This window comes from Lethenteron reissneri, chromosome 22, assembly GCF_015708825.2.
Source record: "Lethenteron reissneri isolate LAM-NWPU_2019-01 chromosome 22, ASM1570882v1, whole genome shotgun sequence".
NCBI lineage: Eukaryota > Metazoa > Chordata > Hyperoartia > Petromyzontiformes > Petromyzontidae > Lethenteron > Lethenteron reissneri.
Window position 1 is genome coordinate 4,083,642 of NC_083800.1, and position 72,089 is coordinate 4,155,730.

A 72,089-nucleotide genomic window follows, 5' to 3' on the forward strand; every position below is an offset into this window, starting at 1 on the left:
TGATATTTGTATGTGTGCTGAATTAAAGCTTTCGTGACTGCAGGAATTACTATTGTTGGGTCTTTCGGTAAAGTCACGTAGAACGGTTCAAAGAAAATAGAAAAAATACATTTGAACCTATCTACGTGACTTTACAGAAAGACCCAATAATGTGCGTGTGTGCTATTTGCAAAATGTTCGAAATGCATTTTGGAATTTTTTGTGACGTAATTATCAAACTAAGTAGCAAAGATTTGCTTGTAATTTACGAAAAGGTGGATGGCAAAATAATTCCAAAAGTGAAATATAAATACGTGTTATTATATATATTTTTACCAAAATCGCCACGCGATTTCAGACGTTGCATACTATTTTAAAAGTCCGCTATGTTCCGCTGCCAATGTGTCGGTCGACACGAGTGAGAAAAGCACTACTGCAGGAATCACCCAATCCTCCACACCTTCCACAACCTCCCCCTTTACCTTCCGTGAAACCTGCCCGGCACGCTCCCCCAATCCATACCTCCTCCTCCTCATCCTTCCCCATGAACGCCCTCCCCCCCACATGCCTCACCAAACCCCCACCCACCCTTTGCTGCCCGATTCCGAAACCCCCACAACTTCACTCTGCTCGTCGCCTGCCGTTGGCTTGGCGTCAAGCGGATTACGTGATTAATTGGCTCGGTGGAAAGCGATCCTCCCTGCGCCATATGCCGCCGATTTTTAATTTCGCACAGAATTAAGAGGCCGCTGGGCCGATGGCCAGTAATGCCCTGGACCGCCGACCGTGCCTGGCTGCCGCCCTGCACGTGAGCCGGCTGGAAGCTCTAACTACCGGAGCGTTCATTAGGCGCTGAAAATGCTGGGGCTGTTGGGATCGTTCGCCCCGCCAGCCAGCCAGCCAGCCAACTCGGCATCGCAAAATGTATTACTTTCTGTGCGTACGGCACTGCGCCTGGTTTTGTTTTTTTGCAATGAGTTCAGAACAGTTGTTGTGTTTAAAAAATATATATGTAAAAAAAAAACAGTTTTTACTTTAATGTGGGGATTGAACAAAAGCGATCGCGATGTATTTATACTGTGATGACTTGGAGGAATTAAATTGAATCGTAATAATTATTATTATTATTAATTCATTATCATTACATCAGCCATGGTCAATCCAGTGCTGGATGAAGCGGTTGGTAGAGTCCCTTGGTCCCTTTGGCTGCTGGGGCATCGCCGTTCCCTTTCCTGACCTCTTCTTGCGGGAGATGTAATTGGTTCCCATTCGGTCATTTTGTGAGATTAAAACAGTTTGGCCTGTCGCATCGCACGAAGACGCACAATGGCATGCACGCGAATGGCAGAAAGGCGCAACCGCGCTTCATCGTTTGACAGTCGATGGCACGCAAGAGTACGAATTAAATGGCCCACAAGCTGCAAAACCAAATCCCAAACAAAGCCACCGAGAACGGGAGGTCCGATTCGACTGTGCGGGGCGGACAAGCTCTGTTTATATCGATCCCACGTCGTGTCATATCAAGTGTCTCAATTCACGCCAGCTTTGTACGCAGGAGGGACAGAGGTAGTAAGAGGAGGAGGAGGAGGGGTGGGCGGGAGTGGAGCGAGGGTGGCTGCCGATGGGGGTGTTGGTAGTGGGAGGGGAAGGGGAAGGCGGGCACCAGTGGCGGGAGACAACGGCGGGGGACGTAGGGGTGAGTGGAACTGGGATGGGTAGAGCAGGAGGAGGAGGTGGTGGGAGTGAGCGGGCGAGTGCAAGGAGGAGCGGGTGGCGGTCGGGAGGGGGGGGAGATGGGAGGGGTGACCACGACACCGCGGAGCCGGTTGGAAAACGCGCCATATGGACTTTTCACACCCCGCGCCCATGGTGTGTTCGACCACTGCTGTGCCCAAACCCTGTAAATAACACCGTCGTTCCTCGGAGTGGCCACTCGTCGCCCTTCACGACTTTGGCCGCCAAATAGGAAGGTTTAATCTCACGGACGAACGGTGCCTGAAGTGGAACATTAATCCCCCACCACTCTTCGGGTGGCGAGCCCGCGCCGGAGAAATTAGAGTGGCGTTGTACACTTTTTTTTCTAATCAAATTTATATCTCAATTAAACTTTATCGACCCGCACACGTGTGTCCTCTAAAAACACTGCATTCTTAACTCAAGGCCGGATAGCAACTTATTCTCGCCTCGCTCGCATCAAAGACTTTCCACGGCTCTCTGGTCTCCTTCCCGAATTGGTGTGAGAAACACTCAATTTATAATACGTTGCCTTTCATAAACAATTGAAGCTTCGTTTCTTGCCAAGCGCACGTCTGTTTTTATCATTGTAGCGATACGCATCAAACAAACATTTGCAAACAAGGTTATTTTTTTTGTATGCAATGCATTTTACATACATAAAACTTTTGATAAGTTCTGAATATAAGGGTTAGGGTGGAATACGTACAAGAAGCAATGGGACAACCATTTCTCAATTTGCGTGGATATAGCAGCCGGCAAAGTATGAAACGAAGTGAGTTTTCACAGCTGCACTCTGGAGGTTTCATATAAAAATTCACAGGCGATAAAACACAATAAACACACCCATAGTTCACGTAAAGACGCCGAGTTTCACAAAGAATATTAAAGCAACAGATAACAGCCAAAACAGTCACACTGTGCCGTCTGCAATCTCTTGAGTCAAACGAAGGTAACCAACAAATTAACTCGTTGAGAGGCACCGCAGGACAACACGGGATCGACAGAACACGTGTGTGATTGAAGCCAAGAGATTTTTTTCGGGGATTAAGACAGCGTGGGCAGGAAGACCCGCGGAACTTCCACGTGTCTATCACGCATTGAGTTATGGAGCAAGTAGAGGTGGGTGGGGGGGACGACAGCAAATCTGCAGTCTTCTGTGACAAGCTCAGCACTTTTGTAAATCCACTGCTGGATGAGGATCTCCCCACGCTGCGCGGTTTTTGCCATACTCTTCGTTTTCCGTTTGCCCATTCTTCACAACGCTAGTCAGTGCGGGCTGCAGGACAAGGGGACATCAGGTCTGATTCAGACGTCACTCGCCACTGACGTTAGCCGTGGCCGGGAATCGAACTCAGGTGTTCGGGTTAGCACAGTGGACTGACCACTATGCCACCACTCTCCTTTCCGCATTAATACGGGACTGCCTTATGTTGTGGCTTTCATATTTTTCTTGGTTTAAGAAGTATCTGAAGATGACATGAATAAAGACGAAATACAAACAAGCATAATTTGAGGGTTTCCATGTTTAAAAGCAAAGTTCGTTATGGTAAGTGGTCAAGGTAAGTGCGATTGGAAATGTATAATCACGACATTATTTAGATAAATATGCAATTGTTACGTTATCCCCCAATGTCAAGAAGTTTAAATCGCTATTTAAATGTCGCAAAATTGTAAACTTCCGCAATAAAGTTTAAAATCCAGATATGCCATGTCGATTATAAGGTTCAACTTTTAGGCTTGGTGTCAAAACATTGATCTCTGCCTCAACGCAGCATGGGATTCACTTGCAAAAACGTAACAATTTCTCTCGCGATAGAATTTACTGGCAGACAACTACGGAAGTAAACACTTGCTGTTGAACATTCACCCCTGAACATGAATTTCCATGTTCAAGCATGAATGGAGCTGATCAATGGCATCGTAAATACCGGCACTGGGAATTCCAATTGGAATCTCCATTGTTGCTCTGCGATGTCCTCTCATAATTCCCGATGGGGCCAGGGGGTGGAAGAGGTGGGGGGGGGGGAGGCGGGGAGTGGTGGTGGGGGACACGGGGGGGGGGAGGCTTGTGTTATGTGGTGACGTTGGACCCTTGGATACACAAAGCATGCTTCATCAACCCATCCCAAGGCTCCACATTCCTCATGTGCGGGTGCATTCCCGACGTTGACATGGCAAGAATTTCAAATCCCTTTGCAGACAATCCAAGGAGTTTCCCCCCCCCCCCACCACCCAGATTAGGAAGGATATATTCGCTCTGGAACTGAGGCCCATGATTGACAAGTCCGATGGTATCGGGAGTTGTAAACTCGTAGCGAATTCACTGGAAATGATTTCATATAATTCTGCTGCGATCTCAGAAGCATTTGCCAACACCAAGACCTCACGTTAAGTTTGTCAACAGAAATGACTGCTTCCTGCTCTTATTTCATTTGAGAACACATTTTGGCAATTTACAAACTATTGTGAAGAGCAGACTCAATGCATAATGATCAAAATAATTTACAGGTCTTTGCATGAATCCACTGCCCGATTAAAGTATCTTCATCCCATGTTGGCCACTGAGGTTTTTAACCATATTTCAGCACGCTTGTCAGTGCTGTGTTGGTGCAGTTGTTCAAGTTCAAGTTTCAAGTTCATTGATTACGTATAGCCCTGTGAGCCATTCGGCTCTTGAATCGGGTGCAACCGCAACAAACAGAAAACAAAAACATGAACAAGAAAACATCTTAAAGTGACAATGTGCAAACAGAAAATCCAAGAAAAGACAGCAAAATATTGCATAAAAAGCACCGTACACCAACGCTGTGTGCAAAAATCCCAGTGGGATGCAAGTCAAACAACAACAACAACCACAAGACAACTTAGATTAAGACCATCAGTCTAACTCTGTACTACAATAAACAAACATGGCCAAACCCAAAAACTTTTCGAAAATCACCAAAATAAAGCCATAAAAGCAATGAAACAGTGATCATAGGAACTGTGACCGAATTTTCACAATAAACGACGGAAACAACATGTACTACCAAACTCTGCAGCCATAGCTGGCTGCATTAGTCACTCCACAACAGCAGGAGCATCAGTCGGAGTATCAACATTTTTCTTTTTCATTTTTCAATGTTGATACTCCGTTGGGGAGCGTAGATGTGACAGCCTAGAAGTACCATACAACAATTGATTTTACTGTAATTCTCGATGCTGCACAATGTAGCTGGCACCCTAGAATACTGCTATATATATGGTGGTCACCCATCAGAACACGACTCAGGTTAAACCCTGCTTAGTTATTTAGATCTGACGAGTTTGGTCGTATTCCAGGTGATTTGGTCACATACCCATTAAGTGAAACCAACTAATTGTGCTTATACTTCATACAATACACCTGAATATTGTACCGTACATTCCCACGAATAACCTTTCGGTGATGCAAACCAATGCATTCAATGTGGTTGTGATCATCGGATAATTTATACAATGTAACTGGCAGGTGTTACGTAAAAAAGCGACATCAAACAAGTGGTGCAGAATAATCTTGCGAGCATTGGCTGCAAAGTTGTTTTTATTAATAGTTTATAAGAAGTTCAACTTTTGCAGAATCGGAGATCTCACAGCGCCTTAGAGTTGTGACATCTGCGTATGCGCAGGAACTAGGTCAGTTGCATCACGAAACTGTGAGAAATGGTTATGGTTTTGCGTGACCTTCAATCCAGCAGCAAAGAGACCATGGCTGCTACCGGTGATTAAATACAGGCTGCGTATGAGAGTGTAAGTTTAAACTGGCAATCTATCTTAATAAAAAAACAAATAGCAGCTTCGGTATTAAGAGATTTAAACAATCTTCTTGGTTCTTTCGGTAAAGTCACGTAGAATGGAAATAATAAAATAATAAAAATAAAACATAATAAAATGATTCTCACGACGTTTCGGCCACAACGCAAGCAGCCGTCCTCAGGTGAAGAACAGGTCTGTCAGAAAGACAGCGTCAGACAATAAAAAAAAATATTATCATTTTAATTTTATTTTTTCCCTTCTACGTGACTTTACCGAAAGAACCAAGAAGATGAATCCCTGCAGTCACGAAAGCTTTAAATCGAGGTTTAAACAATGTCTCGTGCTGCATGTCAAAATGCCTGCAAGCTCCAGAAACTATCACCTTACGCATGAGAAGACAGAGGGCGCTCGTGGGTTAAATCCCGACCCTGAAGCCGAAATATTTTGAGTTTGCATGCTCTCCCCGTGGTCGCCTGGATTTTTCTCCGGGTCTTCCGGCTTTTCCCCTCCCCGTTTCAAAACAAACGAGCGTTTGGGGTATTTGGCTGCTATACATTTCCAGGTGCTCAGCCACTTCGTTGAGCTGTCATTTGTGGCCAGGTCGCTTCTGATTTAAAAAATAAAGAACTGTATAGCTCAGTGGGCCTTACCCGGTAAAATGAAATAAAACATAGTTTAATAGTAAAGTCACGTAGAAGGGAAGTAATAAAATAATAAAAATAAAACACAATAAAATAATTCTCACGACGTTTCGGCTACAACGTGACTTTACCGAAAAAAACCAAGAAGATGAATCCCTGCAGTCACGAAAGCTTTAAATCGAAACATAGTTTCATAGTTTAAATTAGTATAAGAAAGCAAGGGAGCAGGCAAGTGCGGCATTGAACTCGCCGCCTTACGCGGTTCAATAGACACCGAAACGCGCCTGGACTCCGCTATTAAGGCTCGGGCTTTTAACGGCTCGGAATAAACGGCACATCACGCCATAGTCCACCGCGTATGGGCAGCGGAGTTGCGCGGACGTGTTGATGATGCGGGTGAGCTAGAGGTCGCTAACAGGTTTTGATTCCTTACCCTTACCCGGCCGCACCAGGGTACAGGTATCGGGTACCTGATTGCGACCTCTGGGATGAAGCCATGTTGCAGGCGCGGGTGGGTTGATTCTAGGAACTTGAATTGTGATAAGAGACAAGACGTTGGGAAATGAGTGGCAAACAGTTACTCTCCAGTGACTCACGGTCTACCCGTACCCGGCCGCACCAGGGGCGCAAACGGATACCCATACCCGGCCGGGTACGGGTAGCCGGGTATCGGGTAGGGTACGGGTATCGGGTACCCGGTTGCGACCTCTGGGGTGAGCTCGCGAATGTGGGACACCCCCCCCCCATACCGCCACGCCACCACCGTCTCCCCCCCCCTTGTTTATTAAAAAACGTTTCTGAATGTATTTATTTATTTGTTTTGTTTGACAAGGTTAAGTGATTTTTCAAAGTGCTGATGTAAAAAAAAAGAATGTGCGTTTGAATTGATTTAAGCTGATTTTATGTTTTTTGGTAGCGAAAGCTTTTTTTTCGTCTTTAACGCTGAGTCTCACGTTTGCCGCAGCAGTGGTAAGTTGAGTCTGTTATAAGAGGAATTAGTGGTGGGTAGTATGACAGCAAGCTGGTGGTCATCAAGGCATAACTTGAACGCACTAAAGAAAAAAATATATATGTTACACAAGACACAACAGTAATATGGATAAAATAATGAAGTATTTTAATAAAAAAAACAAGATAAATGGATCAATAATCTTCCAGAAGGAAACTCACTGTCATGTTGAGTAATAATAGTAATAATAAATAAGTATACACACGTACATTAAAAGTAGTATACCATTTTTAGAGTACTGTAAATGTATGCTCTCATGTTTATATTGAGTACAAATAAACCATCAACATTGATAACGTATACACACAAATATGAAAAAAGGCTTCAAGGTTAACCTGCACTGCTCTGGATTTTTTATTTGTTAAAGTGAATTAAATTTACTGTATTCTTCAATATATTGCCCTGTACACTTTATCCCCATTATTGTTGTAATTAATTAACGGTGGAGGAATATAATGGTACTTAGGACAAGCAGACGTCTGCATCAACGTCCTCATGACTTGTTTCACTGGCTCGTGTCCATTATAAAAGTCTTGTGCGCCACTCAACGCATGCTTCTGGGCGAAGCACAGATCACCGAACTCCACAGATGACCTGTACATTGCGTCTGCTTTCACATGTTCCCCCACCAGAAACTTCATCACAAGTCCATAATAAACGTTTTTGGGTTAGATCGCGTTATTTATATACGTGTCGTAACCCTCCACCACCCGACACGGCCAATCAGCAAAAAAGTGTCACGTTGACAAAAGACAAATAGTTCACTACTTGAGCCCACCTGTGTGTTGAAGAGTGAATCCACAACATTTACAGTGAACGTTATTATAACACATTCCTGCGGAGGGAGCTGGTAGGAACGTTGGGTTGCTCGGTCAATGGCCAGAGTCAACGGCGGCGTGGTGTATTCCGCAAATATGCCCGACTGTGAGGGCGGGCACAAGCCGGCGTGAGTAGGTTAAACGTTGAGTTTTATAAGGGCACCACGGGGTGACCAGCCCCTACCCACCCAGCCCCACGCCTCCCACCCCCCACCAAGCCCAAACCTTCCCCACCCACCCCTCCCCACCCAGCCCCTCCCCACCCACCCCTCCCCACCCAGCCCCACCCTCCCCACCCAGCCCCTCCCTGCACGACGGACGAACGGACACAATAATCCCATGTGGGCTGGAGTAACCAGGAGGTTCCTACAAGTATAACTGAATGACGTTACAATGACGACAGAAAACCCCATAAACGCAACGTAGTTTATATCGACTCTACGAAAACAGCACAAACAAACGATGCCACATTGGCTTGTAGCGAACACAAGAAAAACACGTGCTGCTATGTAGAGGCCTAAAGAAGCACCCACGATTATAGCGCAAGAGCGAACTTTCGTCCAACTTTTTAGCATAACACAGTAGGCCACTATTTGCCAGGGTGAGGTTATGAGCTGTTGGCTGCCACCACCACCACCCCCACTGCTCTCCATGCCCCCCCACCACCACCCCCCTAAAGAAACAATTAAATAACCCACGAAAGGAAATGTAAACAAACCGAAGTGAAAGTGGTCGGTCGCACCGGCCGTTGCTGCACCGTTAAGACTCCATGGGAGGCGTGCTCTGGGCAGGGGTGTGCCAGGGCCACGGAGCGCCCAAACGGCAAGAGGCCCTCTTCCTCATTAAATCGCAATTTGGTCGACTTGTAAAAGGGGGCGGCTGGCGAGGACCACGTCTCGGAAGGGGGCCTAGTGGGCGCTCCATTTGCCAGTCACTAGCGCCATTTACCGCCATATGTTTGGCCCTGCCCAAACGCACTGCTGCAGCGAAAAGGGGTCGTGTCACCATATGCGAGGCACGAAAACTTGGGAAAGACTAATGACTTGGCACCAAGGCCTGCTTTTTTGGCTGTTCAATTATCAGAGAAAGCTGGCCTCCTTGTTTTGTGCTATGTGTAATTAATCACATCCTTCCCTGAGTGCGGTGCGTTGCAATGATTATTAATTTTATTCTGCATGTAATGGTTTTGACCCAAGAGTCTGAGCTAAGAAGCTGAAATGCATGATGTCTTGCAGGCTTTCTTTCAACGCATCAGCCTTTCCGGGCATGGGAAGAGGGCTTTTTTTCTTTTTTTGCGCTCGTTTCCTTAGAAATTGAATGAGAGAAATAACTTAGCTCGCTGTTGCAAAACAAAAGCAAAGAAAATAACGATAACTTCTCCAACCATTCCTTTCCGGTTATGTCACCAGCAAAACAGCGCTTCAGTATTTTTCACGTATCAGACGGATGTACGCAATATCGTTTAAACAATGACAAAGTGTGTCAAAAGTGAAATTGAAACCGCAATTCATATTTCCAATGGCCCTTCCATCGTTGTTTAGATAAATTGCATTTTGCCTTGTGACCTCAGTTAAAATAAAACAAAAGCCAGTGCTAACACCCAAACCTCAGGTTGAGTTTCAGGACAAGACAACGCCAAAAACAGAGTAAATTGATAAGCAATTGAGCGTTGGGTAACATCACAACAAGGTCAGGCGTTTTAACTCAGAGGATTTCGCGACCAATATCATCCATTATTATAGAAGGTCACGCATGCAAAATGTACAACTTCCTACACTCGCGCAGCACTGGCAGAGTATGCCCCATGAATGCAATCGCCCACTGAGTGATTCGAATGTTCTCTCTGATTATTCATATTTTTTTTGTTTTACATCCCCCCCCTCCTCCACCCCCCCCCTCTTAATTTTTTATCCTGATTATCCCATCGGTGGTATGTCACGAGACGAACCATACATTCGGATCTCTCGCACAGCAGTGCAACCCTTCGTGTTTGAGAACGGCCCGTGGAAGTGGTTGTCATAGAGCTGCATCCGAGATCATTCCTTTCAGTGACCCCTGCTCGACACAGCGGAGGGCAGCACTTTCTCACCTGCTTTGCCACTGTGGATATATTTTTTTTGTCGCACGACAGTCATATTGATATTTTTATTTGTACAGCCACTTTTAACATGGTGTTTTGTGCAGTCAATCGCGACCGGGCTGACACCATCGATGCACTATCCTGAGAGCCTGGTTTAATCACTGCCAGGCTTCAAACCCAGGATCTCAGTGATGCTGGCTCAACGCCCTACCTGGTTTCAATTCCGAGGCTTTCAGCAGGGCAAACCACCCATACACAGCTAGTTTTTATTTTAAAGTAACTTCGTTCACGTGCCCCCAGCATGAAGGAAGAATATCAGCGGTGTATTTTAAGCCAGTTGAGTCTTTAACGAGACATTATTTCTCTTTCTCCGAAGAAAGTTGGTGCGTTTCTTTTTTGCAGGCTGCGGCTATCTGCAGGTGCTTCCTCTGCCTCCTGTTCCCAAGGCTGTCCTGGCTCCTGCCGTGCGGCCGCAATCAGCACAAGGACAGCGAGGTACAGGCAGCGGGCAAGGGACACAGCGAAAATATTGCGTGTGAAGGCCACTGCGATCCATGCCAAGCAACTTGCGCTACCACTCCTGCTTCTGACGTTCTCATTTTTCGTCTTCCCCTGTCCGCGGCCAACATCTCTCATCCCACCCACGCTGCCACCATTCCATCACCCTTTGAAAGCTGAGATAAAAAGGTGACCTAACCAACCCATTAAGCAGAGCCTTATACATTACCTTGAGGTATCATGCAAATGTAACCGGGTGGGAAATTCAGGGCTGTAGCAAAGTGAAGGGCCAGCCACACACACACACACGCACGCACACGAACGCATACTCTGGGAGGATACGTAGGGAAATGAAGAGTGAGCGCAGAGCAGTATTTTACATAAACTGCTCTGTTCATGTATTGTTAATGGAGTCAGCTGGTAGGCAAATATGGCCATTGTACGATATACATCGGATGTTTTTCATTGCGCGAAATCAATAAGTAATTAAAAGCAGGTCAAGCTTCTTCGGAGACTTCCAGCAATGCATGTTCATAAAGCAGTCCTGTTTGCAAGACATTCATCATTTTAGAATTTTTATTCTTTACAGTAATCACCACGTCAACAACACAATGATTTCACTTCGACAGTTTGTATTTTAGCTCCAAGCTAAACAAGTTAAAGAAAGAAAAAACTTGCTTGTGTTACATTTGGAAGGAATTTCTCAAATCCCTGTGCCTTGCAAAGAAAAGTCACTTGACCATACGGTAACCAGTTGTTTAATAAATTTATTTTAATATTGTCTTATTATATCAGCTAAACTTGCTGATGCAACATTAACAATTTATAACCACAATTATTAAGATGGTATAATATTGCCTGCATATTACTTGGCAGCAAAAGAGGATGTTGTTTTCCCATTCCAAAACTAACACGCAAACATGTTTTTAAAATTATTATCCATACTAGTTTGTGGTTTCTTGAGGATCCCGTTACTGTTAAAATTAACAATGCTCTCCGTTTGATTTCAATTGGCAAAGTAAACTGTGGAACATTGTGTTGCTATGTTCACCAAACCATCACAAGACACACCAAATATATATTTTTAAACAAAACTAGCTTCAAGAAAATAATTGCAAAGCACAACCCCATAATAGCACGGCATGCCAATAGCCCTTACTATTGCCTTTGTCTCGGATAGAAAGTAAACAACTTTTGGATGCTATGAACATCATGAATTCATAGTTCTTATATTCCGAGGCTCGTTAACAGGAATGTGATTATAAATGTTGCATTCTCAATCGCTCCACCTCTCGACGATGTACGCGGCGGTTTCGGCAGAGTGTATTACTGAAGAACAGCACGGGTACAATTAACATTTGTCCCATTTTGTTATGTACAATTTAAATAAAATTCCGGCTTCACCACTGTCACTCCACCACAACGAAATAATAAAAATAACATACGCCATTAAAAAAAAAAACACAATTTAAACTATATTATGCTACATGGGTCAAGTATTACTGTATGCGGTGTGCAGCAAAGGGCAATGCAGCCAAAGCCACTGTTGTACGGTACTTCTGTGTTCCCACTTATATGTACCCCACCTTCACCAACCCACACTGACCGTTGTGGTCACGTGTGGTCAAATAACCCTCACGAGTCACGCGGTTGTGGGAAGGACCTCATCCGGCAGCGGATTCAAAAAAGGGCGAGAGCTATGATGAAAAGTGCGACAAAAAACATCTCATCAGTAAGGCGAACTCAAATGTCTCGAGATCAAACAAGTGCATTGCATAAACGTGGCTAGGGCGGTGACTGTGTGGGCGAATGTGCAAGTTAGAGGCGGGTGAGAGGTGGGTTGACGCTAATTTTTGCTGGGTGGGTGGTAGTTTTAATTTTGTCACATCTGCCAATAACTCATCCGAGCCTCACCGAGAGACCGACAATGGGCAGCCAATGGGCAGAGTCTTGGCAGTCACGAGAGCGGATCGATTTGGCCGTGTATGATGGTGCAGGCTGCTGGGCGGAGTTTTTTTTGTTGGTCCTGTTTAATGCGGATACTGTAAATTGCCATGCAGGCGATTTCACCAGAAGTGAAGCCCTCCCTTCCAAACAGCGGCGGCGGCCGCAGTGGTGTGGTTGGTGGGTGGCAGGGGTAGTGTGACAGGGTCCCACCCCTTGTTCGTGATTGATGGCTGGACTCAGGCAAGGTCAGCTGACAGGAAGCCAAGGGGCAGGGTTAGAGTTCGCTTCCCCCATACCTTTATTCCCCGGCTGCAGCTGAAGGTGATTTATGGCTCGTACAGCGGATTCCGTGGGGGCCCGTTCGTGCCTCTGTTAAAGAAAGAGGATAGAGGAAGGGAGGTGGGGGAGAACGAGAGTGGGGGGGAGAACAGAAAAAGGGAGGAAAAAAGAATGGGCCTTCACTTCATTTCAAACGCTGCAACAAAAAATGTGATTGCAGAGAGTCCAATCAAATAACGAAATGTCACTCATCGGCGGCGCGCACAAATGGGTTATTATAAATCACCGTGTCAAAGGCAATGGGATGATTTCATACAGAGCCCTGCTGAAATATTGGTGGATTAAGTTACAGCATGCCGGTTCTAATATTACAAAAAAGGCCCAAATGCAGGAAAACGCATGTTTTCTAGGGAGAAACTCGCAGGAAATGTGTGAAAGATGACTGAAAAAAATAGAAAATAAGGAACCTCACAAGTTAAAACATTTATTTTCCCCATTCTTCACTGTGATTAATCCACATTATTCCAAATGTATCTTAATGTTCACGGCAATTGACCTCATTACAGTGATTTTCAAAACGTAATAAGTCATTTGATTACGTTTAATAAATATATATTTTATGATGTGAAAAAACAAGCTAATACAAATACATTTTCCACTTCTGTTTGTATCACAATAGCATCACGAGCCACTATCGAAACAAATCAAAATTTCTTGCAAATTGTTTTTAAACAAAAAATCCCATAAAGCACCGGGTGAAAATAAGCACTTCCGTGTCCACAAGCTCCCAGGTGCCGATGGCCACGTGCTTTTTTTTACAGTTACACGAATTCTCCACAAAAGCCCCTTCACGAAAAAAAATAGCAGAGGACCGGGCCCCCCCGCCTCCGTTCACTCGCCGTGGCTCAGCCTCGTACATCACTGTCGCGTTATTCGTGACAAAGCCGTTTATCAGTGCGCCTTTTTGGCATCATTTGAGCGGCTGGAGGAAGCAGATATGATATCCCAGAGTCGTGGGGAAACCTGGGAGGCACAGGGTCTGGGTTTGAGACCCCCCCCCCCTCACTGAACGACAATTTGGCCCGTTCGCGACTGGACGAGATAGTTGTCCAAAAGGAAAAGATGTCGATAGGGGCATAGAACGAGATACCTTTGCACCTTTAAACTTGTATGTAATGCCGTCATTGCGTACTGACAAAAGGTGTGGGGGGGGGGGGCTAAGAGGAAGTCTAAGCTATCTTTCTCTGAAAGTGAACAAAAAAGAAGTGGCTTTAAGCAGTAACAGCTGAGCAAAAGTGATGAGATATGATTTCAAAAGTGTTACACAGAATTGTCTTGGCTCTTTGCTTGAACTTTGATGAGACGCACCTGCACTGAAATCCACATTACAAACGATTACCAGCATATGAAAGCATTTTAAAGGGAGAAAAAAAAAAAGCTATAATTCAATCTGCATGTTTCTAGAACATGCCAGAAATGGCACTTTCATGCAACGCTGTGCGTGGCGTTGCCGAACGGTCGCAATAAATGAAAAACCAAAAAAAACACTCGAGCAAGCGATTGAAAGGTACACGCTCTGCTTCGGTGTTTAACACACACACAATGTGCAGAACAGCATTGCATTGGCAGGCAAGCAATGAATAACTGGGCACAAACAACTTGCTTGTGATAGTATCATCCCATTACGGAAAAAGCGGAGATGAAAAAAAAGTGTTCGACCATCTGTATATAATTAAGCTCGTTGGATGTGGGCCGACAGGGCCACGCGAGCTCTCTCCATTCTCGCTGCGTCACATTTCATGGTAAATTTCATTTGACGTCGACTTGCTTCATTGCACTTGTCTTTCTTCCGCGTCCTGTTCGCCTTATGTCCCGTCTGTTTTGAACCATTTCACCAATTTATTTCAATTCCCCTGTCAATGCCCCGCCGTTGCTTTCATTGACCCAAAAGCTATCTTTCGCCTCCCATTTGTTAACTTTTGGATATTCTAGTTTTCATACATCTTTTATACTCTTGCTCCTTCGTCTCTTTTTTTAAATGCTGCGAACAAGCAAATGTTCCCGTATATTTCCACAAAAAAGGCGATGAGTATTAACATGAGCAATGTACACAGCCTCGAGTATTGGCATCAACCACACTGGCTAAAAACGCCAAGGACACCAATTCAGTTTAGTTTACATGTAATCAATAAGAGCGACCACACTTCTCAAAAGGCCGTGTAAAACATTCTTACGTTCACATGTTTATGAATACCAACCCTCCTCACTCCGCACTACGTTCTATCAAATTACTGGGGCTTTTGGCAAAGCCTTGCGGGAAAGTCAGTGGGGAAGGGCTCTGCTTACTTTAGCCGATCGCGTTAATTGCAGAGGTCAAGCCTACGCGTTCAGCACTGCGGTCAAACCCTTATCCCCTTGCTTGCCGTGGTATAATGCCAAGTCTTGCCAGCGACCCACATCATGGCAGGAAGTTGCCCATTTGGTCTTTTTGGAATACCAAAGTAGAGTATTTCTCCTGGGTCAATCAGTGTCAATTTGAAGGAGGCAAAAACATTTTTTTCGAGGCAAATGTTAAGTGGCAAAATTAAATTAAAAAACAAGGAAAAAATAATTTCGTTTATTGAAATTGTTGTACATGAGGAGAGTATTTAAATGAAGTTAGGGATTTATCACCAAAATGAGAAATGTTTTGCACACATTTTATTAAAATCTTTTTTATTAAAACTCTCAAAATGTGTAATCAGCGATTAATTCAAGAAAATCCAAACAAAACACATACCAGGAGATATTCACCCTCACTTTAACAGTTTAAGGCATCAAGTTACAGAATGAAGTATCCATTGCTGAACCCTGAAACCCTGACTGTAAATATATACACGTACCAACTTAAATCTCTGATTAAAGTTACATTATTTCAAAATTGTTAATGGATTATATTTGCCATTTCCAGCCTCAAAGTATTAAACGTTACTCTACAACTGAAATAACATATAAGTCTAGAGGACAACAGAATAAGCTTCCCATACAATGTTGCAAATTACAAGACTAAACTGCAGTACTCCAGTAAAACCAATTGACAATGAAAGACCAAAAATCTTTAAAAGAGCTGTTCATAACTGCATATCACGAATATACAATGCGTACACAGCACATGTCAGAGAAAGCTGTGTACACATTTAATCCTCATACATGGGAGCAATACACATCAGCTTATGCATGACAACAACTCTTAAGGTCACTGGCATTTTTTATTAAAATGAATATCTAAGTAGTTAACTATAATTGATACTACTGCTTGTTTTTTTTGCCTACTTAATAAATAATTGAACACATTGCCATTCACAATGAGGCTGGAAATGATTACTTCAGTGCATCGTCAATGCAAAGGACAATATTTGAACATTAGACTCGAAGACAAAAGGTCCTGATCGGTATCTGGGCACAGAATGACTTTCACTCCCAAGGAAAAGGTAGCACACTCCCTTGCCCTTCCAGGATGCCAGCATCGTGCCTAGAAGCCTCGAAGCTCAGAATGTCAAAGCGTAAGGGATTTCCTCCATAAGTCAGTTACATTATCCATGAATTTTCAATTGGAAAATATTTTGAAGAGTTCAATATTCTATCATGATCAGAATGTAAAGTAGCTTCAATTGAAAAAAAACCTATTTATTACAGCCAATGTTACCATTTTGCATCCCTTAGTGTATTTTAGTTTGAGCGATTAAACTACGATGATAAATGCCAATGTTATGTTTAAAGCGTATCAATTTGTTTTTACAGATGAAGGGACATAACATGGCAAAGTTAGATTGTTCACGAAATACTTTACATTTTTCTTAAATGATTACAGTATACAGGTACGCTAATCAAATGCTTCAAAATTATTACTTAACAAATAAATCAAGTGTATGGAGTACTATGCGTAACATTTCTCATGAAAAGCATTTGCACAGAAGCTGCTCAGCATCTGTAATTGTCGAATAGTACTACACTGCGCTCCTGTATTGACAAACACTACACCAGCAAATTACACTTGCCCTATTCCGTGACTGCATGCTAAAGCAGGGCACCAAGAACAGTAATTGTTAATATTCGCTAGTTTATAGACCATTTCAACGTGTGACGTTTGATACCATTACCAAAGCCTGAAGGTCAATTGGCGGTGTACACATCGCGGATTATATGCCAATAGATGTATCCAACTTTCGTCAAGAATTAACATGATTTGGGATGTTTTAGGTATGGGTGACCTATACCTTAAATGATTCACTTTGTATTGGAAAGTGACTGACTTCTGAAAAAAAAGATAGCAACTCACATGAACATTCATAAGATTAATTACTTTTGGCCCAAAACCGTCATGTACATCGTATGCATTCGTAAAATCATGCGGGTGAAAAATAAAACAGGCTGTGTCGGCAAGCCATTAGACGAGTGACAAAACCAAACACACAGTAACGGTTGACCGGTGGGCAATTGTTCAAGTTCAATCCCTGGACAATGCTACGTAGGTGTTAACAAAGGCCATTGTGTTCCCCTGTACTTGCAACTAAATAACCATACGTTTAACTTAGTGACTTGAATTCTACTTTAAGATTATAGAGATGAGGCCACGAAGAACAAAACATTTTGCACATGAGGCTTTTGAACGTCATATTATTGTATTTGGAAAGGATGCTGCAAAATTATCTGCTGTTGACTCCAAACGCCAGCAAAGTTTAAACTGACATTTCTATACCGCCGCACTAATAAATGCTAGAGTAAAATTACAGTTGCACATGAACACAAACTTTACACTGGCCGCTTGGATGAAACGTTGGCTTGTCCATTTATAGCCCTGCGGAAACGGTTTTGGATATATTTAATTTCAAAGTAAATTAAGCAGTACATACACACAATTGGGAGACACGCATATGTGTACTGAATATTGCAGCTCTAGCAACGATGACTCTTCAGAATGAAGGAAACGAATCTGAACTGAGCAAGAATGTTAAAACTTTAGCCGACAGACCTTCATGAAGATGAGGATTTCATTAGGTCTGCCCGTCAAATATTGACTCTCTGCCTGCACAGTTCGGATTAAATATATTTAAAGCATGTATATATATATATACACTGCACACGTGTGTATATATGTTTGTGTGTATGTGTCAGCATACATGTATATACTTTCAATTACACACACGCAAGCCTGTGTACATATATGCACGCAAATACATTGCAGACATGTACTATACATGTATTAGTAAATGGGTGGGAATAAACTATAAACGGTAATCCCATCCCACGTTATTTAAATTTGTTAGAGTATTATGAGGTTTCTATATACAGGGCGTTTCAAAAAGATGGACCCAATTTCAGAGATAGAGCAATTTCAAATCGGGTGCATGTTTTTAAACACCCTGTATAATTTATAGCGCATCCATCAACCAAGTCAAACATGTACCTAAACCATTAACTAAAACGGTCTGACCTACATTCAAAGCACTGATTTGGATATTATTGAAATCACTAAACAAACAACAAAACATGAGTAAATTATTTATTTCCCATTTCTCCACACGTAATTTAGCAACCTCTACCCCATGAATAAGGCCGATAAAAATCTGAAAAAAGCACTTAATGGAGCCGCAACTGATTTTTTAATAAATTTTTTTGAGTATACTGTTATTCTAAAAATGCAGAAAAATAAGCTCTGTCGTATTACCCAGTCTGATATTTTGCTACGACTGTATACGAGGGCAAACGTACAATGACACCGATGTTAAAGCATGCCACAGCCTTCCTCCTCAGTTGTCCATTGAGACGACTTCCATTATCAATATTTTTTTACCCCCCCCCCATCACAAAAAAACACACTTTTATAACCGCAAAGAGCCTTCAAACGCTGCAGCCAATGACAAACATTTAAATAAGAAAATCACTTTAAGCAAATAAACCAATCAAGTAAAATGCTATGCATCAAAATAAGTTGTGCAAGATTGCAAATAACAAACTAAAGATTGAAATCCACGGCAAATGATGATCACTTGAACGTAAAATCTGTACAATGGATGATACTTGGAAGGGTAGTGATTTACAAAATATCCCTAAAATTTATCTAAATATGGAAATGCATGCAATTTTTATGTCAATCTTAACGTGTGTTCGTATGAGTGGGCGGTGGGACTTGCCAAGAGCAGTAGCCTGAGTAAGCACTTCGTATATGCGCATCTCATATTCATTATTTTACTTGATGAGCGTAGGTTTAAATGGTTAGTGAGGAAGCATGAAACAATTGCATAAAACCCATGTACTGCCAACGTATTTCATTTATTAATAAAAAGTTTATACACAAAACAACCATATTTGCACCTCTTTACCCAAATAACTTTTGTCACCCCCCCATTCCACCAACAACTAATCTTGTATAGTCTTTATTTGCTGAAATTGGCAAAACCAGAGAAGGCGTCCGTCTTTGGCATGGAGCCCGGAGCCCCGCCCGGCATCCCGGCGCGCATCATGGGGGCGGCGCTCATGTTCATTCCCACCATGCCTTGCGGTGGAGGCTGCTGCTGCTGCATTACTGGAGCAGGCACGCCGAAGTGCTGCTGTTGCTGCAAGTGCGGTGGAGACATCATGCCAGCAGCCGGCTGCATCCACGGAGAGGGCCCGGGCGCCCCGGGAAACTGCATGCCCTGTGGCTTAGGGGCGGCGGGAGCTGGGGTCCCACCGAGCGACATGTTCCCAAAGCCCTGGTTCAGTGAATTCATCGGCGGCTGCTGCATGGCTGTGTACATGTACATGCATAAAACATAAAAATAAAGTAAAAATAATTGGTGGATTTTTCTTCTTCGTCCACTACAATACGAGTTTCAATTTAGACTGTCGTAAACGTTATGAGAACGTTATCCCAAGATATGTTAAGCTGGTTACAGTCGAGAACGTATACATGTGAACATATATAGACGCTTAACAAAGTACGTATGGGAAATGGATACATCAAAAAGTACAACTGTATAATATTTATAACTCTACTACAAAAAAGATTGTATGCACGATTGGCCTTGAAACAACCTAAGCAGATTTTGCTTAAATACATCAAATTTATAAAAGTTAATCATTCATAACTCAAATATGTTGCATGAAAAATGTATTTTAAATAATAAATAATATAAGTTTTTTTTTACAGCTAAAACCATACAAAGAAGGCTCTCCTGTGAATGCACTCCCAAACTTAGGCGTTCAATGGGTCCCTAAACCACTCATATCATGTGGAAAATTACTTAATGCTGCATATAACAGCAGTGACAGGGAAAAAAACGAGTTTGGGAGATACATTTTGGCAGTAACAGCTGAAACGGTGAATGAATTATTTACAGCCGACATTGCTGCTTAAGTGGTGCAGTCCAATTGGTCTTGTAACTCAAACCATAGCAGAAGAACCTACCTTGTTGCTGCATAAGGGCATTGATGGAGAGCTGAGGCGCTTTGGATGGCTGTGCGTAGGGGCTGAGTCCCTCCAGGCTAATATTAACTCCACCACTGTCGGACCATGTCGAGTTCTTGGCACGGTTGTCCAGGCCTCCTGCGTTCATGTTTGCCATCGGTTTCATTCCGGACATGGGCTGCATAAACTGTGACAAAAACACAACAAATGGACGGACACAGAAATGTACACAGTAGTTTTGTGAGAATACGGGTAGAGACTTTCCAAAGTGTCTATTATTCACAGGATCTTGACAGATGGCAGCAGCTTGGGGAGGCTTTCATCCAGCAGTGGATAGACCAGAGCTGATGACAATTACGGTGAGCATTACAAACACAGCATTCGGATGACGAACTGTAATAGACGTGCAAAATTTAGTCAAATCTGTCAGCAGATCATTGTCTCTCACCTGCATGCCTTGTTGAGGGTTTACGCCAAAAGTTCCAACTGCTCCCGGAAAGGCAAAATTTTGCTGTGGCTGCTGGAGCCCAGAAAAAAGGTTAGGATTTGTGCCCGACAATGGGATACTCGGCCCAGGCATTTCTCCAAAAAGGTCCAGGCCGGCACCACCATGATTCGTCGCAACATGCTGCATGGAGGCGTTGCCTAATAGGTCATCACTTCCACCACTCAAGGCAGCAGCAGCAGCAGCATTGGGACCTTGGCCGAATGCATTCCATCCTCCCTCAAAGCCACTGTTGGCACTGCCAATGGCCACTGGAACAAAAAAAAGATCAAAATGTAATAGCTTCAAAACATACAGTTCAAACAAATACAGGTTATTTAGAGTGAAGTGAAATGAAAACACAATAGACCCTGCATTTAAAAGTAAATGTGGTGACAGGTACTGCTGGTGAGTTCATTTCTTAGCTTGACATAAATCGGTTAGGGAAGTCTGGCAAGAAGCTAACTCTACATTCTGCCCCATAATTCTTTCTTAAGCACTTGCAACAATGGCCCACTCATTTTAGGCTGGACCATCCTCAGGGAGGTTTTGGTCAGACAGAAGCTTAACTCAAACTTTGATCAATATGGTGAGTGGGAATACGATACACAAAACCACAAGGCCCACCTCCCCATTTTATGGAGATTTACAACACACACAGATAAAGCATCGTTACACAGAATCTGCACACGAGTGTAAATCGCATGAGTTTTTCTAAACAGCTAATCCTATCGCAACTTCCGTACGATAAGGACAACTTTGTCCAACAATGCGTGCAAAATCCCTTAAGCATAACATTGGCTTAAAATGCAAATATTTGTCTACCATCAATTCAAGCAATGGCTCAGCAGTTTCAGAACAGTGTACGGAAATACTTCGGCCCTTAACCAAACGCAACACTAAGAAGGGCATATGACCCACAGTGCCCCCCCCCCATCCTTTCCACCAAGAGTAGAGACACAATGTGAGAGAGGTTTTTAACCCCCCCCCCCAACCTTCTCCCCCTACAGGAAATGGTGTGAAACGGTGTGAAGCAATGTGTACAGGGATCACAGGCGAAAGGTTACATCAAAAATCTGTCACTAGCTCTGAGCAAAAATGAGAAATGTGACAAAATTAAGGTCTGTTAAAGCCAGGTTTAATGCTTTTAAGCACTGCATAAAGAAGCTCTTAAATTTTTTAACTTAAAATTTGTCAGAAAAAGTTTAAAACACAGAAGCAAATTAAGATTGTCAAGTGTCTCTTGTTTTTTTTATCAATATTCAAATGTTAACCTCTCCGATGCTTAGCCTTGAATAATGAGGCACTTATGATGCCAATGTGCAGTAACAGGGTGAAGTGTGTAAGGCAAACCTTGTGATTGGGGGAAGCTGGGAGCCATGGTTGGGGGTCCCGCTTCTTGGAATGCAGTAAAGTCTGCAAAGAGGTCTGCCAAGGGCACAAACAGCATGTGAGCATTGTAATGCAAAGTAAATAGTGCAACATGTTCAACTACAAAAATCGAAATCATTTAGATATTGGTTGGCCACACACTTAGGGTCCATGGCCACACACACTCAATGGTAAAAACAAGGGGTAGAGATGCCTAGCAGGGCTTGGAGGACTCTGTTCACCCAAAATTGTTATGTCACTGCTCTTTCAAATTGGGTCACACGATAGCTGACGGCACCCACCATCGAAACACATTGCCTCTTTACGACTTAACTGCTGGCTGTTTGTCATGATCTTGATTTATCTAATATTTAACACAGTTACATTTTACTTGGAAAAGTAGAGAAATACGAGTAGCTCTGTTTCGCAGCATGCGCACGTCAGGTGTGTCCAACGCGTTGATGGATAGTTTTCCATGCAACGCACGTCATGTTTATTGGCCACACATGAAGTATGGAAGTGGGGGAGGGGGGGGGGGAAGGTGGCAGAAACACTCAGCCCATTCCTGCCCACACTGTAGGGCTTAGCGCAAGGCTGGCGAAGTGACCTGTGCCAGACGCAGAGTGGGTCGGAGCGGTGCCCGAGAAGCCTGGGTCAAAGAGCAGGTCGGCAATGTCACCCGTGGACTTGGAGGTAGTGGCGATGGTGGTGGTGGCGACGGCAGGAGCAGACGCAGCAGCCACGGCTGCCAGTGGAGTGGGAGTAGCCTGCAAAACATCCACCACCACCACCACCATCATCAATTATTCAGCAACCAACATAACATTCCAAAAAATAAAAATTTTGAGCACCACTCATAATTTCAGCCAAGGTCAAAAAGAGTCAAAGTGGCATTTCTCAATCAAACAAGAAGTGGTGGGTTGATGCACATCCTGCTTTGAGCTAAGCCGGTTGTGGAATATACACAGTTTTCAGGTGGGGGTAAGCCCATTTTTATCAGATCTGGGAGAAATTAGGGAATGAATTGAACCCCAACTGGTATTCGAGCTCGCAGAATTCTAATAGCACACAGCACAGCTCTAACTGCATCGTACATGTACAGCTGCTGTGTCGGTCAACTGCTGGATGAGCGTCTCCCCACCATTCATCACACTTGGAATTGCAGAACCACTGCGCTAGCTGGCCTTATTAATAAAAATATGAATAAATAAGAAGGCTGAAAAGTAACAAAAAGAATAAAAAAAAGATAATCTGCTTTCATTAAATTCTGAAAATAAACTAGCAGAGTAACTATATTGTGTTTTTTTTTCTTCTTTACGGACTGTATAAATACAACTTAAGTAAATAAATCCTTTGACCTAAACAGACATATCTGCCATCAATCCCTGAGGTCTCTGCTGCAAAGGCTCGGTAACGAGAAATGCGGAAACAAAGAGGCAGCGTTTATTTGGGAGTGATGAAATGAAAAGGGGTGTGAAAAAAAAGTCTTAATGTCACCCATGAAACCAAAGCAGCATCAATTTGTATGATCCTGCCCTTGGGTACAGCTATTTATATGGAGAGGTCAGGCAATGACTTTGCTGCTGTATCATTTAACAATAGTGTAAAATAAGGCTTATTTAACTCTGGGTTTCAGCGCAAAGATGAACGCACGCAAAAGCTCTATTTAAAATTGGGAGAAAAAAACGAATCTTCATTAATCACCTGCATAAGTAACTATTGCACAAAAGAAATAATTATCTTTCCAGGGCTATGGGTTACCCACTTTAAAGAAAATCTGCATAGAAATGCAAAGCATTCACCGGGCGACAAAAAAACATAACTTAATTTAAGTTTTATCGCATAAACAGATGGGAAGGCGGGCAGATGCCTGGCACTGCATCCAGTCTGAAAAGGTTAAATGGCATCACAGTACGTGTAAGCACTACACAGCTGTGTTTTAGCGAGCATCGCTGTGCCACATCCGTTTCATATGCTCGCAACATCTGATGACCTCGAGAAATGGATCTTGCCAGCTGTGCTTAAAATCATGTCTACCTCTAATCACATCCAGTCCAGATGCATCGATGGGTTAAACAAGTAAAATATAAATGGGGGATTTTTTTTTTACACGCTATATATTCAAAAGTAGCAAAAGTAATAAAGAATGCATGCTTTCAAATAAGTTAAACATGTCAAAATTAAGAAACTATTGTGTAATCATTTGAAAAAAGTTAAAACGTATCTTTACCCACTGCATATATTTATATACATAGTGAATGGAGGTGTTATTGTATAATATTTGCGTGTACATTTAGGCAAGTAAACATTCATACAAGTACGCGTGCATGTGCAAGTATATGCGCACATAACCACGAGGCACACAGTTCAAAACTCATACACGGACATAATAAAGTAATCGGAGGAAATGCAAAAAGATGGAAGGGTGCAAACACAGACATCCACAGGACCCAAAAAGGCACATGCCAGCTGCACTCATCGGAGACGGTACAGTGCATTGCACTGCTGTGGCGGGAACAGCTGGGGCCTCAGCTTGACAGCAGATGGAGGGAGCGTAGCCATAGGGTACAGGGCGAGCGAGAGGGAGACAACGGAGAGAGACGAGGGCAAAGCGGTGGAACGGGCCCATTACCCAATTTCAAACAACAACTGTTCGGCGCCGAAAACTGCCGCTGCCAACAAATAGCTTTCAGATGCCAGTTGTTTCAGCCTATCAGCCTAATGACGGGAAAATAAACGGATTCTAATGGGGTTTATCTTTGACGCACAGCTGTGCTGCAATGTGTTTAACGTTTACTGGGGAAGGAGGATGTCTCCCCTGTTGCTCGTAGGCAAGCACATTTCATCCCCGTACTTTAACGCATCAGATGCCTCAGCTAGCCTAAATGAGGCAGGGACAAAAGGACTGCTTTGTTTTTTAGTTGTAGAATGTTTTCAAGTGGATCCTCAATTAAATGTCTTCAAAAAGTACAAAACTAAATCACTGGAATTTTTACGTGATGCGTAAATGCAGCAATACATATTGTGCGTGCAGATTTACAATACGTGCATACAATGTGAACATGATATTAAAAAGTCGTGTGTGCGTGTGTATGGCTATGTTCCACATCATTATATGATATCAGTCATTTGGTCACTCTTGCTTACGAATACAAGTCCTTCGTCATGCAATGGTTCGTAAGACAATATGCAAAACTGGAACCAAATAAAACGTTATACGAGTCGTACATGATGGGCAGGTCAGTGGTTGAACAGGTAAGTGGTGCATAAAGCTACAATTGGTGACAAAAATTTGATGTAGCTTGCAATTTGTTATTTGTTTGGTGGTGTGGTATGGCGTTACATGTGGCACACGTGCAATTCATTATCTGTGAACAATTCATAGCAATAAAATCTGGATTTCCAAGCCAACAATGGAAATATCGCATATACATGTTCTCCACGTAAATTTGTTTTAATGTAGTTGCTTAATGTTATTTTATATGCTTTATAAAACGGACCAATAGTAAATTAAGTTAAACACAAGGTTAGTTCTGAACTATTAAGCACAAATAAATATGGCATTGAATGTAAAAGGACCTTGACATTAAACCATGAAAGTCAACTTCCTTTAATACTGTAATCATATCAAAATAATGAAACAAAATCTTACCAAATGGTTACGCAGACTACTCGGTTAAAACCAGCACGAGCAAACGTCAAGCTACCCACGCAGAAGCTCCTGCATCAAGAACCAGGATACGCGCACGTATGGCCACGTACAAAATAACCCCCCATCACGCACGCACCTGCGTTTTGACCGGAGCGGGGCCGCCACCCTTCTTATCCGCCCCCTTGTACTGCGTCGCTGCTCCCAGGTCCACCATCTTGGAGGGTACGGCCGGGCGTTTTTTGCCGGCCGCGCTGTTCTCGGCGGCAGCCTTGGCGGCGGCGGCGGAGCTCGAGGCACCGAAGTCGGCTTCGTCGTCCTCGTAGGCGTTCTTGCTGCTGGAGCTGTTCCGTCGCGGCTTGTGATCCTCCTCGCTGTCGCTGCACACACCGCGCACACGGGGAGCCAGGAGACATCTTCAACACGCGTTACACCCATCGTCCCCGCGTGCGGCGGCAAGATGAGCCACTGACACTGCGCGTCGTCACCAACGTCGTCCTCGTCCTCATCATCATCCGTGATAAATCTGCTGTTGGATGAAGGACCTCCCCAAGCTGTAGAGGACGCGGCAAAATATGTATATGCCTAGGACACTTACTGAAGGCAGACAGATCAGAATGATGAAAGAGTCGGTTGGAGTCGCGAATGTATTTTGTATAAAATGCCACGTTATCAAGACATAATTTGCAAGTGAATGTTTTTTTTTAATTGACATAATACAGCAACGCTGATAACTGAAAGGAGCCACAATCAAGCCAGCTGTTAGGTTTAAAGTGTCACCGTCCTTGACCTGTTTCATCGACAATCTCATGCGCACAGGTATGAAATTTAATTATTAACAGGTAATCATGTCATAGGTTTTTTTCCCCTCACAAGCAGTTAAATGTTTCCTAGAGCCATGTAAGAAGTAAGGTTATAGAATGCACCTTAGGCTCTGAGTAATATTACCATTCTACAATGAGTTTTACATAAAATTACTATGCAACATACTGCAATGGATTGAGAGAGGAGGCAGCATGTAGACACTCCTTAGAGGCAATTTTTTTCTTGATTTTCTAAAACTGTGTACACATAGCCAGTGTTTTCCATCGACCAAGTCACATTTTTTTTATAATAAATACTCAATTAGCTTTACTGAACACACCGGGCCAAGACAGTGGAAAACTTAAGATTGGATCTCTTTTGGCTATGCTGGATTTCATTAAAAACATTAAACAGAAGAAAAAATAATGATGTATATGGATTTGTTTAAGCAAAGCTGGGGGAAACCTTTGGATATTGTGGGTAGAACAGGGGTAGAGAGGGAGGAGACGGGGATATGGAGCACTCAAGAGGCATCAGAGTTTTTATAGGAAATTGCGCACACACCTATCGCGGTACTCCTTTTGTTTTCGCCGAGGTTTGTCGGAGGATTCCTCCTCATCGTTTGTCGGAGGTTTTGGACGTTCCCAGTCATCGTCATATCGCATCTTGGGTTCCGAATCGTAACGATCATCTACAAAAAAATCATCCAGTCACATTTACTCCATTTTCATGAATTCACTTTTTAAAGCCAAGTTAAACAATTGTGATGGATATAACCACACAAAAATTAGGGGTAGGGGGATTTATGCCATTTCTAAAAACATTGTATAGAACACATGCTCGACTAAGCACTCCCAAAAAAACTGCATTGGACTGCGCCAAATTGTTGCACAGTAAACGGAAGAACATCCTTTCTGATAAGTTTATACAAATAAATGCAATAGCCATCATTAAATGCACAGAACATCCTTTCTTGAGACTAATTTTCTCCGGCCCTCACGAATCAAGCGGAATTGAAATTAAATGTGAGGAGGCCAATTTTCCCGCTGCAAATCCCCGGTCTGCCTCCTGACTTTTACTTGCGATTTGCTCTCCAAACACTGGCACTAATTTAGGCTGCAGCACTGGGATCAGGGGATTCACTCCGCTTGCCAGCCATCTTTCCGTAGATTAATACGCCCAGATTAAACATTAAAAGAGGGGATTTAGGAGCGTTAACTTGGGAAAATTCTGCTTTGAACCTTAAATACACAGCGGGGATACTGAATATTTGATTAAGTTGTGCTTAAAATTAATTTTGAGGGCACGCGGAGATTCAATAAGGCCAAACACACTAGCCGGATGATAATTTTGCTCCAAGAGCTTCTAGCTCTTTTTAAAAAGGTGAGAAATGTTACTCAGGAATGTGCACTTACAATTATGAAAATTTATTATACAGTTCACCAGATGAAATGTAAAGCCTTTATTTTGGTAATTATATTTTTACTTCGTATAAATAGCTTAAAAACTAAATGGAGAAATCACTGCTTAGGAAAATTGTTCACAATTTGAATCAATTAGCAAGCACACATTTGTAACAACGCAACCTACAGGTGAGTGCATAATACGCACTAGGTATTAATTTTCCCCACCGAAAAACAAGACGTCGTACAATTTTACCATTTTCACAGTTTTCATTGAACAAATGCAACGGACACCATCACAGCCAATACACTTTTGTCATTCCCCACTCCCCCCCCAGATGTTGGTCCATACTCACTGTAGCCAAAGCGCGTGTCAGAGGACACCCCGATGTATTTATCTCGATGTTTCTTGGCCTTCTTGCGCTCTTCGCGTACCCGCTCGTCGTCCTGGACAAATTCGATCATCTCCTTTACCTTCTGCCTCACGTTGACGCCCTGATCTTTCCCATTCTCGTCTGTAACACAGTTGGGGCGGGGGGGAAGAACCCACAAAGTAAAAAAGTTAACCCGTAAAAACAAAGTTTTTCACTATAAATCCTTTATATGCGTGGCATCGGTTTTATTTTATTATTCATTTCTGTTTTTCTTGAGTAAGAATTTCATTTTGATCACATTGGTATTTTAAATTAAATATGAAAAAGAGGAAAATTTTGGAAAAAAAATTTCACGAACATTAATTGTCACGCACAACGAGTCTGTGTGCAAAATGTCAGCTCGATTGGATCACGGGAAGTGGGTTAAAAAACGACCGAAATATTTGCACGGTCGTAAGCGCGCAAGCAAGCAAGCAAGTGAACTTAATATAAAGGATTTAAAAAAACATGCTCATCACATCAGTTGACTGATATTATTCTCTGTTTAACGAGGACCAAAGTTGATGAAGGCAGGTCTATTTCCTATATATGAGGAATATACATATCCATACATTAATAGGAACAAATGTTAAGATTTTAGATGAGTTATGGACATTGGTACACAGGGGTGGGAATCCAGTGTTATGTAAATGTATTAAGAACATTACAAATAAATGCAGGTTCATGAGGAAATGAAGGGAAGATAATGAAAAGTAAATATATTTGTTTAAATCATAATTAGCCATGATCAATATGCTGCTGGATAAACAAGACATGGTATGCATAAAATAATACTGAGGAACCAACTTTGTAAAATAAAATTAATGCACATTGCCAGTAGATAAACATTTGTTATACGTGCATGATATGTTTATGGCAGCCTCGAGGGAAAGATTTTGCATCCACAATTTTGCCTCGTGAATTCACAAACTAAAAAAAAATTACATCTTATTTTAATAGTAGTCTTTGGTTTGTAATCACAATTTACAGTATTCGTAATTATACCATTACATTATCAAGCGGCTAAGCTGGAGCATAGAAAAAAAGAGTACGCGTTTTTTTCCGAGAAGAAATATTTATATATATATTTTAAAAAACACCCAACTGCACATGAGCAATAATGAGATAATAAGGCACGGAATTATCCCGCCGTATGCCACGCTGGAGTTCCTTAGACATTGCATGCGTAAAATAAAGCACGTTTGCGCAAGATTTAAAGGCACCGTCATTTTTTTTTTTTGCTGTCATTGCATCAAGCCCTGGCTAACGGGGTCCCCAGACACCTCGCACTCATCTCCCACACGATGACCATAGGGAGTCTAGCACCCGTTTGAAAATCCGCAAACAATTACGTGACGTTGGCGCACCGCTATCAAACCTCGATGGCCCCCCTGCTGAGCTGAGGCCGCTTCGAGTAATTAATACTCCGGGGGGTGGCGTGGTTGGGCGCACACGCACGCTATTTGTTCGTGCATGTGTGAATCTGTTTACGCTTGCAAGCATCCATTTGCTTTGCACATTTGTACGTCCCCACCCTTGTGGTGGTGGTGGTGGTGAATGAGCGGAGGTGAACAAACGATTTCGCACGTCGCCGTGAAAAAATGCGATCCGGTGTTATTTGTCGTAGACATTTTTTAAGTTGGTACAGTGGGAGTGCAACGGACAAGAGTGCTATCGGCTGATGTGCATAAGACTCGGCGAGAATGTGAACAGCACAGATGTGAACCGCTCGCGGTATAAACGGGCCTTGTCATGCGAGAGCAAAGAACAAGCCATATAGTCAAATAATAATAAACAAAAAAACAACTACACCCACAATGCAAGCTTACCAATTACATTGATTCCCTGCATGTGTGAAAAAAAACGTGAAAAATCTTTAAACAAAGAAAGCTTGCGTTTCCTTGAATTTCAACAGCCTCATTTTCACGAGACTTTGAAATCCCAGACCACACGATGGCGATGTTTGGCAGGGGGAAAACCACTCCTGCGAGTACGTGTGCATCTCATTGAGGAATCGTGTCCCCTCCCCCCGTTTAAGCCGTACCAACAAAGTGATAGTCCTCCAGGGAGCGCAGGTCATACAGGTGCTCGCGTGCACTTGTGACCACGCGCTCAGAGCCATTGCGCAGCAAGTACGTCAGCAACAGCAAACCCTGGAAGATATAAATGTTTGAAGGATTCAGACAAATGGGGGGAGTACTCTTACGCTCATACATTCATATCTGGTTTAGTTATTTTGCCCCGTGCAAATGTTTTAGATATCTGTTACATTTTACTGCCTTTAGTTTGTTTCTAGACAATAATTTAATTTATTGCTGAATTTTAAGTACCGCAATATGACGAGGGCCATTTTAGCAGTTGCCCAAGTCACAGCTTGTGGCTGTTTTACATCACTTGGTGGCAGTTTAACACCCTAAAAAATCATCTGTTACGAGTTTGCATATTGAAAAACAGCTGCTTTCTTTCCCGCATTAACTAATTTATATGAAACCTGGACAGTGGTTAACAAGCATGAAACATTAGCATTATAATAGGACAGACGCATTTTTCATTTATACAATAGGGGATGCAATTATTAATTGGGATTTTAGTGATGACATTTTTTGTTACCACTTACAAGTTGTATTTTTTGCAATTACGACTAAAATACTCTTTCCCATATACATTTGACAGACGTCGCATGTTCTTTGAAGTGATCAAGTAGGGGGAACACACGAGGGGGCACCGATTCATTGGGAACTATGGCAAAATCATTCGTAACCTCAAACCAGGTTTGGGAGACTGCATTTTAGGGGCCTTGGTAAAGTGAGGATCACAACCAAGACCAATGTTTGTTGCCGTAATACCCGAGCACATCAATGCTTGCAATTAAACATGTTTAATGAAAATATTCTATGATAGATACACATGTTGTGAACATTTTTCGAATCATATAATTTGGTATCTCTTAAAAGGCAAATGGTTACTCTTCTCCAAATGAGATACATTTAGTACCACCAACATGCTCACCACCCCCTTCCTTACAAAAGGGTTTCCCAGTGGTCCTTATCAGGACCTAAATAAAGGAATACCATTGATCTAATTTGGCACCCTTTAAGGTGTATCATATTTAGGCTTACCATTAAGTTTAGGTGCCGAGCTTTACCCCCTTATTATAAAAAATGGTTCAAGAATTTACAAACACGATGACAGAATTCATATTGCGCTTTGTTCTTAGCAAGACAGTCAAAAATTTTGCAATTCTAATTCTACAAAAACATCTTTTTGAACTGCAATAAAATGTGTCAAAAAATTGTACAAAATTAAGTGAAATAAACATTGCAAGGGGGTACCTTGTACGCCCTGCGCCAGTTGTTTTTGTTTTCGCGCAGCATCCGTGCCCACAGCATGTTCATCACCTCCGGAAACAGCTCGTACATAAACGTCGCTCTGTGGGGTGGAAGAAGCAGCAGGGGGATGAGTCAATCTGGAGCCTCGGAGCGACTGCTCCGCCAGGCATAGCTCCCTCTACTCTCGAGTTCTTGTCTCCACCGTTCAACACGTACTTCGATGATAAACACTAAAGCTGTCAATTTTAATTGTAACATTGACAGAGGTAGAGCAGCGGCAACAGAGAGCCCGGGCATCAATTACCTGTGAAATTAGGAACAGCGGTAATAATGATTATGATGTTCCAATACCAACAGTTACAAGGGTGAAGGATAATTTTTACAATTATAGCCAGCAGTTACAAATCAGCTGTTAAACTGACAACGAATATAATAACATCATCATCATCATAACAACATCTGTTACCTGCACCACCTATTCTCAAATATGGTATCATTCTCATCATTACAAAACAAATAACTCCACAATTGGTAAAAGGTCAAATAAAATAGGTAATACAATCATAACAAAGAATTGTGCTTTGTTAGCACAGAGCTCTGCGTAGCATGCACATTTTTTTCCCTGTTACCTTTTATAATAATCCCAAAGCAAAGCTTTGGGGTATAATCTTCTGCACAGCACTTGCTACAGCCTGTATCGTACAAAAACTGCCTTCCACATTGCTGCAGGAAACACTAAACAGAACCTTTCCAAATTGGCAGCTTTAGAGGTCAAGTAATTATAAGACTGCAATTACATGTTAAATACCATTTGACAAGATTTGTTAAACAATAACATCACAGTTCAAAAATGATGTTAGAATTAAAAACAAAACAATCTGGAACAGCCAGTTCATTAAGTAGGTCTCAACATTTTTAGTAAAAGTTAAACTCAAGTTGCACTGAGTGCAGTACATTTTGTGCCTACCCAAGGCAGTACATGCTGTGAAATGAATTAATTATTCATGAATCAGTAACACGCACTTAATTTAAACCATTGTATTCATTTTGTTGTAAAACTCAAAGCGCGAGCATTCAAGTCCACTCCGGAAGCCTGGTCTCACAATTATATATATGTAACACGGCACTCGTATAAGCATTTTAACAAAAACATTACTAAATTGAACAATGTATTTTCTACACTGAATGTCATATTGGCTGAGTGAATGCAATTAATGAGCAGTAACCTTACATTTGTAAGTTTTTTTGTTTGTATCATAATTTGCGGAAAATAACCCGCATTGTTAAATGAGAATTTGGGAGACTAGCGTTTTAATTAGAAGAAACTATTGAATGGTACAGTGACCATTACCATTGAATTTTGGTGAAGTCCAGCTTAGCTTTTTTCTTAAATGCTTGTGTTTTTTGTCAAGTTCGACTTGAGCGAACACGAGACATTGTGCAAAAAATCCCAGATCTCCCTGAAGGCGCAATAACTGGCTCCACATGGCCGAGGTATGCGCTTTTGCAAATTAAACGACATGAACTTCATTAACACTGCTTTTTTTTCCCCCCAGCTTTTCTTCCAGAAACCGGTGCGATTTTGACGGATCAGGGCTTTGCGTCCGGCATGGGAAGTGAATGGCAATTTTAAACATTTTTTAAAATTATATTTTGCCACCCCCATCTCCCCCAACCCCGCTGACCCTAACCACCACCGAACGCCCCCTCACTCCCACCACCCCCCAACTCCTTTAAATTTACAATGCCACCCCTACAATGCCAAGCCAGCACCCTCCCACCACCACCAATCCATTTCGCTGGCCCCCTTCAAACTCAGACCCCAACAAACCACCCCATACTCATTAACCGTGACCATGGATTGCAGGAAACGGCCTGTGAGGGCGCGAAAAATCTGTTTATCCAGCTGCAGACGTGTCAGCGCAAGGCCCAAACCACTGACCTCATGGGCCCCTGCCGCTTCCTCTGTTGCGCAGTTGTCATTTGTTACCAAACCCCCCCCCCCCTTCCCCCCCATGACATACAACCTATCAAAATACCGCTAAATAACACAAGGAAGCTCAGTCTTGACAAAATGTATGGGAGTATATATATATGTGTATTTTAAAATTTCGGTTAGGGATTGAAGAAGATAATTTAGTGTGAGCCACCGTCACTGCAGCCATTCAGCAGGAAAAGTTGTAAATGCTCTATTAATAGCAATGATGATATTTCCTCCCAACAATTGTTACCCAGGTTCAGGATATTTTTTTAAACATGTTTACATTTTAAGAAGGAAAGGATGTTTCCACGTGATAATTTTTTTAAGATGTGCAAGATTTAGGTTTCAGTGAGAGACAATGCACACTTCTTTGTATGTGATATTCTTCAACAAATCCAACAATTTAGTTGACTAATATTTAAAATGCATTTAATAAGCAAATCGCACAGCAGTGCAAAAGTAATTGTCATACCCGATTTAAAACAAAGACATGCAATACATGTAATACAACCACTGCAGAAAGTAAAACGCTGTACATAAAAAAGTGGTGCCCTTATTGTTGATTATTTTCCCAACCACTGTAACTAAGTATTTGATCAGCAGGCCCTAAGACTCACTCTCTGGCACTCGAGCAACATAATACACGGATGAATATGGTCGACTCCGAAAGAATGCATCCTGCTGTGCCCAACATTTACAAATCTTTATTCGTGACCCTTTGAGATAGGTGCAGCATCACATTGGGGCGACACTATTCTCAAGGGCTAGTCGCCGGACGTATGCCATCAAACGCTCTGGTAATAATGTAGACCCTATGCGATTGTCATGAAGGAAAATGTATCACCATAAATTTGGCAGATAAGTGCAAAAAAAATGTCAAGGGTGGCTTGACGACGCTTTCAATTTACTTGACTTTGAACGATGCGTATATATTTATGGAAACTAAGCACATATGGTAATGGTCTGCCTCATTTTTTTTTATGTGACTGGCCATAAGCCAGCTTAAAAAGTAAGGACTTATGGCAATAAAACCAATTTTTATGCTTAAGGTCCATGCATGGCATACATGGTGTAATATTATGTTTTCACAAATGTCCAGATGCCAATGCAAATATATAAACAATATTAAAAACCACTAAAATCACAAAACGAAAAAAAGCTTACTTAAGCAGGACTAAAGTTAAGCCCCATCTATCTTCTTGGTTCTTTCGGTAAAGTCACGTAGAAGGGAAATAAAATAATAAAAATAAAACATAATACAATTTAAAATTCTCACGACGTTTCGGCCACAACACAAGCAGCTGTCCTCAGGTGAAGAAACAGAGCTGTCGGAAAGACAGCGTCCCAATGTTCTGTTTCTTCACCAGAGGACGGCTGCTTGTTGTGGCCAAAACGTCGTGAGAATTATTATTTTATCATGTTTAATTTTCATTATTTTATTATTTCCCTTCTATGTGATTTTACCGAAAGAACCAACAAGATGAATCCCTGCAGTCACGCAAAGCTTAAAATCGAAAAGCCCCATCTATTTATTGTCACTGACCATTCGGAAACATTTTAAATCCGTAGTCCTTCAGGTTGCATGAATTACATAACTGAAATCTGAGAACATAATATTTCTTGCATACGTAACTGGCAAATAAAAACTCAAGCAGTAAGAGCGCCGAGTAAAACATCTTCATCCCATTGGGGGTAGCGGAGCGAAAAAAAGGATGTTATACGCGACACAATGTTCTCAGAAACATGAATTAAATCTGTCAATATCCCCCTAAACCTATCCTAGTGCTCAGACTCACATTCATCTGCTAATGTGTCAAAACAACAATTGAGTCACAAGAACGTGTGCACGCTCACAACAGGGAATTTTAAAGTGCTATCTTTTATGCGTTCGATGTTTGTTGCAATTGATTAATCTGCTAACTTTATTACAACTTGTGATATTTCACCTGAATCCTAATATACACACACACACACACTCATGATATCAATTCACAAGCTCGATGCACATTCCTGGGTGGTGGTGTCTTGCAAAAAGCATAGAGCAGCTCTACATCTCGGATCACATGAGACACAAATCAATGTACGTTTTGATGCACTGCCTGCAGCTCCGCGAGTACGCATTCAACATTTAACTGGCAACCCTCTCAGACTTGACCGAGAGTGCCAACTGTGAGATGACCCTGCTGGCCACGCCCTGAAGGATACACTTGTTAGAACGGCGAATTAGCACATGTGCTGCAGTGACACTTCCAAGACGTGCAAATACTCAAGGCCAGCACAGCTTGAGAATCTTAACAATAATGGCATCGGCATTGTGATACACGTTAAATGCAAGGTCGTTTCAATACAAAAATCCACTACATATGTATGTTGGACTTACTTCGCACCGAACGTAGCCAACCATGCTCATCGAGGCCTATCTTTACCCATGATAGGCCTCACTTTAATGAATAGCTGAAAACAGGAAATGTCTATTTATTTGTATAGAAATATACACTTCATATCTCAGGCTGGATGTGACCTTGGCACAAGACAGCAAATGTGAACACGATACAAACTGGATCTGATGAATCTATTCAGCTTCATCACAATTTGAGTGAGGCTACCATTACACAATTAGCAATTTCAAACTGTAATATATACGGCATCGAGATTCGAACATCAATATGACGTACAGCAGAGATAAATGGTTGTGGCCTAACAACGTATAAAACATGACACAGATGTCGAAAACACATGTAATAAATAATAAACAAGGTCTTACCCTTTCCATAGCAAAACAAAGTAAAATCGCTTTTCCTCCAAATCAATGTTCACCAATGTCATGGTCCCTGATTGATGGAAGTTTTTCTTCTAGCCTCTCCTTTCTCCTCCCTCTAAACTACAACCCCTAAAATTTCACTGATGTTGTGAGTGTAATACAATACATAATTTACTTGAAATGCTTGGCAAATTAATTGTTGTCAACTCTGAGAGACCATTTTTCTCAAGCTGTTAATTTGTTTCAGGTAAGATAACACTTTATGTCATTGATTGTAAAATATTAAGTTCAAATCCTATGATCTCGAAACTAAATGATTTATCAATGTCAAATATAGTTGTATTTTAGTTGCACCTTTTACCTCGGCATAGTGCGTAAAAGCTTTCATTGTATTTAAACAAATTTATAACATCCATGTCAAGCAACTTTCACATTATGAGGTAATTTGAGGTAAAATTCAATCTTTTAAAATTGCACAACAATTTAAAACCTTTCCGGTTATTTTAGGTTTTATGCATGTACAATTAATTACAACTATGCAAAACAAAGTTTCAGAAAAGTATAATTATTGCAAGCTCAAAATATGCCCCAACCATTTTTAAGTCATTACCATTTATTATGTACCGGTTTCAATTCCTGTAGTTTATTAACAAAACATTTGCTAACCTACCATTTCACTGTAATAATTTAAACGAAACCTACCCTTGTCAACCCATTTTCCAACAATTTCCCCAACTACACAAGTCAAAACTGCCTAAAAATTTATACGCCACCACATAATGGAAAATCATGCCGGACATCTGCAAGCAGTTACCGATACAGTACAATTACACGCGGACGCGTTTTTATAACGAACTTTTGGTACAATTATGAGGCGGTTAGCACAGCTGGTCTCCCAGTGGTCCGAGTACCACGGTCAAATCACCCACAATCCCCGAGGGGCAATGATGTAGGGATGTGGTCCAAGCCAAGTGGCAGGAGCTTAAACAGCGACATACAGTCAATGTTAAATGAAGCCTTTTTCCATTTTTACACGGAAAAAAACTCAAACATATACTGTATTTATCGTAAAAAGGAAGCATATAAAACCCATACACTATTTATTATTGCCAAAGAAATTTTTATAAAAACGCACGGCAATTGTTTTGGAATTATGAATTCCCTATACGCCCTTAAGACATTTCATACATGCATTATATTTATATACAACTACGGATATGTACGCTTACGACTTTTCTCCATTACACTTGCTGTGAAGACGCGTAGAAAACATAAAACGCAAACAGCTTATTGCACTTGAAAGTGTTCATACAATAGATTAAGACACAACGTAGATGACAGAGTGCTACAAAACAATATATAGACAGAAGTAAATATTCAAAAATGGTTGGGGGTCCAGGATTTTTGCACCAGTCCTTCCAGTGTTACTCACTTGGCTATCTCTCCCATGAGCTTCCCAGAAGGTCCCCACGGTTCATCATTGGTGGCCTCCCGCACCTTCGCCTCCATCTCCGTGTAATTCATAACGATGTTCGTTCTGAAACAAATGAAATGCACACACACGCAGAGGCACACACACACACCCGACAATGTTAGCCATCATTATTCTCATGTATCCCTCCTGTTTACATGTACAAGAGCCTTCAACCAGAAGTCTCTATAACTGCACACCTCTTATATGATGACGACGTCATTAGCTGCGTTGAATCAACTGCAGGATGGAAGGCCTCCAAGTCTGCTGAAATCTTATGTATTCATTATTTTCAAGTGAACAAATGTTTTACCGTGTAATATGAAGGTATATTTATGGAGGCATTGTGTATATTGTTGGTCAATTAAATTACAGCTCAATAACAAAATATAAATTGTATTGCAACATATATATAAAAAAAGTATTTAAGAATGTTAAATTACGTGTGCAATTACATAATTCCCAGCTGCAATGTTTGCTGCGATTTATCTCGAAATTAAACACTGGGGTTTGAAACATCCACAATTATCTGGTGACAAAAACACAAACAAAAGCATCCACTGTTCCCGTACATCTGCCCACCACAAGGTCCACAATTAAAAAAATTACTCCTCTCTTTTTGGCTCTGGATGCAGGTGTCAAGAAACAAGCAGGCTCTGGGTGCCCCAGGTCCGCACGCACGGAGCTGTAAACCCGCACGCCTCTCTTAACACAGCTTCACATTGTTCCCGAGCCTCCGTGCGCTCGCGTTCTCACAGTGGGTTACTGCAGAAAAAAATTACAGTGAAGCATGCTGCTGGGCAATTTGGCTCTTCTAACAGTGAAATGAGCCTAGTTAGTAAGCCTTAGCAGTGCAATTTTTTGCAGAGATTAAAAAAAAAAGTGTTACCGCAGAAACACTGATTTGCTATTGACGATTTTTTTTTTACCATTCTGGCTGTATAGCAAACAGAAGGAATTTCGTTTTTTCCTTCTTTTAACGTAGTCAAATTCAGCCCAATCGCATTCAAAGTATGTAAGGAATATTTGACCAATGTATTATAGCAAGGGAATTATTATTCTTCAATTTAACTTAATCAGCAAATGTGTCGCATTTCAACACCAAAAGGTTATACAATCAAATGACGGCCAATTTGTTAAGTTAAATAAATATCAGGTTTAAGGTGCACAATGGACACGTGTCAAATATTTTGTATGTAATTGGAGCAAAAAAGCCTAATATAAATTGCCGCAGCTTTTCGAAAGAGCATATTAACAACAAAAAAGTAAGTTTGGGGCACATCACAGTACTGTACACAAGCATAACAAGTCAGCTCCAATATGTATAAGATAGAAGGATGAAGCACTTGGGGAGATACACATGCCAGGTCGCATAATCTTGTGTGGTGGCAAGTATGTGTTTTGCTCGTTGTCTTTTGTCTGGGGGATATCTAAAAATGAAAACTAGTGTGTGGTTCAAGAAACACACACACTTGGGGATTATTTAAGACCAAGGGGCAAGACATCCTTTAAAATACACATTGCAGCCAATATTACCAGGTGGCAACATGACACTGACCTATACCCCTAAGCCTAGTACCTAATGGTTCTGTATCGCATTACGCTGCAGCTATGCGTTATAAGAAAACTCCAAATCTTCATTATTGCACTGATTATTCAATAAAAGCTCATGTGATGAAAAAAAAATCGAAAACTGACAAACGAGAAGGGAAAAAACAATACGGAAAGTGTTACTGCACCCAAGACCAACGTTCAATTGAAATTTTGAAAAATAAAAACATTGTGATAATGCATTCTGTTAACCAATTTTGACAGGAAGCATAGAGTGTCACATACAGCCCTATTGTATACTACTAAAAATGGACTCATGTGGCTTGATTCTGGCCTTGCGCTGACATTCTAGACTACCAGAGTATGAAGGCAATACGGATTTGGGATTCAGGCAAGTGATGAAGCATGAAATAATTTCCCGTCTCCAACAATGGTGTTGCTTTTCACCAACTTGATTTTTTTTTGTAAATATGACACTTACAAGTAGAACACTCTGGCATGCACATATTTAACTAATTAGCAACGCTTTATATTGCAAAATGGCGTGCATTACCTGCACCATTAAAGCAGGACAGTATTGTAGAAATATACAATTGAGGCTTTATTCAGGACAGGCAATAACAGTGCAGGCAGCAAGCATAGAATCGTGTTGAAATGTCTGAATGCAACCTGCCAAACACTCATCAGAACGGAATGCGAAGAAAATGCAGACACGTTAGTCCTTCCCATTTTGACAGTCGATTTTGATGGGGGATTCCATGCCGTTGATTATAGATGCAATGCACCTCAATTAAGTTTTCGTAGGTCCAAACAAATTTAAGTCAAGACACGAAGGAGAGAACACTATGCCAATCGCACGCCTACGTTCGAACACCTGTGCACCAAGAATGATTAGGTGCAATTTAATATCGGGATTCCACAGGCGAGAGCGGTCGGGTCAGACATTTCAGCGAGCCAAGAACATTTATGGTCGGCCACTGATGTACAATAAGAAACGGCAGAGCTATAGAGCCGTAGTTACAAGAAGAGATCATGACCCTTGCATGTCTCATCAATATCACAGACCCAAGGGCCAAATGAAGCTTCCAGTTTCATAGAAACTTGAACCCTGAGTTTGATGTACTCTTTACTAAAAGTCACACGAACTGTTTATTAAGGATATAATGAATAAAGTATTTTTGTCTCAAGTATTGAATTTGCGAATATAATGTATGCTTGATAAAAAAATATATATATATATTTGAGTGTATGGTTTTCAGTGGAAGGAACTAAATCAGACAGGATTATATATAGCATTTTAAATTCAAGCTAATTAATACGGGAAATTTCTACAAAGTTAGATTAACAGAATTGGTATCGTAGTTATACATTATGATATACAGAAGCAATGCATTCCAAAACGTTAATCCTATGATCATAAAATGAAAGCATAGCCAACACATTTAATGAGCATATCATTCTGTCACTAAAATGTCTTGTTAAAAACCGACTAACAAGATATTAATTTAGCAAACAATATTTCAACTGTAATGTAATGATTAAATGTTGTTCCAATGTTCACAGGATTACATAAGAATCTTAAGCGTATATTGTAAATCTCACGTATTAAAGCTGTTAATAAATAACGGAATGTGCAGATAATAATCAACCATTACAATTTTAATCCAAAGGCTCACTTTACTGTACAAGTTTGCACAAAATACTAAACGTTTAGGAAACGCATTACGTTTTTCACACATTTAAAATGCTATGCAAAGGGAGGTTTACCTTTCGACATTCATGTAACGCTTTAGTACAAAAGTACAGCGATGTTTTTAACCAACGTAATACTTTTCATCGCTTTTATATCGCAATACCATGTAAAATAGGTGGTTTGAATGAGAAAAAAACAGCCTCGCATAGAAGAGGGTATTGAGGACTATGAAGGGCACTGAACTGGAGCCCTGGAGAGACTTAAAGAGGATAAAAATTATCACATTGGTGTCTCGTCATCCCAGTACATATTATTTACCCGATGCAATATCAAACTTGTGCTTTCATTATACAAATATTTGCCGATAATCTCAGTGCAATTCAATTTGCCACCAAAGACCCAAAGTGTATTGACTTTACAATTTCATTGTTTAAAAAAACTCGCAATCCCAGATTGTATTTTCACACCGTGGGCATTTGTGGTACTCCTTGAAAAATGGTGTAGAAAATGGGGCATTTTGAGTGTCACGTTTCAGCTTTTCATAAAACAATCATACGTGAAGATTACGATTTTTGTTTAACGCCTTGTGAAATTTTAACACGCTTAATGGAGGTTGCTTCTTGTTCATCTCACCAAAATAAAGAGAATTTTAAAATTAATACGAGGTAATGTTTACACGTTATAATTTAATGTAGCAGAAAACAGAAATTTAATTTTAATGACGATATAAGTATTTAAAATATTACACACATAATTGCTATACAATGTCACTTCTTACTGACACTACAAGTTATAATATCATTAGCTGCCTTTATAATGTTATAACATTGTCTCTGTGGTATTGGAAGTTCTTTAGTGGAGCCTTTCGAAGGTCTGTACCACTTGTTTAAACATGAATGCTAAATATACCAAGCAAACTAGTTATTATTGTATTCCTCATATTAAACGCAAAAAAATATAACACCTAAAAAAAATTCCATCAGCACTTTATTGAAATGCACTGCTAACTCCGTACTCTCGTGAATATGCACATGGCCTAAGGAATAATTTAGCAGTGTAAGTTTTCACCCTCCTTGTAAACAGTAACCCTGACTGCCGCAAACATTTAACTGGAAACAAACTCTGAAGGTACATAACAAAGACAAACATAGGAAAACGTCAATGGTTAATGCCACACCTCAACACATTTACATATGATGGTGTTGATATTATGCACATGTACAGAATGTTGGAAAAAGCAACATGATATTTTAGCAATTAGGAAAATGACTTCAACCATCCATTATTCTTCGTGTCAATCTTCCAGTTTGGTAACTCTGCATATATTAATATGAACTCTAACAAGCCAACCATGATAAATAAAACATTCTGTTAACAAATTCATACATGAACAAATTCATACATGTATGTGTACAGTCCATCAAATTATGCCCAATATTTGAATATATTTTGTATTGGTACAAACCTCTTTATGTACAAAGACACTGCACTACACAAGCAAACACAAACGTTCTCCATGTTGGTTTGATATTTTCTTAACTTATGGGGACGCCACAGTGGCGAGATGTTCTAAAACGCCAGGTGTGGCCTTCAAAGGTGCTTTAGGTAGTCCAACGAGAACACCAGTGGTGGGATGTTAACTCCCTCGCCTGGTATGCAGGTCGTGGGTTCAATTGCAATCCTAATGCCTGTACATTTGGAGTTTTCACGTTCTCCCCGTGGTCGTGTGGATTTCTCTCCGGGTCCTCCGGTATTTCCTTCCAGATTTAGAAAAAAGCATTTTAGGGTATTTGGCCGATATAAATTTCCACGTGATAAGCTACTTTGTTGAGCCATGATTTGTGGTCAGGTCGCTTATGAAAAATAGCTATGTAGCCAAGTGAGCCTTAGCTGGTAAAATAAAAAAGGTAACAACGACGAGAAAAAGGACTATAGTTACTGGTAATTAAACAAGTTTGGTGTAACGACGACCTCGGTTAAAATCCCAGCCAAAGCAAACATCAGTGGCGAGTGATAGAACCAGGCTTTGGGCTCCACCTTACGAATCCACAGACCAGCACAAATAAGGTCAAACAGCCCCAATAATGAATATGATGTGAGGGGCCAACATCCAGCAGTGGATTAATCATGTTGCTATAAATTAGACTATATGTATTTATAAGTCAACAACAGCAACACCACATTTCGAATAGTTACATTTTAAAAAAGTGTACTGTAAAAGAGTAAATAAACTAATATAGAATATAATGCATTTTATTATGACTGCAGTTATGAATATTTTTCCATATAATTGCTGCATTCTAAATATCTGCATAAAACACTAGCATCACATACGACTGAATGTGACACTTACACCCAATAGATTATGATATCTGACATTAAAATGTTTGGCAATAAATGTCATGCTGTATGGCACCTCGCTTGTCCACTGAGTTGCTCGTCCCTCAGACCACAAATGCAAGACACTCACATGGCTTGAAGTTGGCCTAGTCACCTCTGCTTGTTTAAAAAAAAAACAGGGAGTGTCACTGTTCCATGACATTTTTCACAAAGGTAGGGAGTAATAATTTTCTAAGATGTACATTAAAGCTGACATTCCATTTTAGCAGCACTGCCGTGATTATAAAATATGCAGGAGCTCCCCTAATTAAAGGACGCCTAATTGCAGTATTAATTAGATGGGAATGCATTAGCCAGTGCCAGGGACCCTGAGGGATGGAGAATTGTGGCGTTGTGTGGAAGGCCAAAAACTTAAATTCTGCAATATTTAAAACCTTTGGCGGATTAGAATGCATTAATGACAGGCAAAAGGTTAAAATTAGCCTAGATGCTCGGAATTAATTAATTTTGGGTGGGGGGGAAACTCTAGAGCTCTCAAGGAGGGCTTTTTGTCCAACCTTTGAACTCCACATCAGAGTGCTCAGCTCCTTTTAAACAAACCCTAGGAACAATGAAATGTCGTGCGGCATAAGTAATAGAACACATTATGCAGGAAGTAAAAAGTGGTAAATCAAGTGACAATGTTAATTCATGGAAAGACTCAATTATTAAAAGAAATTAAGGCAATATATTTAAAAATAAATGTATTACCACATTTGAAGAATAAATCCTCCAGACGAACAATAAAAAAATATATAATTTTACAATTAAATGTTATGTTCCAACGAAGGATTAAATTTACTAAAATTATAGTCATGGTATGAACACTAATTTGAGACAGTGAAAAGTGTTAACTATTTTTAAGTTCACTGAAAATTATAAACTGGATTGTTGTATACAAAAATCTCGCCTCCATTAGTATTGGTGGGATGATGGTATCTTTTATGTGTCATGTAAACCAAGTTATGCAAAACATCTTAGTCACTCTACACGTCACCCACCAGGAATCTAACATTAGGCTTAACTTAAATAGTGTAACTGCATATTACTGTTTAATTCTTCCCACTTTGAACAAAACCGTGTGTAAAACACTGCAACTCTATAGCTTTTTTAAATAAATAACTGCATATTACCGATACATAAATAAACTAATCACAGCCCATGTCTCTAATCACAAATATAGTACAGACTGAGAAGGCCTCATAATCAACTCCATGTCCTCTGGTGAGGATGTTCTGGGTTGGAAATTGTTGAATGTAGAAAGGTAAAAAAAGATGCATAGAACATTTGAATAAAGTTAAAAAGGTTAATGGTAAAAAAACCCACCAATTACATTATTTGCTTTGGCTCCACATGACCACATCCAGCCAAAGTAATTTTGCATGCAAAATTATTTTAAAATCATTGCATGTTTCAGTGACACAAGAAAATGTATTGTCCCACTGTTATAACTCGTGATAATTATTATATTTCTGCCGTACAATGATTACATGGAAAGTCACCGTGCACCAAGGTTAAAATTCCTAAAACTCAAGACCTGAACACTTGTTTAAATAATATTCTGGTCACCTTGAGGACTGTATCATAGTAACACCTGCCATTGTTGATGAACCTTGTACCACCTGTAGTCAGCTAAAATTGATTTAGGTACTGAAAGACTTTGAACTTACATATTACATCATAAGTGCTTCACTGGCACATCACATGAATTAATGTTATTTTCAACAGCATGCAGCACAATCCTCCACAAAAGCTTTCACTATAAGTTCAAAACAATAAGATTAGCCAAACTAACATGGCATGATGATGGCAAGAAAAATACTAAAGTGCGTCTATTTAATGGCTATGAAACAAGTGTGATGCAGGCTGCAGTCCCCCATATATGTAATGATTATCATACCTAGCATTCCGCAAACCCCTCCCCCCCTTCACTCCATCCAGCTAGCCAGCGAGCATAGCTTTGTCCTATGTAGTATATGATACACAGGGTGTTTCAAAAGACGGACCCGATTTGAAACCGCTATATCTCTGCAACCACGAACCGCACATGAATGAAACTCTTACCACTTGAAAGGGCGGGGCATAGAGTTTCAAATGATTGCTGCTAGCTGCCTCCCCCAGCGCACAAACAGCCCCTAGCCTCATTCATTCGCAAGATGGTGACCCCGCAACACAAGGCATTTTGCGTTCTGCAGTTCAGCAAGACTGAATCCGAAATTGCGGTGCAGCGTGCGTTTCAACGGCGCTTTGGCATTGATCCGCCAATGTCAAAGAGCATTCGTCGTTGGTATCGACAATTTGAGGAAACAGGCTGTTTATGCAAGGGGAAGAGCACAGGGCTACCACGCACCTCAGAGGAAAACGTAAGAGAGGCGTTTGGGACGAATTCAACTATCGTCTCGATGTTGTCCGTACAGCAGGTGGAGGGCACAGAGCATTTTAAAAATGCTAAGAAAAACTTAACTCATTAAACCATTTGTAACTTTTTGTGGGATTGTAACATGTTGCCATCGTGATATATACTGCTTTGAAATTGGGTCCATCTTTTTGAAACAACCTGTAGTATGACAGCAGAGCCCACGCATTTGCGCGGTATAAAAACGGCCACGGTGGCAAGTGGGTGGAGGTGTGATGTCACAAACCGTGGAATGTGGGTGCCGGCATCACGCAGATGTGCGGGGGTGACGTTCCCCAAGCACACGCGCCCACTTGGCGGCATACCAGCCAGTCATGAACCCAGGCAGCAATCCAGCCAGCAAACATTTTTCGAATATGACAAGATGGCGTATGACAAATAGTTTACAGCTCTTTGTCAATATACTTAGATGAAGGCCATCCAGAGGGTGCGCCTTGCCATACGTCGCCATGGTAGTCTGAGCAAGTTGAAGGGTAGGGGGAGAGGTGCAGGATTGGTTCAGATATCACTCTACACTGACGTTAGCCATGGGTGGGAATCAAACTCAGGTCACGGGGTCACCACGCAGTACGCTAATCACTATGCCACTCCTCCCCATGTAATTATTATTAATTTGAATTGGTTAGGAACACATGTTATGTGGTTACAAATAGGAACGTTCCCTTAGAAAACCATTCCAGGTTTCAAAGAAATGATACTGCATTGTACATAAAATGAGCAGAGGATACTAAGTGTGACCAAACCTGCTGTTAAATACCGCGAGACAGGTTTTGCAAGTTTCAGAGCATGGTCCCTCCCTGAAACCAGATTTTAAAAAAAAATTCCCCTTGGTAACCTAAAAGGAATAATTCACAACAGCAAATGACACCGTGTTTTACGTAATTCTTACAAAACAGTGCGACCCCTATTTTGTACAACTAATCACATTTATATGACAAATCATAGGATCTATACCCGCATATTGTAGCCAATTCTTAAATGGGTATCATGATTTTTTTCATTTCCAATTAAAGCAGTCATTTAATGCCATTACATAGTGTTCTCCTCCTTCCAAGCCATTATTGCATGGGGTCCTCGTGCCAAGACTGTTTGTACATGCACTTTTATTCGGGGCCTCTTCTCTGGTCACATCTAATATCCTCATCTTCATATTCCAGCACATCATGCCACCTCAACACTTAGTCTCGGACCACATATATAAATAATGTAAAATTAGATTTGGGCAGAAAAATAACGGTCACGGCCAGCATGCACTTGTTTCCTGACCATGGTCACATCTAACAAAAGTCAAGTCACTCTAAGTTCTTGGTTCTTTCGGTAAAGTCACGGAAAAGGGAAAAGATATTATACGAAAGCTTTAAATCAAAATTTCACTAAGTTATTTTGAAAATATTACAAAATGAAAGCAAAAACTGAGAACAAATTATAGGACTATTTGAGTATATCAATTAATTACGAACGTACCCTTACTGCAGTCTGAACTACTGCATATGAAATTTGTTTATAACTCTGCATTGACAAAATGCAGATCCACACTGAGGTTGCATTAGAGACTAAATGCTGTTAAGGGTGACAACTGTGCTTTAAGTGGTGCGAAATTAAAAGGAATTAAGCAATATAGGGTAAGTCCTATGGGTAGGCTCAAGCATAGCAGAGGCTTACAGAGAATTCCTCAAGGATTGTGCCTTCCATATGTAAAAAGGAGCACTTTAGAAAACTTGTCTCTTTAGCGTAAGTGTGCCAGCTGAAAAAAGAATGCATGTTCACTTGAGGGTAAAGAGAGGGTGAAGGGTATAACTTAAGCCCAGGCAATCCACCTGGCTGAAAAAAAAAACAGTTTAAACCATCAAATAGTTAAAGTAAAAACAATATTACATTTATCCAGTTGTGTCTCACTCAGTATCACGAATAAAAAAAAAATCAGGTGCATTCTACATAGTATGTTGGATTAAAAAGTGTTAAGAGCGGTCACTGATGGACTCCTAAACCCACTTGTATTATATCTTTGGCCACCCCGTATCTCAATGGGTATGGGATTCTCGAAATTGTCTGTGTGACACCGCCGCTTGCCTCCAAAGTGCCGGCTTTACAGATCGTCACCAAAATGTTACGTGGACTTATTACGAGGGCAGTGTTACTCAACTTCAGTCCTGAGGCTCTCTCCCTGGTCGACGCCTTTTTTGTGAATACCAATGTTTTTGGTATTCATAGTGCACACTGCATGCACCTGATGGTTGTCACCATGGACACCTGTACAGTGGTGAGGTGGCAAGGACTAGGTTCAGGAAAATTAATTATTTTTAATTGACAACCCCTACATTCCATAAACACTGGCTGCCAATAACATGTGCATGTGTGCATTTTTAGAAAACTCGTTATATAGTCATGTGTTTTTTTGTGTCCTTGCTTAAAACATTTAAACTATAATCAACCATTCTCATGTTAGCACGTGGTTTATTTGGACCAAAATACATTTTTGATGGGGAAAACTACACATTTTTCACTCAAACATTGAGCACCTTGAAAGAAGGCTATCAGACATTGCCTGATTTATCAATGAATGTCCATGACGTCAAATTATGCCATCAACTCCTTTCTTACAAAGTGGATGTTGAACCCCAAATTGTCACATGCCCTAAACAATAATTGTGGGAACGCCACTGAATGTTTAGGCGTTGTGTCCGTTTACTTGTCGTGGTAGTACACATGACTGTGCCCATCATCAGGTCCTATCAAAGCTACTTTGTCCTGCAGGTAATATCATAAGCAAATACCTTTAAGGATGAGTGAACTGCCACACATTGTTAAGTAAAATATCACTCCTTTAATGTATATAAAGGGACTAAGTGGTAAGTAGAATTGCAGAAAACCCCATTACTGTATTCTACATCTCTGCATCCACATGTGATGCCTGCCATCACCAACCCGCACTAACCAGCAAAGTGACATGGTCAAATAACCTGCAGATTATAGACAACAAATGAATGGATAAGTGAGGAAATAAAACTAGAACGCTTAACCTTTGCATAAACGAGTACATTTTTTGCCAGACTTGGTGATATGACGCACAGTTAAAGTATTATTTATAGTAAAAATCATATCTGAAATTTTTTAACTGTTCAGATTTTTTGGAATACCTTTAAGTAGCACCATACTCTATGTGTAAAGTGGGTTGTATAATGTGACTTCACATTGTATCGGGCATCAACGGTTACAGTACTTCCTCTTAAAGTTGTGCAATCTAGCAACAGCAATGTTGTCAACCAAAACATGCGTGGAAGCTCACAACCATTACTTAAACATAAACATTCTTATACTTAAATGAGGATGAGTCTATGTATACCAATTTAAATGCCACTAATTTTGTAATGTTAAGAACATCACGTTGTTCCTGTTGTCCAAGACAAACTAACACCATGAACATCGAAGTGTAAATAATGACCATAATAAAAACTTACTTTATTAATATAATAATCACTATTCTTTGTTTGGTTTTATTAGTCTTAATATCCCATGTAACAGTGCAATAAATACACCTGTTGCGACAATCTTGAAGCAACTTTTGGAGTGGTAAAACATTACGAATATTTGGATTATAGGGACAGACGTGTATGCAACGATGAGGAATACAAAAAAAGGCCTGTAATGAAAAAGCAAACATGTTTAAAATTCACCAAATTGTACTGCAGACGAGTTGCCCAATTTGCCACACCCAATACATTCCACGTCAAAACCTTAAAGTTCACTTACCAGTTGTCCGAGTACCATAAAGTGCTGTAACAGTGTTATATTTCAAAGTCCTCTGGTCCTATAGACTTCACCGAGGTCGAAATGGCCAATGTTAACGCACCCAATCATCGACATGCTTTTAGCATTTGAGGCGTATACCTTATCGCTCATGTAAAACTGGTGAAGTATATGCATATGGGTTCATTGAGAAATTTGCATTTGTTAGTCAACGTGGAAAACACTGCACGTTTCGTGGAAAATACAAAAAAAATCGGAATGACAAGGCATTTAAGTAATACACGTAACAGTCAGGCCATGAAGGAAGAGTAATCGTTCATTTTCAAGGTAATCGTCCCAAATTGTAATTACTGTACGGTAGTTTCCATAATTCGATTTTTCCAAAAAAAGGTATATTGTCAAACTATGCTTCCTGGTTTTTTTTCCAGAGCTTAAAGCACAAAACCTGCACGAAAACACCCGAGATGTTTGCGTGGCTAGTTGCATAATACACCTCAAGTGTTTCAACATACAGTACCGTCGTTTTTAATTAAAATATGGAAATAAAAATGAAGTACCAAGCTGCTGCTTTACTGAACATGTACATGATATAACAATAACTCATACGATTATGTTATTAATATCACTGTACTGAAACATAACCGTGTTTGACAGGCTGGCCTTATTCAGGAAATATTGAGGTTTAGTCTTAAGTCTTCATAGCTTAAGTTGGGTGGTGATGGCTTGTCATATGATGGGATCGATGGGGGGGGTGCAGGCGGTCATCTTTGATATCTTATGCATTCTACAAGGGAATAACGATACAGGCTTAAGATGCGCGTTCAGATCCAAGTCTTCTCTTGTATTTACTTCCCTAGGCTGGCCCGTAGTATACTACACGAATTAGATGTCCCATTAACGATTCAAAAGAGACCCTGTTAAAGGCGCGCCATTACTTAATGCTAGTAACATCCCTGCCAAAGAAATTCCAATAATATCACCGTCAATGTGTACCTGTGCTGTGTCCTATGCCGTCCTACACACATTGAATGTCCCATTGATGATAGAAAATGTACTTTCACGTATCAGGCGCGCCATTATGCTACTGCAGTGGCATTCTACAAACATGCCCATTCATTTGAACGTCAAAAGAAAGCAGCGACATGACAGCGTCCTTGGTCGTAATTTGCGAGACTTCTTCCCAAGAGACACAACTTCACACTCGTAGTGTGTGCGAGCCTGCGATACGCAAACGTGGTACACCACAGTGCCTACAAAGCAGCAACATCGTTGTTTTTTTAAAATCTGGGCCTTGCCTTCGTAAACGGGCCAGCGAAGGCCTAAGTCGCCACCTCTTTCCTAGAAAACCTACCGCCCACGAGGCACCAAACCCGGCCGAGGGAAGTACCACGAGGGTCTATGGCGGCGGTGAGCCGGGTGGTCATGGGGGGGGTGGGGGGGGTGTGAGAGTCGGGTGTCCAGGGAGACACATTTCCACGCGTCTGGCACCACGGCAAAAATTAAAACGCGAACCGCCGCGCTCTTTTTAATGAACGACGGCTAAGAATACGACGGCAGAGGTGAACACGACAGCGAGAGAGCGAGCGAGACGAGAGACGCGTTTGGCGGCGGGGAGGTCAGCCATTTCCTGCATACGTGGAGGTGGTGGAGAGGGGAGCGCAGCGGCGGTGACACTTACGCTTTGTCCAAGTACTCGCGCATTTTCCACATGCTAATCATCTTGCCGCCTTTATTCGTGAGAGGGGGGGGGACGATGATGATGCCGAGAGTCTGGAGGAGAAGTAGCACACGACGACGACGACGGCGACGACGAAATAAACGAGGCAGGCTTTTTTTCTTGTTGTTTGTTTAGAAGGAGGAGGAGGAGAAGAAGGGAGAACGGGAGGAGAAGAGAGAAAAAAAAACCCTCCCCCCCGCAGAAATGCAAAGCAAAATTAAAGAGAAAACGCGTCCAACGCGGAAGCCGCGAGGCCGGCAACAGCGTCACTCTTGCAGCCGGGAGGTTGAGGTGGCCGCGCACCGGAAGCGCTTCGCTAAGAGCCGCGTCACGTGGGCGGGGATCGCGACGTGTCAGACGCGGGGGGGGGGGAGGGGTTTACACGATTTTATTTAATTTATTAACTCTGTCTGTTGTTGTTGATGGCGTTGTTGTTGTCGTTGTTGTTGTCGTATCCTCAAATCTTGTAACTGAATTTTAACCCACTTCACAATGTCGTATCGACTGCAAACTTGGTATACTTATGTCATACCGATGACAATTCTATATTCTATCATGAAACTTTTTTTTGGGAAGCATATTATATTTTTTACGACGTAGAATTGTAATGTATTACCTACTGTTAGTAACTCAGCTTATTGTAGAGTATATTTAGTATACTGATGATGCTATGTAGTTTATACTTTAGTTGTTTACGTGGTGGTTTTAGTTACTGCAGCTACATACTATTAACACTCCTTCCCTTTATTAATGCTACCCCTATCCCCTCCCTTTGATGCTGCTAATCCTGCATAATGCACGGGCATAAGTAGTACTAATCACATACCTGCATTTCCCATAATATGCTAAATTCCTCTTGATATGCAAATTCCTTTGTCAAGGCGCTCTTCCCCCTCCAACCCAGCTTAAATATATATGCTGCCAAGCCTGGTGGTGTTCATTCAGACGCTATCTTTCTGACAGACCTGTTCTTCACCTGAGGACGGCTGCTTGCGTTGTGGCCAAAACGTCGTGAGAATTATTATGTTTTATTTTTATTATTTTATTATTTCCATTCTACGTGACTTTACCGAAAGAACCAAGAAGATATTTTTTACATGTTATGTTTCGGCTTGGGTATTATTGTCCACGCTCAACTCACGTTGGCTGTAAATCACCATGGCCCCTTACGTTATGGCAAGCCTCGGGGCCACTTCCTGGAGTCGTGGAGTTCTGCCATTACTCGTACGTTATATTTCATTAAAGCGTGTTTTTAAAAAAGTATTTTCAACATTACTTATTTTACACGCTTTTATTTAATGTATTAACTCACTCTGTCTGTTGTTGTTGTCGTATCCTCAAATCTTGTAACTCAAATTTAACCCACTTCCCAATGTGGTATCGACTGCAAACTTGGTATACTTATGTCATACTGATGACAATTCTATATTTTATCATACAAAATAAAAATTATATATATTTTTTATATTTCTTTTTATATGTTATGTTTCGGCTTGGGTCTAATTGTCGACGGTCAACTGACGTTGGCTGTAATTGACTACGGTCCCTTACGTTACGGCAAGCTTCGGGGCCACTTTCTGGAGTCGTGTAGTTCTGCCATTACTCGTACATTTCATAAAAGCGTGTTTTAAAAAAAGTTTTTTTTTAATATTACTTATTTTGTGTGTTCGTTACATTCCTTCCACGTTGCGGTGGTGGTCGAGCAAATAATAGGGGGAGCTCGCCAGCGGTGCGCCTCTGTTAAAGGACTTGGAAACCGTGACGCCTTTGCCGACCCCTGACTGACCGTGGGAGTCCAATTCACCATGGGAGTTCGGATTACCATGGGAATCCAGTTAACCATGGAAGTCCAGTTCACCATGAAAGTCCAGTTGACTAGGGAGGGCCAATTCACCATTGTAGTCTAGTTTACCATGAAAATCCAGTTTACTATGGAAATCCAGTTGACTAGGGAGGGCCAGTTCCCCATTGAAGTCTAGTTTTCCATGAAAATCCAGTTTACCATGGAAGTCCAGTTTATCATGGGCGGTGGTTTTCAACCTCGGGCTCCAGAGCCGCGTGCAGCTCTTCAAGGACTGCTTCGTGACACCGTTTTTAAGGATCACCGTCTCGTATTCACGTGCATTTTGCGGCTCTTGAAATATTTAGGGTTTTTTTTGTGAATTCGAAAAAAATGGCACTTGTGATTTTGGTTGCTGCCCCCTGGGGTAGGGCAATTTATAGTTCAATAATCAAAATCATCCAGCGCTCAAGTTTTACTCTGCTTAATCGGATGAGAACTCAAGAAACCAGGATATAGACTCATTTGTACCCAACTTGATTGAATCGTGAACTTTAAAAAGTTCTGTACTGCAAACTAAGCTAAATATTAGAAATCAGAGCAAAAATAACCAAATACTGTCCAGCATATGTTAGAGAATAAAGATTAACCAAATTGAAATTAGAGCAAAAAGATTGGCACTACAGAATAAATTGAAAACAGTGCCCAAACATATATCAACGTTAAAATGCATGTTTTGTTATCGAAGTTTGGCTCGGTCAACTAATTTACAGACACAACATGGATTTCGAGTAATTATTGCACCAATATGTAAACAGACAAAGCATATAATCATCAGCAAACCATGGTCAATCCACTCCTGTAAGATTGGTGAGAGGGTTTTTTTAATGTTTCTCTTAAATTTTGTCTTCGTGCTATCCCCCAATTATAAACCTAACTCGCCTTTTGCCCGTCCAAGAACGGGTGTATTGCAGTAAATCAGAAACTTGCAAGCGGAAAAGCAGATTGCGATGTGATATTCATTGCATCCATTCGTGTGCAATTTGTGAGGCCGCGGTGACACAGACTTGTTTAATTTAAAGGTTGTGATATTTAAATAAAATAAAAATCCGGAGATTGCGTGACGTCAGCGTTCTGCCTTTGTACTGAGGGTTGTAAGTTGACACTGAGGAGGGGGGAGGAGGCACCTCGCCCCCCCATGTGGAGTGACGTCACCCGCTAATTATTATTAATGAGGGGCGGGTCCATGTGGAGGACGTAACCTGTTCATGATGATTAATTAGGGGGGCTGGTCGACGTGGAGTGACGTCACGCGCGTTACACACTGACATTCTTGGGTAAATATAGTAGTAAATTGTGATTAGTATGCAGGGTTGTCATCTCTGAAGTACACAAACATTATAAAAAAGGAATATTTCACTGCCACAAAGAGGGGAGAACTACCGTACATGTAAACTGACAAGCACATAGACGTCTAATGCCCTGTGCAGAATTACAGAATTCCCAGGATAGCTTTGTAAAAAAACGGACGACCCTGTGAATACCAGGACAGTTGGCAACCCTAATAAAGAGTTTCTCGTTACGAAGGCTGGGGCTTTTATGGTGATCAGGTCATGTGTGGGGTGCTTGGAGGGTTCAAGTTGATATTTTTAATTTTCAGAAATAGGATTTATCCAAATTAATTGAAGAACCCAATTAAATGTCATGGGTTTTCTTTTTTTTGCTCAGTCATTTGTGACCTGGGTGGGTCCATCAGCACACGACATTTATGAAGCTGCTTTAAGCACAAGCAGCAGATTTCAACTGAACGGTGCCAGCTCAGCAAACGATGGCTTCTGAGCCACCCAGCCACCTCTCATTGATTACAAACGTGCCTCTTGTTGAATCTACACATGCCACTCTGATAGAGTTCACAACACCACACGAGGTATTGCACCTTCCCACAGGCTCTTCTATAGAGGGTTTCATAGCTAAAGATTAATTATGTGAAATAAAGTGAAGAGCTACATGAAGTGTTTTTCTATTTTAGTGCTGTCATTGTTGGTACCATCAATTGGCTGCAGTCGAGACGTAATTTAATGACAGGTGAACACATGCATCGAAAGATGTAAGAATCGATCAATTATCATTACTGCAAATTATACGCAAATGGTTGGCGAATGTTACATTTAGCATAATGGTGTTCACAAAACTTGGAAAACGCGACGGAAAAAATACGTGGGAAATAGCACATCCAAGATGGCAAAATTAAGAAAATAAAGCAATTTATTACTTACCATGAATTATGAACCAGAATCATACGGGCGATTTGTTGCAAATCTGGTATTATCCCACTTGAATCACACGGCCATTTCATATGTAGACATTTTATTGTACAGGGTTTTGATACGATTTTCCCAGCTGAAAGCAATGTATGGAATGATGCCTTGGATACTAGACTGATTGATTGGTGAGTATTATCATAATTCATATTCACATGAAGTCATTTTTTTGTTTTTTAACACGTTTTCCATCTGGTGTGAAATCTGGTGACACTACTTCATTCAACTGGCGTCCTCACACGCCAGGTGTGGCCTTCAAAGGTGCTTTAGGTGGCCCAACGAGAGCACCACAGTGGTGGGATGTTAACTACCTCGCCTGGTATGCAGAAAGTCGTGGGTTTTACCCCGAACCTGATGCCTGCTGTATGTTTGGAGTTTGCGTGTTCTCCACGTGGTCGTGTGGATGTTTTTCTCTGGGTCCTCCGGTTTTCACCGTCCACACTTAGAAGCACTAGAATTTCGGCGGCCTAGCTCCAGGAGAGGGCTTCTCGGCCCTTCACGCCTCTCCCGTCGCCCCCACTGATGTCCTCTTCTTCTCCCCCCCCTACCCAATGTGTGCAGATACTACTATTGTGTGTAAAGGGTGTGTAGGAATATATGCCTACAAAATAAATGTCTTTTGGGGGGGGGGGGGGCGTCGACAATTTTTGGAAACTTGTTGGATCAACTTTTTACTCCCACATCTAGGAGGGGGGAGAGGTCCACTTTCCATAACGTTTTGTTTCAGACCTTCTGAAAGACTCTCATAATTTAGTTGATGATGCGTTTCGAGTATTTGGCTGCTATACATTTCCACTTGATAAGCCACTTGGTTTGTGGCCAGGTCGCCTCTTTAAAATAACTATATAGCACAGTGAGCTTTACCTGGTAAAGTAAAAAAAAATGTTCAGCCGAACAGATAAGACTTGCCGAGATATAAAGATACACAGGTTGTATAAACGAAAGACAACACACACTATAGAGGAGAGAGAGCTGACTTGACATAGAGAGATTAGTCAGGTAAGAGCCAGACCAGGCATAGAGATGAGACATTCACAACATATACAGATTATTGATATGAAAGCAACATAAACAAAAGGTGAGGGATCTGGAAGCGAGATCTGGAGACAATAAGTACAGAATATCGGTAACCACGTACAGAAGTTATAATTCCACAGTGCCATGTGACGTAATGTTCTGAAGTCACATTGCCTGCAATCACGTCCCAATTTTATTACGTGGCCCGTCAAAGATAAAGTTGAAGAACCATCCTCTATTCATTTGTTAAGAGGTTTTCAGCTCCTACATGTTGCAACACGAATCTCTTGCTGCCAGCGTTATGGCATGCAGGATCGTGGAATTTCACAGTAACCTGTAGATGTACATACGTAATATTTGGGTAATGCGAAATAATTCCTTTCAACGTTTGAGACTGTCTCTTTTATGAGTGAGTCTTGGAATGCATGGTTGTAAACGAATGATACGCATTTTTTCGTGGAAATAAATAGGCATTGACTCATTGATTGCAATGTTTCTGTACACTCACGATACATGTATTGAATAGTGTGTGAAAGAATTGATTATTAAAATACTGGCGGATGTGGGAGGTGTTGGGCAGATGGACAAATGAGGCATTGCAGAGCTGAGATAAGTGGGAAGAGAATGGGAGCTCAGGATCAATTACATCTTTAAGGTTTCTGCACGGTTGGCTACACACCTCTGATTAGCATGATTTGCTTCGTACGGTGCGAAAGAAGTTCAACATACATACACGATTTCACGCCAGTGTCAATGAGGTGTATGCTCAAACTGTAGTCTTTACCCAGTGGTATTTTTTTTGCTGATGCAGGCTGCTGCAGCTCTGGCCAAAAAAAAAGACTGAAACCCCTTCAGAATACATGCAAATAAACTAAAAAATGAAGTAATCCACAATTATATACACGTGGACGTTTTAGCACTAAATCTGATAACACGTCGATTTGAAATGATATTCTTCTGCCACAAAGAATTAATGTAACATCGTCCGACAAAAACAAAGTCGCAGCTGGTTTTGTCAGCTGTTCATTCCTCATTGTGTGCTGGGTATGGTGATGACAAGATTGATGGATTTGACCACCAACTTCTAAATATTAATTCCTAATCAGGAAGGGACAATCACACTTTTAAAAAATGAGTGAACTTAAAGCAATTCTGATTTAATTGGAAGGGCATGTCAGTATAGCACAATACAGCAAAGGAAGTTAATCAGAAATGTATTTACATAAACTTTAGCTATGGCAGAATGCCACATGTTAGCATTGGCGTGACAAATTGCAGTATATCATTTTTTGAACGTGCAACCATTGACTGGGAAATACTTTAATTTTTCAGGATCAGAGGAAACTAATGTGCAATTAATCGCGTGATATGGTCGTAAATTGTCACCGTTGTTGTTTTGTCCATCCAGCACCTTTCCATAGCCCTCTGGGGCCTCATTTCCGGATGGGAGTTGCTATCGGGCAGATGAGCCCCTCATTCCAAGCAGAAGAGCATGCTGTGAGCAGTAGGTGGGTCACCCTCTGACTAATTAGCTTCCTGCTTTCATAATTGGCGGCCCTGCCACAAACCACCAGTCAATGTTATATTTAGCTTCGCACCTGTAATCAGTATAACCTTCTAGCAACGACCATCACCATCATTTTTACCATAATTGCCGGCAGCGACACTTGTTAACTATACAGTATATTAAAAAAAAACGCATTTTCATTTATTAAAGTTCCGTGATATAGTACTGCATGTGTGTGCTTTTTGGTGTGGTTGTGCAGCATTTCACTTCTAATAATGTATGTAAAATATATAAATAATTATTCATGTAATCCCTTTGTCAATTCTCTGCTGGATGAAGGCATCCCCATGCGACATCGGTCGGGTTGGTGAAGGGGTCGGTGGACCCAGGACCAGTTCCTTTCTGAATCTGGGCCTGTCCAGGAATCAAATGAAAGCTACGAGATGCATAGCACAGTGCACATTATTATGCCTTTTTATTCAGTGATCTGTCAATGAACATCACTTTCACAGTTATCTTGTTTTCATGTGGCACTTCATTAATGAATACGCGAATTACCAGTATATTACCCTTTTTAATGCTTTATATAACTTCGACTACACATATTCTTTGGGTCTTTGGGTAAAGTCACGTAGATAGGTTGAAAGAAAATAACAAAAAAATACGTTTCGATCACAACACAAGCAATCGTCATCGAGAGGAGATGACGATCACTTGTGTTGCGATCGAAACGTCGTAGTTTTTTGTTATTTTCTTTCAACCTATCTACGTGACTTTACCGAAAGACTCAAAGAATATGAATACCTGCAGTCACAAAAGCTTTAAGTCAAGATTAAGACTACACATTTAAAATACCTTGGGAAAGAAATAAAGAGATTGCAAGATTTTAGTAGCGCGCATCTCTTAAATCAAGGCATCCTTATACATTATTCTAAAAGAGAATCCCATTAGCCCAGATAACAACGGATGCTCATTTTTCTCGACGAATCGGCTTATAATCCATTACCATTATGGCCATCCACTTAATGTCCGGAAGTTTTAGGGATTCTCATTTTTTTTCTTTGTCCCTCCAAAAATTGAAAAAAAATTCCACAACTCTACATCACTTCCAATTACAGCGCCCAAAAAAAGCTCGTGAATGTTTTTTCCCCAAGTGCACGAAATAGTAGGCCTCTCTCGCGTGAGTTTTTCAGTTCAAAAAAGTGTTTATAACCAAATGTGGAATAAAATTCCAAATGAATTGAAATGATGCCAATTTGGTGGAAAAATATACGGAATACTTTATAGCTATGAAAACATCTCTTACAACCAATTTATAAATTTAACAGCATTGTCCATATTCTTGGTTCTTTCGGTAAAGTCACGTAGAAGGGAAACAATAAAATAATAAAATATAAAACGATAAAATGTATTATTTGATTTTTTCCCGTCTACGTAACTTTACCGAAAGAACCAAGAATATGAATCCCTGCAGCCACGAAAGCTTTAAATCAAAAAGCATTGTCCATAGTTGATTTGACTCATTATAAAATGACGCTATAGATAGCACTATACACCTGTACGTGTATTTTTAAATCCTTTATATTAAGTTCACTTGCGCGCTTGCTTGCTTATGACCGTGCAAATCTTTCGGTCGTTTTTTAACCCATTTCCCGTGATCCAATTGAGCTGACATTTTGCACACAGACTCGTTGTGCGTGACAATTAATGTTCGTGAAAAAAAGTTTTCTCCAAAATTTTACACTTTTTAGGACAAAAATATTACGTTTAATTACCAATTGCTTAATGGTGCCATGCAATCATCTGACCCTTAGGTGGCAGCCATCTCAAGCCAGAGGACGAGATGACTCTAGCCGCCACGCATATAAAGGATTTATAGTGAAAAACTTTGTTTTTACGGGTTATACTTGTTCGATGTACATACGTATGTTGAACTTATTTCGCACCGCACATAGCCAACTGTGTTAATCGGAGGTAGACTGCAAATTTAACATGCGTTCAAGTATGTTACAGGTCGCGTGGGTATTATGTGGAACATTATGAAGCTCCGTAACAAAATGAGTTTTGCAAAGGTAATCTAAGCAAATTTTTCACGATGTTCTGACCTTCATTGTGTGTTTACCTAATCGCTGCCATGGATGGCATGATAATCGTCACCATTCCTGAAATGCGTGCGTGACATGCCCATGGTTAGAAAGTCGAAATTCACACAAATATATTTTTAGTGATTCTTTTTTCCTTTGTTTGTGTCCACGCCTCTCTGCGCTTTACAGCACCACACAAACACACACGAAGACGTGCGAGTGAGTGTGTGAGATGGTGTGTGGCCGCTCCTCCTTGAAGCTGGCTTGGCTTGGGCTGGCGAGCGAGCAAGCAAGCGAGCGGAGCTCGTCGACACACGCACGGACACACGTCTTGCAAAAAAAAAGGCGCCCACTCAACATTAATTGCCCGATAATTGCTCTGATTAATCCCAGTCCGCGAGAGTCACGGGCCGCGCGTGCACCCCGTGCCTCTCAATCAGCAGCTTCCGCGCATCCTTTTCTCGCCCATTGTGGTTCGAGCGCGCCGGGTGGGTCGAGATAACAGCACTCCACGCCCGCTAATGAAGCTTTGCATTAACGTGCGCAGCTGATAGAATTCTTTTGCATTTAGAATACATTTTGGCCATCGTGTTTGTTTCAAGGAGAGTCACCAATTATTTTTTGTATTTCCTCCCCGCCCCTCCTAAATTGCTGGCGCGGAGTGATAAGAGAACTTTCACGCGCCCCACTTAATGGACTGCCTTTGATGGCGTCGACATAATAAAGAGTAATCTTCTCGGGCGCAGCCACAAGTGAGCTAGTTAATATGCAAAATCCTCTTTTTAATAACTAATTTGTTTTTCTGTCAATAATATTTCGGCGACTTGCCGAACTTATAATACAGCGAATGAAATTGCGGGCGCGTGATTAAAAGAGGACTAATTAAAATGCGGTGTTTTTAATGAAGCGCATTTCATCAAGAGGCGGCAAGTCATTACACTGGGTTGCGGAGATTGAATGGAATTTACATAGATTGCGTTTCTAAAGCGCAGCTGTTCTAATCTGACCTTTTGCAGATACGTTTAAACAGCGCGGAGTGTGTATACAGAGAGAATGACATTCAGGAGCTGAAATGTCAACTTATTAACACTGATTTGTAATGAGAACATTGAAACTTGGGTCGTGTGCGTGCTGGTAACACACTGTCCTTGTTGTTGAGACATGCTTCACTTGCTTCGAAAACACGAAACCCACTTTAACGAAGGCCTCTTCATCTTCAATTGTTGTCAGCGTAACGTGTCATTATGCGTGTGTTTGTTTCAGCCACAGCCCCTGGGTCTCATCAAGAATATTAAAAACAAAGTGTCAGCTAGTGGACAACAACAAATACAACTCCACACGTTCTTGAATAAGTGTCACAAATGGTGACGCTTTAAAGTGTGACATGCCACTTCTATTTTGATTTAAAGTTTTCGTGACTGCAGGGATTCATATTCTTGGTTCTTTCGGTAAAGTCACGTAGAAGAGAAACAAACAAATTTTTATTTTTTATTTTTATGATTTTATTTTATTGTTTCCCTTCTACGTGACTTTACCGAAAGAACCAAGAATATGCCACTTCTACTTTGCACTCGAAACTCTGCTGGATTTCACATCAACGAGCAGGTCGCAAGTCATATGCTGGTGCCAACGTCGCAGATGCACGAGCATTGTGTGCGGTGTGTCGAGTCCTCGCCACAAAGGACAATTGGCTAAACATTGGACATTTGTTTCATCATGGGACCTTGTATTTTATTTTTGACAATGTACACCTTATACTCTTTTTCTGCATTACGCATCACGTTATGTAATTGGTCATAGATGAACATGTCATTTGTGTGATTACATATGTGTATTATATACACGAGATATGATAATTTTCAGGCAATTTGTCAACCATTTGCTGGGCCAGTCATGGGGGTTGATTGACCATACATCACCATGCTGTTTAATGCAGATTAATAAAAGGGGACCCAGGACAGGTTCAGATATCATGAGCTGCTCGTGTTAGCTGTGGTCAGGAATCAAACTCAGGTAGGTTAGGATTTTTAGTGCAGTGTGCTCACTACGGCACTATGAACCCGATCAGCATCAAACAATCTCCTTCTGTGTATTAAAATATCATGTTGATAATAATTGTCATTGATAATGAATCGTGTCTAATGTACCAAACTATTGAAACAAATCATAATTTAGCAACAGCTATTTTATTCGTTTATAGGCATCACAAAGTCAAAGTGTCATTATTCATGATGCTTACAATAATATGCATTTTAGAAATGACTATTATTATGCACAAATAGACTCTAAAATAAGGCAAAGTGATATCTTTGAGCAAATTAACAAATATTCGTGTCAAATAACGAAAAACTCTGAATCTGATTCAGCAACAAATTAATACATTTTCTTGCTCATAAAGTAACCAATTATCTAAAACGTTAAAGTTAAATATTTTGTCGTGTTCACAGTTGTATTTTTGTTAGTTAATTCTTAACATTTGTTGAAGCGGTCCACTACTTGCATAACCATTTTTATTTTTGTTTACAAAACATGAACATTATTTCACCGGTATAACTTTTGTAATATTCATCCAAATACCGAATTGATTTATTCATGGTGTGTAGCAGACTGGCCTCAATAGCAAGGTGGCCACATTGCCCTAATTCAACCTCGCTTTGATATGTTCCCTTCCGAGCCACCCACTAGAACACCACCCCCGGCTGAGTTCATGGCACTGTGTCCTTGTGCAAGTGCAAGGGATTGTCTGTAGCCTGTCTCTCTTCTCATTCCAGAAAGACAGCCAGATTTCCTCCCGGTTGCTTTGAACGTTCACAAACACATAAGTGTTTGTTTGGAAAGCCTGTAATGTGAGCCTTTTTTTATTTCGCATGTCCAAAGAGCACATTAACGCAGTGCATTAAGAAGGATTGTTTATCTTTTTTTGTAAACAGCTATTTGATGTCTGCCAGTTTTAACCCCTCTTACTGCGCTTGACATTCCTATTAGGGAGAGTGGCAGACACCATATGGTTATTGAAGAGTTTCCATTGAGTAATCTTTTTGCTTTATGTGAGTTATTCATTTCTCACACACTACCCTCGCACTTGTGTGGGTATGAGTGAGCTGCACGTCACGATTTGAATTCGAGTGAGGCTGGAAGCATGGCACCACTTCCTTCAAGCTTGCAAAGACGCCACCAACTATATGAGCACATTCATCAAATGTACGTACGTTCTGCACACAAAAAAATAATAAAGATGGTTAATGTATTGGCCATTGGGTCTTTTCAGGATTCATTAAGCTTCAAGATTTGACTGATATTTTTCTCTGTATAATAAATGTCTGTATTGTTTTAGTCCAGCCATTTATCGCCGACATGGACACTAACAAAGAAATTGGAACAAAAGCTCAAAAATGCATGTGCAAAGAAGCATGGAGGAGAGGTGCATGCTTGCAATTGCAATGAGAAAATATCAACAACCGCCGTTCACCACTAAGTAGTGAGGATGTCACAACGGCGCTTGTGCCACGCTAGGTGCACTTTGACCACGTGAAGTATCGAAGGCCCCGTTGGCAGGAGGTGACACTTTAGCCACGCGGCGTTCTCCTCGTTGTTGTGAGCGTCGCTCCTCTGCCCTCCTTCGTTGCTGAAGGGCGACTACCTCCAACTTCCCAGCAGTGTCCTTCACGAACCTCCTTCACAGAGGCAGATCTTGACAACGTTGATACTACACAAGCGCACAGGTTAGAGACATCACATTGACTGTTAGGAAAGAAAGTTCGATTGAACAGGAGGAGTCGCTGAAGAGTGCTCGATACATTTTTTTATTATATTTTTTTATTTTACCAGGTAAGGCCGACTTATCTATATCGCTTTTTTTTCAGAAGAGACCTGGCCACAAATGAAAGCTCAACGAAGTGGCTTATCACCATGTGGAAATTTAAAGCAACCAAATATTCTGGAGGGCAAAACCGTTGGGATACGGGGAAAAATACACACTGCCACGTGGAGAACATGCAAATTGCATATATGCAGGAGTCACGGTCGAGATCGAACCCACGACCTTCTGCATACCAGACGAGGTAGTTTACAAAACACATTCCTACGGAGGGAGCTGGTAGGAACATTGGGTTGCTCGGTCAATGGCGGCGTGGTGTATTCCGCAAATATGCCCGACTGTGAGGGCGGGCACAAGCCGGCGTGAGTAGGTTAAACGTTGAGTTTTATAAAGGCACGACGGGGTGACCAGCCCCTCCCCACCCAGCCCCACCCCTCCCACCCCCCCACCCAGCCCCACCCTCCCCACCCAGCCCCTCCCCACCCAGCCCCTCCCTCCCCACCCAGCCCCTCCCTGCACGACTGACGGACAGACACAATAATCCCCTGTGGGCTGGTGTAACCAGGAGGTTCCTACCAGTATAAGCCTTCTGTGAATTTAATGGAATAGTAACGATTGAGTGGCAACAAAAGGAGGGAACACGCTCTCGAGGAGGTCCAATGCCGATGTGGAGCGATGGAACCATCTCATGTGCAGGTGCGAGATGAATTGCAGCAACGCATGGGCGTGCGAAATGGTGACGGCTTGAGGTCTTCATACAGCAGTGGATTGAACATGACTGATGACATGATACTCATTATCTTAAATTGTGCACAAGTGCTTAGTGGAGAAAACAATTCAAACGATTAAAGTAAAACAAAAAATTCCGCTAAATGTATTCCCTGTAAGGTATAATTCATTTATAACACGTATCCATAGAAAAACCTACCATTATTTTATTGCATTGTCTTCTCAATGATATTCATTGATAGGTCTGATGCCTTTTTTTTCTCCCTCCCACGCATCACATCCACGGTGGCAATCAAAACGTACCAGAGTCGGGTACGTGGCCACGAGAGCTGATAACATAATCGGACTTTACACACACGTGCACACGCGCACGCGTGCGCGCGCCTGGTGTGTGATGCGCTCGGGCAGATGTGAACGTGTTTGGTGTGCGGGGCGAACTTGCGCCGCAGGGAACTTGTTATGGGAGACGCGCACACAGCAATGCTCTCGTAAGATTCCAAACCCTCACTGCACGCTCTGTCATGCGCTCTCACCCACTCGCACAAAGACAAAGACCCACCCCCCCCCCCCCCCGTTTCGGGCCTAATAAGATTTTTGGGGCAAGTGCTGTTAGCGAGCACCTATGAACGACCGGCTACGGTTTAAAGCTTTCGTAACTGCAGGGATTCATCTTCTTGGTTATTTCGGTAAAGTCACGTAGAATGACACTGTCTCCCCGACAGACCTAGTCTTCACCTGAGGACGGCTGCTTGCGTTGTGGCCGAAACGTCGTGAGAATTATTTGATTATGTTTTATTTTTATTATTGTATTATTTCCCTTCTACGTGAGTTTACCGAAAGAACCAAGAAGATGGACCGGCTACGGCACACGACGGGGGTGGGTGAGTGGCCACGCCCGGCCGTCTTTGTCTTCCCATTGATGATGTTTACACACTGAAACAAGGTACTCATTTGAGGCTGGGTCGACCCAGGACCGGTTCAGATAATCGTCACCGGTGTTGGCCGCGAGCTGGAATCAAACTCGGAAAGCCGGGATCGTATTGTAGCGCGCTAACCTCTACACCACCGCCCGCACTCTCGTACACACACAAACAAACACACACGTCTATGCGCGACAGGGCAGTGACCACCGTACAAATGTGCAGTGATATGCGCGCATCAATAATACATAACGGCAGAGTTTACATGCGCACGCCAGGGGGATCGCTGGTGTCGCGCTGCATAAACCAGCGCGCTGCTTCAAACTAACTTGACATCATTCTAGCCACTTATCCCCCCCCCCCACCCCTGCCTTCCAGCGGCCAGCCATCCAATCACCAATTACTTACTGGCAATAGCACGGTGCAAGGATATGGGATTGCTTCGCCGGTGACTGGTGAGTAAGGGGAACTGAGATTGGGGGGGGGGGGGGGTGGTGGTCGGTTTGGAAAAGAAGGGGGATGAGCAAAATCGTGGATTATGATTAAGAGTGGCGATGCTATCGAGTTTGGCTGCATCGCAGTAAGAACGTATTTAACCCAGCGGTGTGGATTAATAATTATCATTGATTATAGACAGCACGCGATAGTGTGTTACGCGTCGGTGGCACGACCAATGATTCGATGCAGACATGCAGAGAATTACATTTTCTCTCTCTAAATATACGTAAGAAAATGCTTTTTATGTTCATTTCCGGAATAAATAAGCGAACAACATGTCTCCTTCATATATCCAGCTGTCCACATAAAAACAAACGAAGCACTTCTTTTTCTACACAACCCGTCGGCCACACGGCCTTCTGAGAGTGAATCATTTCAGCAGCATTGGTTCAATAAAGACAAGCTCTGGACCAGTTTCGACACACAATGTCTCATCAGCAGAGTCAGGCTTGCTTGAAGCAATAGCGGTGAACTGCCGATGTTACAGGCAAGGACCGTTACGATATGGGTTATGATATTGCTTGGAGTGACGGCACCTGCCTTGCTTGGAACATGCATATATCACGAACTGAACAATGATTAGCCGCTCCTCGATTCACAACATATGCTGCAGCTTTCACTTGTACGCTCGCAAGCAGCTAAGGTGCTTGTGCGGAGAGTACCGTGCACTGAAGAAGATGTTACTTGGATGTGATTGCAGAGCCTCTTGTCAAGCCAACGATGCACCTTGGGTGAGTGTTTTTGAGCCACTGTAACAATGATGGTCATTAGCAGCCACCTACGAATATAATAGAACATTGGGGGCTTTTTTGTACAGAGAGCATGTAAATCGTTTGGTAAAAAGCCACTTTCAGGGAAGAGAAAATAGGGCCTCACAGAGTCACTACCAACATGCTTATTTATTACAGATGTTCCATACGTTTCAGCAATGTAGATGAGCCAGATGTGGTTCCGTACCTGATGCACTTTGCTCAAATATTTCAATTTAATCATGACTAATGACGTTTGTTGGCGTGATAAATGGGATGCGCGGGGTGTAAGTTAACTTAATGTCATTCTTGTTGGGGTTTAAAGGGCACTCCCATGGAGAAAGAGCTGGCAGATTGATGTAAAGCATACATATGTCTTTATAAACAGAGCCAGAGGACAGGAGCAGTGCTGACAGCGCAACCGCAATGATACATCCGCACGTAATTATCCATTTATTACCACACTTCTTCAAGCGCAGTGTAACCGCGTACGCGTTTTTGAGAAATTGTGTAATGGAGACATCGAATTACCACCTTGGCACTTCATTGAACACATTGTTTTCCATGAGAGGTGATGGTATTTTAAGCGTGGCAATAAAACACGTTTTAGTCTTTTGCGGTTTATAAGTTATGTTAATAAAATATAAATCTTGGGATGTGTACAATGGATCACAACAATGTCGGTAATGAACGTGTGACACTTTAATGTGTTGCTGATGAGTAATGCAGTTCGGTATATTTATCTGAAACAAAATGCGTAAATATTACCCCCAATGTAACAGATGGGGGGGGGGGGGACGGTATAGCTACGTATAGTTTTGTAATATTTTTAAATTATGACTTTGAAAAAAAAACAACTAACCCTGTTATTTTCAAACAAAAAAAACCCTCCCACTCCCAACCTTGGCAGCCAGAAAGAATTGTTTAAATTTAAAAGACCTGACTGGTGTCATGTAAGACAAATTGATGTCTGTCTCTAACTTCCTTAAAGCGGCAAAATGGCGTGCAAGGCACTTCATCACTTGGCAGGCCTTACTGGAAGTAGCAGTTCCTTTCCAGGGAGCATATTCCCATCTCCCCACAGCTCATACTCCACTAATATGCAGCTGAATATGGGATTGCGGAAGAAAAAAAAATATATATAAATTGTAAATTTCTCAGCTGTATTGAAGATGGGGATGGCACAGGGTGTGGGGAGGTGGGGTGGGGGGAGAGTGTGGAGGTGGTGGCTGACGTACAACATTTTTGCGAGGCCCTGAAATGGACCGGCAGGAGTGGCTGGGAATGCTGCAGCATTTTGACGGGCATACAACGGGCGCGCCAGCGGGGGTCCCAGGCGCTGTCAGCCACCGTAATCAAACCTCGGCTTGACGGACCTGCCCCTTGAGTGATGCCGGCAATATTTTTTTTCTCACACTCCCGACTAATTGAAAGGCCCTCGAGCGAAAGGGAGTGAGAGGGGGGGGGGGGCAAGCGGGGGAGAGGGTGCAAGGGTTGATGGTGGGGGGCTTCTTGTTGCGTGGGGGAGGAAGGGTAGGAGTGTGTGTTGTGTGTGTGTGTGGAGGGGGGAGATACAGCCAAATAGACGAGCCGAAGAGGAGCACAGAAGGAGTAAAAGCGCAGAGTTGGAGAGAGAGAGAGAGAGGATCGGTACTGCTGTGAATTCATCACGGTTCCGCACGGTGCCCGTGCACAGTATGTGTGCGAAATAAACTGGGTCATTTAGGATCCAAGCCAGCCTGAAGGCTTGTGTTTGATAGGTGTCATTTCTGTGTGTGTGTGCGCGCGTGCGCGGCTCGACGTTCTTAAGTGTGCCCGAGTACACGTGAAAACCAACCACCGTAGAAGCGCGTACGTGCGTCAATGTGCACACGCCTGGCTCCGCTTTGTCTCTCAACCCACCGCTGGGACGTGAGATTCTCCCGTGGCCGTGCGGATCAGGAGGATTTATTTTCGCAGATTGATCACGCAGTTAGGCTGGCCAGCCACAACTGTACACGAACAAGCCCTCCATACCATGGAGATGAGGATGCTCAGATGGAGCCTTGGACTGACTCGATGGGATCGTGTCATGAACGAAGACGTTCGGAAGCGACTTGGTGTGGCCCCCCATTGCGGACAAGATGCTTGAGGCAAGGCTTCGGTGGTACGACCATGTGATGCGAAGTGAAGAGTCATCAGTGGCCATGACTGCCGTGCGTATTGAGCCAGAGGGCCGCCGTCCACGCGGACGTCCGAAGAAGCGATGGATGAATCGAATCAAGGAAGACATGAAGACGGTCAACGCATCCCCCGAAGATGCCCTAGACCGAGCCAATTGGAGAAAACAATGCCGAAAAGCGGACCCTGTGCCACAGCGGGAACAATGCTAGGAAGAAGAAGGTCACGCAGTTCGGTGCGGTCGGGAGAACGGAGGAGGGCATCGATGGCCCAGGCACAAGAAGTACAGCACAACAACAACAACAATGCGTATTTCGATTTATAGCTTTCGTGACTGCAGGGATAACATCATTTGATGTTATAAATATATTTAGAAAAATATTATTATAGTGACACAAGAACCGGAGCATAGTACACAGGTGTGCGAATAAGAATCGTAAGTGGCATTCAACTTTAAATTGTTTGTGCTCGTTGTGCTCCCGACTTTTGAAGAGTACATTCCGGGCACGAGCTGGACGGAAAGGGGTTTCCGAAGGTGTGGGGTGAATGAGGGTTAACTTGTGGTGGGCAGAACGCACGAGGTGATTTTTTTTTAGAAAAAAGCAACAGAGTACACATTCATATCAGAGCAAGGAGAGGCCAGAATGATTCGAAGCCAAACGCAAAATGCTGAACAGCAGCGTAATGTTGGTGAGCACATAAAAATGCGCAACTTTAAATACATATAAAAACACGTTCTACTTAATTGAATGGACTTTTTAATAAATGTTTTCTCTTACAACATCAGAGTGCAGCGCCACATTAAATACGCACTACAATGACAATCGTTTAAAGCGATTTGAGGCATGTTTTATTTTTTTTTGGGGGGGGGGGGGGGTCTGACTTTTTGTGACGCCGTGTGACGAGGGGGGGGGGGTCAAAAATCGTCCACAATCGCGTGACGTCATTTATGGACGGCCCCTCGTGACATTCTACGTCACAAGACAGGCGAGTATCATATCCTGTCCCCCCAATGTCCAACTCTCTCCACCCAGCAGTATCATCATAGACACACCTCCTTTAGTTGACGGGCAGGCCACGCCCGGTCGTGTAAAGTGTGGGGACATTCCCACCTCTTCCATCACGGTCTGCCAGTGTGGAAGAGAAGGCCAACTACTCAATAGGGGGGTTCTCTCGGCCCCTTCGCCAGTAGTGGTGTGAATGAAAAACTTGCAGGGCTGCACCTTGACTTAAATGGTGTACTTGATTTGAATAATACTATACTGGAAATATGTAATATTTACCATAAATAACTATTAGCGCTATTCAAATGTTTTATATGCTAGAACCTCGAATGAGTATTGAGACCTGCATCGACAGAAGAAGGAAGGCCAAATTGAATCAGATGTATTTATTTGCAAGAATGGCAATATTTTGTGGATGTGCACATCAGTGGAAATGTTTATTTTGTAACTTGTGTTAAATTAAACATAATCACCTTATCAAGCCATTTTATTTAAGCGAGGGCAACCACGAGTTCAGTGTCAGTTAAAACTCGCCGTTGTTGGCAAATGCAAAAAAACCGAGGCAGATGTTGCATGGAGGCCGCTTGCTAAGGTTTGTTTGGGCAGTTTCTCCAAAAAGGAGATCTGTAAGACACACCAAATGGTGACAGCAAAATCGGGAGGAGAAAATATAGAAACAAGAAGGATGGCTGGGAGAGCTTGAGCGAGAAAGAAATAGACCTTCATAAAATATCTGCAGATCTTTATGTAAGTATAATTTAATGAATGTCTATCTCTCTCTCGATGGACGGCTGTATTAAAAAAAAATCAGAGGTGTCAATAATGGGGCATCACCTGTTGATGAATATGGTCTGCTTTAAACTCCCGTTACGAGGCATATTAAAGAATTTAGACATTGTCATGGGTTCTAATTAATGAGCACGGTCTGTTTTCGCAGCGCTTGAATTCAACCCCAGGCAATCCCGAACCGTCATGTAGTGCTCCCAAGTAAAGCACGCGAATGAAAGCAATCTCTCACACGCGGAGAGCATTGGCAGTGTGAATAACGTGGCTCTGGCGGAGAATGATTAGTGCTGAATTGCACCGATATTATGGTTCCGCCGCACAAACCAAATTCGAGGAATATTTGGACGTGTTTGTCGCCTCTGTGTAAATGTATCTTTCGTGATTTTTAAATGTAGCCTACTATATATGACTTTATTTAAACGCGTGCGGAAGTGTGCAGGTCTTCGTTTCGCTATTACGATGTTCTCATAAAGGTGGAGTCACCTACAAACATTTTTAATTCATTTACAAATGCACCGTGAGGCTGTTTTGAGGAACTGTACGGAAAATTACATTTCACCATTGTGGATTATTTTCTCCAATTTCTGAACTAAACAATGTGTAATAAATAGTTAGAACTTGAAACTACATTGGGAGACATATAAAAAATAAAAAAACACGTGAATTAGAGAACATATGCAAGTTGAAGAACATGTTTCTAACTGCCGAGAAAAACGAACGGGCTTTGGCAGCACGTGGCACGTGCAAGGATGATGGGCCAAAGGTCAAGAATAACGAAAGCAAAGGGATGGAACGCGTCCGAGAGGATGTCTACCAAGGAGAAAGAGCCACGAAAGGAGTTCGTGTGCAGGTACGAGGTGGATTATTATATTCCAGGATCGCGGGAGATGATGGTGGCTTGGGCAGGCTTTCATCCAGCAGTGGGTTGATCATGGTTGCTGATGACGATGAATTATAACTTGTTTGCCCTCCCTGTATAGTGCAGGAGAATGGAGAATGTACACAGGCAAGATATTCGACCATTGGCTCCATAATTTCTGCCAAATGGATGACTCAAATAATAATAATAAAGAAATTAGGTTTGTGTTAGTGGCTGGGTGACTTAGTACTGTGCTGTCTGAGTTTTAATCTGGGTAGCAACCTGTGATGTATCAAATATATTCTCTTAATGTTCATAAAGGGCCCTGTTGAAGTAAACGTAGAAGTTGTTCTGTGACATCAGCCTCCAGGACTGCTATCTGACCCAGGGTGGTGCACTGCTCGTATTGAGAGTTATTCGTGGAAATATGTGTTCCTCTTGACATGATGCCAAGAGTGCTATTCAAATTTAATTGACAAACATCTAATAAATTAGTAT

At 41.8% G+C, this 72,089-nt stretch overlaps 1 protein-coding gene across 3 annotated transcripts; it reads right to left on the reverse strand.

Annotated features, from left to right (window-relative positions):
• Positions 1-11,468: 11,468 nt before the first annotated feature.
• On the reverse strand, positions 11,469-51,665 carry CLINT1 (clathrin interactor 1). 3 transcript variants are annotated; one of them, XM_061556401.1, is made up of 13 exons: positions 51,322-51,665; positions 37,819-37,923; positions 31,648-31,744; positions 30,360-30,468; positions 28,259-28,417; positions 27,064-27,190; positions 25,835-26,075; positions 22,654-22,813; positions 22,029-22,103; positions 20,640-20,947; positions 20,192-20,378; positions 12,780-12,852; positions 11,469-12,233 (listed from the first exon to the last, which is right to left on the reverse strand). In XM_061556401.1, the coding sequence occupies exons 1-12, from the start codon at positions 51,360-51,362 to the stop codon at positions 12,782-12,784; spliced, it is 1,680 nt and encodes a 559-aa protein (XP_061412385.1). In that variant the 5' UTR covers positions 51,363-51,665; the 3' UTR covers positions 11,469-12,233; positions 12,780-12,781. The 3 variants fall into 3 exon arrangements, with proteins under 3 accessions (XP_061412385.1, XP_061412384.1, XP_061412383.1); XM_061556400.1 differs by lacking the exons at positions 11,469-12,233; positions 12,780-12,852 and adding an exon at positions 15,445-19,531 and having other exon boundaries at positions 22,726-22,813; XM_061556399.1 differs by lacking the exons at positions 11,469-12,233; positions 12,780-12,852 and adding an exon at positions 15,445-19,531.
• Between the last annotated feature and the right edge of the window lie 20,424 nt (positions 51,666-72,089).

Excerpts from the sequence above, each read along its gene's own strand:
- CLINT1 (XM_061556399.1), bottom strand. The coding sequence starts at position 51,362 with ATGATTAGCATGTGGAAAATGCGCGAGTACTTGGACAAAGC. Across the intron at positions 27,191-28,258 it reads TGACACGCGCTTTGGCTACA|ATGATCGTTACGATTCGGAA; the intron begins GTGAGTATGGAC and ends ATTTTTTTGTAG. Across the intron at positions 22,814-25,834 it reads CCGCTCCGGTCAAAACGCAG|GCTACTCCCACTCCACTGGC; the intron begins GTGCGTGCGTGA and ends GATGTTTTGCAG.